Source organism: Solea solea, chromosome 20 (genome assembly GCF_958295425.1).
Source record: "Solea solea chromosome 20, fSolSol10.1, whole genome shotgun sequence".
NCBI classification, from domain to species: Eukaryota; Metazoa; Chordata; class Actinopteri; order Pleuronectiformes; family Soleidae; genus Solea; species Solea solea.
Genome location: NC_081153.1, coordinates 8893201 through 8954818, shown reverse-complemented (window position 1 = coordinate 8954818; position 61618 = coordinate 8893201). Strand labels below are relative to the sequence as shown.

Here is a 61618-nt window from a genome sequence, read left to right as displayed (position 1 = left end):
GCTCTGATCCTCAGGTTCTCCCAGACCAGTGAGGAGATATAATCTCTCTACCTGGTCCTTGGTCTGCCTCCGAGGTCTTCTCCCAGTTGGACGTACCAGGAACACCTACTCAGAGAGAAGACCTGGTGGAATCCTTACCAGGTACCTGAACCACCTCAAATGGCTCTTTTCCTCCTCTCCTACTATGGGTCTCTCCCGGATGACTGAGCTTCTCACCCGATCTCTAAGGGAGACTCCAGTCACCTTTCGGGGAAGAGTCATTTCAGCTGCTTGTACCCGCGATCTTGTTCTTTCGCTCATGACCAAAGGCTATTGTTAGCCACTGTTGGCAACTGAGACCAGAAAGCCTTTATTGTCGTTGCACATGAATACAAGGAAATCAGTTTATTTAAAATCCATAAATAAGAGATAACAAAAAGTTATGTAAAGCTTATTCTGTACCCGCATATATTAGTTAAGGGACAACTCTTTACAATAAGGGTCATAAGGAGCATTAATAAAGTAATGTGTAATTATACTTAAGTAAAAATAGCTATTATAAAGGAAAATACATTTTAAACTTTTAATAAATGTCAGTTTGCAGTTAATGTTAATAAATGTGCGCTTATTGTTAAGTGTTATTGTCGTACAATGACAATAAAGGCCTTTTATTTTTTTCTATATTTTTACACAAACATCGTAATAGATTTGGTATCTTTTGTTTGTTTGCACAAGTTGTTATCCTGTCACCACAAAACATCTTTGTGCCCGCAGGTTGTTATGTAAACAGATTATGGATATGAATCAGTGAACATGAAAACAAGGAGAGACTTTTGTCGCTGTACTCCGTCTTCTTATTTCATCATACAACAACAACAACAGACACTAAAGAAGGTAAATAACCTGCGCCGTCTCTGTTCTCTGCAGTGTTTCCAAGTGGAGCAAAAGTGACACACTTAATTATGGTCGACACACAAGAGGAGGACGAGGAAGAGGAAGAGGAGGAGGAAGAGGAGGAGGACCTTTCCTGTCCTCGTTCACACTGCAATAAGACAGGATGGACCAGCAGTGAGACATCAGAGATGAACGTGCAGGTTCAGTCAGAGTGAAACATGCTGTTATTATCAGTGTCGATAACGACACAAACAGTCCGTGTTTGACAACAGTGTGTTCATTAGTGGCAGTGAATTAAAGTGAGTGCATTTTAAAATACAGACAGGATATATTCAAAACGAAAAAAGAATAAAACAAACAATAAAAACCCTCGTTAAACTAAACGCCTGCTTAGGGCCCCCTGAGAGCATTTCATTATCTTATTGTTTTATTTTATTTTATTGTTTGTTTGCGATGATAATAACAGTGAGTCTTTTTCTTCACATAATGTATTTTTAATTAAATCTTTTTGTTATCTTGTCACAGTTCTAAAAAAGGTAATATTTGTTTATTTTATTCAACGCCGTCTTATCGTGCATTTGCACTTATTTGTGAATTAACAAGGTGATGGTTTACTCCATTATTTCACTGTTTCAATGTAGTGTGTTATTTTTTTATTTTTAATATTTAATGCTAAAATAACATAGCTGTTTATTTTTTATAACACTTAAATTGTTGTTTTTAGTCGGATGACTCCATATTCACCTCTTTCGTATTCTGCCATGTTAAATGCGAAGTGAAAAATCAACACACATGTCCATTGTTCTGATCTTTAAAGCCATTTAAGATTAAAGTCAGTATCAGTGCAGAATTCCCTTACAACTGCTTTAATGTTGTTGATGAAGGGCCCCAAAAATCTAATTCACCTTAGAGCCCCATAAAGGCTTGGGCCGGTCCTGACCATAATGTATATTCTGCATGTAAATTAAAACATGCAAATAAAAATGTGGAAATTGAATGCACCATTAGTGTCAAAAACAACAACCCTGAACTAGCCCTTTAAAGGTAAGTCTATTGTTGTCTTTTTTTGGGTTCAAGTTTTAAAGACACTGACGTCTGTCATGTCAGGACTTCTGTCTGCTGCTGGACCAACACTTCCGGCGAGGACAGGCACGCGTCCAGCAGGAAAATAATAAAGATCCTGTCCATAGTTTGAGAGAGTCCCGGAAGTTGACGACTGGACCCAACAAAATAAAAGCGCTAAACTTCAACTTCACAACCTGACAACAAAAACTGAGCTCCTCCAATATTTGTGATAATATATATATATATATATATATATATATATATATATATATATATATATATATATATATATATATATATATATATATATATATATATATGAGGAGTTTTGTCTCGTTACATTTGAATAAGTAAATGATATAATAGTTATTTAATATTTGTAATTTCAATTGGTTTATTAAAATTAATTTATTTAGTATGAGCAGATTGTATGCTAATATCGCTTATGCTTTTTTTCTTTACACTGGAACATTTTTCATCACGTTAAAGTTTTTTTTATGTTAAAGTCTTCACTTTAAAGTGTTTTCACATCAAATTTGTTTTCACGTTAAAGTGTTTTCACATCAAATTTGTTTTCACGCCACACATGCTTTCACGACACACATGTTTTCTCATTTAAATATTTTCATGTTAAAGTGTTTTTACCTCAGTGTTTTCACGTTTCAAATGATCTCTTAGCGCGTTAGATGTGATGAATGTGGTGTGAACTCACAGTTTTACTCAAGACACGCTTCCATGGCCTTTTCTGTTTGTTGTGATCTGCTGTGTCATCATAAGGTATCGATAATTCTGTCACACTGGAGCTGTATATTTTAGTTTAGTCCTCATGTTCAGATAATGGACGTTTCCCCTCGCTGTATGCCTGTGCTTTTATTTTTAAAACATTGACCGGAAGTGCCATTCGTCTCCATTGCAGGTGTTTTCACACTGGTGCGTCCAGGCGGCGGAGGCTAAAATACACACACACACACAAAGAAAGGTATCTATAAGGATATGTTTGTGTTGGAGCCTCGTCTCGTGTTTGAACAGGTGATGTGTTGCGTGTTTTTCAGTGGGAAACTACAGGTGAAGCCGTGTCACCGTGAGTGGAGCGTGGACGACTCGGTCCATCCTCTCACATCAGCTGCGTGTCGACGGACATGGCTTTAAAAAACGCGAGCTAAGCCTTTAAATGGAGGCGTGTGGTGTCGCTGCGTGAGCTGGGTGTTTATCCCGGGTTTTGACGCAGTAATGGGGACACCTCCGCTGCTGTTGCTGCCGCTCGCTCCTTCACTTCTTCGCCTCAAAGTTTGGTTCCTCTGTCGGAGGCTGCTCAGGCGGAGTGTTGGGGGTCCCCTGCTACAACTGCGACATCGCCCACGCACGTCCTTTCCCCCCGACTCGGTTCGGTCTGTAGCAGGCGCCTCGTGTCGTGTCTTGTGGTCCCGTCTCCGCTCCGCAGTGTCGGGCAGAGCTAGGCCACATCAGCCGGACTCTTTAACCGGATCGTTTCCTTTGTCGCAGCCCGACGGAGCTAAAAATACACGGCTGAGTGCAAACACGAGCCGGGGTCAGAAGTGAGCGTTAAGGAGGAGAGAAATGTTCGCCGATGAGCGCGAAATATCCCGTGTGACAGTCACTCTTGGGCACCTTCACGCTGACGGACGCGGGTCAACATCCAGCACGGGCCTGGTAGTTAAAACGACGGAAATGTCTATGGAGTCTGGGGTGCACGGTTGCAGTGTAAAGGGCTGTTACAGTTGAAGAAAACTCAACGCAAGGGTCCATTAAGAAAACGCTTAACTTGTGTTTGCTTGGTGATAACAGTGTGTATTCATGATAACGTGACGTGGTTTTGTCCAGGAAGTGTCTGTTATATTCGGTGTATAATCGGGCAACATTCATGCCAGATAACCTGTCGTTTTTTGCTGCTTTTAGTGAGTAACTGCTGTTTTACTCTGTTCACTAATACACGTGACCTTTGCACCCTAAATCTCTTAAATCATGTGTCCTTGTTCCTCAGGCTCGGTATGTCGGATGAAGATTCCCGTGCCAGCACTAGCTCTTCATCCTCTTCATCTTCAACTCACCAACAACAACATCAGCAGCAGCAGCAGCAACAACAGCAACAACATCAGCAGCAGCATCAGCAGGAAGCAACATCTCCCCCAAAGAAACGAGAAAGCAAAGCCAGCATGAGCAAAACGTCCAAACTGCTCACCACCAGTGCTAAAAGGTGACTGATGACAGGAATCATGGTCAAGTTTCACTCACCTACACCTCTTCATATTCATACACCGCTCTGGTCGAGAGGCTCACAGCTGTTTTAGGGTGCGTTCACACTGGTGTTGTTGTCTGTGTTGTCTGATGTGGTACATGTGGGTCTGAGGACTCAGATGTGAACTAAGGAACGAACCAGGGTCTGGCACGGCCCGACTCTTCTTCCTATGCCAGTTTAAGTCTCCAGTACATTAGGATTAACTCGTCATTAGACTGTATTTTCTGGCTGAAAACAGCTTTTTTGTGTGTGTGTGTCCCTCTGTTAACCGCTTACGTCCCACACCAAATCCCATAGAGAAAATGAACATGTTTGCCTCACAGCACGTGAGAGTTGTTGAGCCACTGCTGTTTCCATCAGTTAAGGTCCATCAGTTAAAAATGTGTTATTTTGTGACTTACATTAATGACACAAACCTAACAAACGTGGCAGCGGTTCACTAGTATGTTGTGTGGTGAAAATGCTGATTTTCACTATGAGGTTTGGTGAGGGAGAGTGTTCAGGTTTACAAACTTAATTTTCTGGTCACAAAAGGTGGTTTCCCAGTGAGATAAAGCAACAAGCATAATTCTTAAGATGTCATTGACTCAAACTGGTGTAGATTTTGTCAGGTGTGTCTTTTATTAAATGGCTCAAATCAGTTTCCTGTTTTGTCCCAGCTGGCAGCCACGTTCTCACTGAGATTGAGTCTTGTATGTCGAAGGCTGATTTTCCCCTTTATATTCCCATGATGATGATGATGACGACGACTGTGTATCAACATCCTCCAACAGCTGGAAACAAAGACAGACTTGTTTCCCTCTGTGAATAGGTTTTACATTTTGAATTCCATGAAGGTTTTCTTTCATTTTTCCAGCAGCTTAGACGAGTCATGAATCCCCGAGTTTGATCAGCGCCTCCGTCCTGATTCACGCTCTCTTTTCTTATTTTCCTTTTCTTTTGCCTTTGCAGAATTCAGAAGGAACTGGCCGACATCACGCTGGACCCACCTCCAAACTGCAGGTCAGTCAACCAGTGTGCAGCATCACTACATCTGGATCGCCGATGTTTGGCTTGTTGGTTAATGTGTTTTGAAATGATTCGTGGGTTCAGAGGAACGAGTGACTGCCTAACGCTGACTTGTTGACGCGGCGTCCCGGGCGTCCTGTGTTTTTAGATCTGCTGTGAAGACGTTCTCCCTGGGTGTCACTCAGATTCCTGACATTCCAGGCCGAGTATAGTAGTGTAATTAGTTCCAAACAGGGTTGGACAGATTCTTTTTCCTAAATGTGTTTCACTTAAACCATTTGGAAAACACTTAATGATGTTTTGTTGATTTTTTTTTTTTTGATGATGACCGTTAAAGACCTGGTCAGCTGATTTTGTGTGCGTGTGTGTATGTGAGTGGACTCGGCTTCCCTCACTGTTGATGCTGTTGTTTGTTGTGTTCACTGCTGATGTGAGCAGTGGTCTCTCTCTCACACACACACACACACGCACACACACACACCTCTGCAGTGTGTTAGCAGCCTGTGTGTTCGAGACTTCTGAGGTTTTCTCAACAGCTTCTTCATATCTATAAAAAGCTTCCTCCCTGGAGAGGAAGTGGCTGCTCGGTTCTCTGTGCTCTTACTTCACAAACAACTGAAAGCCGCTGCTGCACAAATGGAAGTTTGAACAAGTTCCTCTCCTCTGTTTTCAGTATTAGTTGGGTAGTAAATGGAAGTAGAAGTTCCCTTTTATCTCGTATGTCGGCTACAGGTACAGCAGAATAATGGCGTTCCATTACTCTGCGCAGGGTCCTTGAAAGATTTAGAATTTTGTGCAATAAAGAAGTCAAACTTTCACCACCGACGACCCTTTGCGTTACCGTAATTGTGCGACGGTTCGTGCTGTCGGAGAAGTTGCGAGTCAAATACAACATGTGGTTATTACGGTAGATTTACTCGCGCTGTCGCAGGAAGCCGCAGAATCAGCGTCTTTGTCACCAGAGAGGAAAGAATTGGAAAAAACACCCGTACATACAGTAGTTTCAATTTTTCAACCTGCTTTTTGGACATTGATACAAAAACTCAAACAAAATGTTATGTTAAATGTTTTATACTGTTCAAATTACAAATTTAACATGCAAAATCTGGTGTTCATGCTCAATTAGACAATTAAAACTTTTGGTTTTCTCAGTAAATTGTAAGTAACTGCCAGATATTGCAAAATCACTTACATTTTCTGACCCTTTTATAGTTAAAATAAGACAAAAGACATTTTGAGGCTTAGGTGTGAAAGGGTTAAGTTGATATTTATGTAAAAGTTGTTTGTTACGACGCCACCTACTGTTTCGTGCCCTGCGTTGCTTGATGTACGTAGACGAGGACAAACGTTGATGTGAGATTCCGTGACGCCTGGGAAATGAAAATTCCCCAAATCTCTGTGTCACCAAAGAAAGTGACAAAGACTGACTCTGACCCAGATCCCACGGACAATCACTTGTCCAGATACCAGAGCGTGCTGCAAGTCAAATAAAAGTGAACATCGCAAAAAAAAAGTTTTTCCCCTGGAAAATGAGTGATTTATCACTCACACACTGTTAGCGTGTCATCAGTCTTGGTTGCAGAGGTGCAGGAGTATTTGCGTTAAATGCTATGGATTGTTCAGTTCTCGTGCGGCGCTGACAGAACATTTTCAGCCTCATTATTGGATGGCATTGTATCGTGGAGGCGGGCTTGGTCTTTGTCTTGGCACTCGAGTAAAGTGGAGTCATTATGTTGTCTCAGTCGGGCTTATTACAGTGATTCTCCCTGTCATTACAGTGGAGTTGTAAGCAGGTAGTGATGATTGAAAATGAAGCTCTCTCTCTGTGTGTGTGTGTGTGTGTGTGTGTGTGTGTGTGTGTGTGTGTGTGTGTGTGTGTGTGTGTGTGTGTGTGTGTGTGTGTGTGTGTGTGTGTGTGTGTGTGTGTGTGTGTGTGTGTGTGTGTGTGTGTGTGTGTGTTGAGATGTAGAAAATGGATTTATTTTCAGATGAGAGATAATGACGATAATGTGCACAGAGAACAGATTATTTTGATCTGTGTCATCATCATTAGTTAGGCCTTTTACACCGACTGATGTCAAGTCACACTTTTGCCAAGAAATCAATATGAAGTCATATCTGTGCGGTGTTTTCTTTCTTCTGTATGTGTTAAAGTCATCGTTTGAGGTTTTATCAAGTGATTTAAAGTCCATACTTATGATTTTTCAGCTTCATGGATGTGTATATTATATGATTTCTTCGCTCCATGTAACAAATAAATCCTTTGAGAACATCATTTCCAACATTTTTATGGACCAAACAAGTGCTGGATTAATCAAGAATTAATAAACTATGAAAATAATTGTTAATTGCAACCCGAGATGCAACCAATTCATTCATACAGCATACATAAAAGGATGCAATTATACATACTAATCTACTTGGAATATACAAAGTGCAGTATAAAAATGTATAATCCTTAATTTTTCCCCATAAAATCAATGAAAGGGCATTGAGGCAAAACAGAGACAGCCAGATGTTTCTGCCTCTGTTTAATTTAAAACCACTTAAAAAGTGTCCAATATAATCAGATCCTTCAGTTTCAAACAGTTTAGTTTGTTCCAGAACGAAGAAGGCGCACATGTAATCGCCTTTTTACACAATTCTATTGGAACTGGCAATAGGAATAAGACTAGTCCTAATAATAATGATGTTAATAATAATAATAATAATAATAATAATAATATTATGTCCTAAAACATATACTTGTAGTTTTATCTTGCTGTCAAACAGAAAAACTTGGAAGTTGGTAAACCGCTTCCTCTCCTGCAACAAGCTCACAGGGACACAGGAGCTGCAGTGTTTGTTACACATGTGTGTCACGAAGAAAAGTCTGAATGAAGAGTTTTAAAACCCCGTGGTGACATAATAACAGTTGAACTTAATGATGGAAGCAGCAGTGGATCAATACATCCAGAAAATCACTGCTTTTCTCTATGGACTTTGGTGCTGTGGAGTGAGAGGTTTACAGAAACAAAAGAAACTCCAGTTTGAGATGAAGTGAGACACACGTTGTTAATGTGTGGATTTTTATTACATCAGCTTTGTTGATGTTGTTTCCGCTGGCGTCCCTGCTGCCAGTAAGAGAGAGTGTGTGTGTGTGTGTGTGTGTGTGTGTGTGTGTGTGTGTGTGTGTGTGTGTGTGTGTGGCTGGTAAACGGAGCTCAGACGTTCTTGGTGCCTCCATACAAAAATAAACTGAACTGCCCCTTTAACGTGTACATACTGTGTGTGTGTGTGTGTGTGTGTGTGTGTGTGTGCGCTGCAGATGAAGTGTATGAACTTAGTCAGCGTCTCCTCTCCTCTGCAGTGCTGCAGGAGGATAAACCACAGTGTGTCTCTCTCAAAGGTTAAAGGCCTGGAAAAAAGTGAAGCAGCTAAAATGTCAGCAGTGTGTATGTGTGTGTGTGTGTACTTGTATTTGTTACCTCTTAAGGACCTTTTCTGGCATAAACACTGACCTTGTCAATACGCCCGGGCACTATATTCATATATTACTTTTGTTTATTTGTTATTTTGCTGCTTTTAAAGGCTGTTGCATTGATGATCGTCACATTTATTGCAACATATTGAATAAATTGGTGAAATTCACTAAATATTGTATATTAAATATTATATATATGTGTTGATTTAAAACTATGTGTGGTAGCAGAATTTGACCATATTTATTGTCAATTTCACCGTTTCTAACATTAAAAAAAAGCCAAAGACATAAAGCAGGTGTTATAATGAAAGGTTATAATATTAAGTGTGGTTTTTTTTAAGATCATGTAATACAGACCAAAAACGGTATGTGTATATGTGTGAAACTGGCAGGGACTAACTTAATTTGTTAATTAAAATATCGGTATTTGCCCTGGGCGTCTCAATTATCGCATTACAAGGAAGGACAGCGATATATCGCCAAATCAATCAACCACAGAGACCAAAACCTGGTCCTAATGAGGAAGAACCTCATTTCTGAGGATGTGGTTAAGTTTAGGACTAAGATTTGAGTTGTCAAAATGACAATATTACTGACTCACACAGCACTGGGTGGCCTTTGTGTGTGTGTGTGTGTGTGTGTGTGTGCTTGTATTTATATTTTTGTGGGGACATTTTGTCTGGGCCCCTGCAACTTTAAAGGACTTTTTCAGGGTTAAGACCTGGTTTTAGGGTGAGGGTTTGAATTGGGTTTGTGCTGGGGTTAGGTTAAGGGTTAAGTTAGGGTAAGAGTTAAGGTGAGACACTTTGTTGTGATAGTTAGGGTAAGAGGCGAGGGGATGCATGATGTCAGTGATGTGTCCTCACGAGGGGTGAACAATTGCCAAAATATGTCAACATATCATTTTAGATGAATTATTGTCTTGGTCTTTACACATCTTATTCCTCAGACTGAAGGGGACATGTTTGTCTCTCACAGATCTGCACAAATATCACACGGTTATCATTTTTAAATATGTTTTTCGAATGAAAATGAGATCGCAGTAGCAGTTCCTGGCAAAATAATCGTTCAGCCCTTGTCCTATAAAAACGAATGTGTGTGTGTGTGTGTCTCAGTGGCAGGCGGGGAGGAAGCCCCATCTTGTGTGTGTGTGTGTGTCTTAGTCTGGTTGATGAAACCACATCTATCATGTCATGTTGTTGTTGTTGTGATTGTGATTGTGATTCCCCTCCAGGGTCAGTGTCTCCCTGCAGGAATCCTGTTAACTCTCTGTTAATGAAGTGCATTCCTCTGAGGGACGTGTGGTATTTGTGTGTTCCTGTGAGTGTGTGAGTGTGTGTGTGCGTGCGTGTGTGTTACTGTATGTGTATTACTGTGTGTTTGTTACTGTGTGTATGTGTGTTGTGTTACACTCTTGGCCTCAGGTCAGTCCTCGTGTTCACACTAACACGTTGTCCTTTTTGACCTTCAATGTCATTTATTGTGTGAATATCATGAAAAGTGCGCTGCACGGTGAAGTACGAGGTAAATTATAGTCGCCATCACTTTCCACAGCTGCTGTGTGTGTGTGTGTGTGTGTGTGTGTGTGTGTGTGTGTGTGTGTGTCGGCAAACATCTGCTCCAAGGTGAAGGAGCAAGAACATCACCAGAATGTAAAGCTGTAGTACGTAACCTCTGGGCTTTGATGGCCTCCGTTTGCTCTGCGTTAAGTTCTAAGATGAATTTGTTGGCGTTTCAGTTTTTAGTGGATTAATGATCTGTAAATTGATTATTCAGAGTAAATGTGTCCTGTGCGTGTCCGTCCTTGTCCCCACAGCGCTGGTCCCAAAGGAGACAACATCTACGAGTGGAGGTCGACCATCTTAGGTCCTCCAGGCTCCGTGTACGAGGGAGGAGTGTTTTTCCTGGACATCGCCTTCACACCAGATTACCCCTTCAAACCACCCAAGGTCAAACATCACTTATTCTAACTAGCTGTGGAGCACTACTAGTACTCGTGTTAGTATTAGTAGTAGTGCTTAACATATTTCCTGGACAAACAACCCTCTCCTAGTTTTTATTGTTTCCTTCAAAGCCTAAAGTCAGTTGTCGAGTATTAAAACATTCAAACATTTTTTTAACCTTATAATAAAGTCAAAAATCATGTCACTTTTTAAACGTACAACAACGCTAACTAACTGATCACATGATAAATAAATATTATAATATAACAAAAATTGTTGTTTAAGCGATTTATAAATGAGACAATTAACAAAAAAAATAGTTTGGTAACACTAGATAAGTAATATATAATCATAAATCATAACAGAAATGTCTCATTTAACAGATCCTAACATGCATTATATATTTTATATCGTTCAATTTGTCATTTCTGTTACAAAATCAGGTTTTTTCAATTACAGACATTAGAATGTCTTGATTATTAATAAATAATAAAAATTGGTTGTTGAAATAATGTTAAAAGTCCATAATTTATTTTACCATAAAATATTCTAAATCTGTTTGTAGACAGAGCAAATATGAGCTTAAAGCTTAAAGGGTCTTAAAATCAAAATTACCTGAGACATCGCAATAATAATATTTATGATGATGCTTTACATCATTTCAAAATAAATGTGTTTATGGAGGATTATGTTGTCATGAGGATTAATATATGCTAAAAAAAAGTTTTTTAGAACTGTAAAATATGGTGACATTTATGTGGAGGTGTTAGACAGGATTGTAGCTTCAGTCTAAACCTTTTAGTCATTTTATTTTAGATTTTTATTTGTTGCATTTGAACAGCAAGAGACTCGGATAAAAAAAGTAAAAGTAGATATAAAAGTGTAGAAACTAGAAAATCAAAACAAAAACTAGTATCTACTGTTACGGTTTGTTCTTATCCAAACAAAAATAAAACGAGCAATCTAAGTTTATCGCAGTTCTTACTGCACACACTGACATTAATGGTGATAAAGTTTGTGTGTACTGTATGTCAGCAGGCAGCGGTCATGTTCATGTGTGCCACTAGAGGGCACACAACCTAATGAAATCAGCAGCTCGCGACCTGTGAAGGAGTTGTCACAACCAAATTTCATTCAAAAAATGTAGGAATTTCCTTTTTCGCATTTTCAAACATTCTCCTTTAAATGAAAAGGGTGAATAGGGACTTTTTAAGAAAAAAATGTATGATGTTACTCTGTATTTTGGCTTGATTCTTGTCATTCTGTACGGCTTCTGTGATGGAATACGGATGAAGGGATGAATGCAAACCCTGCAGACGTCTCCTGAAACAGTCACAGTTACACAACACTACTGCACAAAGTGTCTGAAAATGTCTGTAGTGAAGTTTGTAAGAGATCTGTAGTTGATGGATGTGTGTGTGTGTGTGTGTCCAGGTGACGTTCCGCACGAGGATCTACCACTGTAACATCAACAGTCAGGGCGTGATCTGTCTGGACATCCTGAAGGACAACTGGAGTCCTGCCCTCACCATCTCCAAGGTCCTGCTGTCCATCTGCTCCCTGCTGACCGACTGCAACCCTGGTGAGAACACACACCCACACACACACACACACTCTCGCACGCACGCACGCACGCACGCACGCACGCACGCACGCACGCACGCACGCACACACGCACACACACACATCCAGCCTAAATGAAGCCTTATCTCGAACCTTAACCTCACCCCAAGTCAAACCTTGGCTCTAAACCAGTTCCTCAGAAATTAGGTACTACCTCACTAGGACCAGGTTTTGGTCTCCATGAGGACTACTGGTCCTGGCAAAGTCAGTATTTATCCCAGAAAAGATATCAAATAGAAGAACACACACACACACACAAACTCCTGATTAGAGCCACTGAATCTGCTAAATATATTGTTCTCAGATAAATTAAATTAAAGTCACAAGTTGTATCTTTTATTTAAATTTTTCTGGCTCCATAACATGTTTCTAAGTGAAATTCTTTTAAAAAAGAGTGTTGCTTGTTTTGTTTGTTTACAGCGGACCCTCTGGTAGGAAGCATCGCCACACAGTACACAACAAACAGACCCGAACACGACAGGATAGCCAAACAGTGGACCAAACGCTACGCCACATAATCACAACAGCGACCCCTGGTGGGATGTGGTGGAGATAGATGTGGAGGTGTGAACTCGGGGTGGGGGGTGTGTGTGTTTTTTTTGTTTTTGTTTTTTTTTAATCTCAGAATTGAAGTCTTATCTCCTCTCTCTCTCTCTCTTTGTTACCTTTGGCCCAACTATAATCACACCTGATGTGTTTTGAGTTTTTTTTTTTCTTCTATTGTTGTTTTTAAGCTCGTGCTTGAAGGATCAACATTAAAGTGAAAGTTCAGGTTTTGTTTTTGAAGTGCGATTGTATGAGGTACAGACAGTCAGCGCCGACCGTGGACGCACAAGACAAATCCTTAGATGGCATTTTCTGACATTTTTACTCTGCCACACCAAAGTCCATAGAGGAAACCAGCGTTTTTAGCCCATGGAGGCACAGGGCTGGTCCACTGCTGCCTCGTGTGGTCAGTTTGTGTCACTGTAGTAAATCAGAACAAAGGATTTCAAACACCAGAGTCCCAAAATAACACATTTGAACTCACTGATGGAGGCAGCAGTGGATCAAAAGCTCCTGTGTCTCTGTGACGTTAAAATCACAGATTTTCTCTATGGGGTTTAGTGTGGGAGAGCGTGTGGTTTACAAATTGACAGCACCTCATACAAACACACTTCAAAAAAACAACCTGAACTAACCCTTTAATACTTGAGTGCTTGATGAAATGTGTCGCAACATGATTCCGAACCCCGTCACTGTAAACTCTCACTCCCCCTGCTGTCTGAACGGGTGCGTTACACGTGTTGAGATGATGATGACCGGATGACCGGATGTTTGGATGTCAGTTGTGGTTTGTGTCGTCGTGTTCCCGATGAACGGCTGTTTATTTTCACCCTGTAAACATGTGAACAACACGACCGAGTTCGGTTTGATCATTTCAACCCCCCGCTTCCCCCCACCCGCCAAAATAAAACTCTGAGATGGTTTAATATGAAGAGGCTGTATTTTATTCAGAGCGTCATTTAAAAACAGAACCGTTTAGTGTTAGCACGGAAACGTTGTCTCACTACAACCTCTGCTCTATCAGCAGCACGTCACATTATTATTATTATTATTATTATTCTTATTCTTAAACATGTAAGACACAGGAGACAGCGTAGCTCATTCATTACATCAAGGAATGTGGCTCATTAAAGTGACAAAAATAAATTAGTTAAAAAATAAATATTTATTCTCAACACTGATTCCTACTATTTAAAAAGGCACAAACACACACACACACACACAGTAGCAGCCCTACAGATTCTACAGGCCGGACACACACAGGAGTGCAGCTCATGTCTGGCAGACATTGTGAAATCATACATGACCAGTGAAGGTAGTATCGTGAACGTCGTTATTGCGATAAAATTGAATATGCGACACAGACAGAGCGGGGACAGACGGGAGTCCCGTCACAGGAACGAACGAAGGATGCGTTTCTTATTTTGCTAGAACTGGAATATGTTGAATTTCAGTTAAATTATCACTTAAAATTTAAAGCTATCAACTGCTCTATAATCTAATGCGGTGATCAATGTAATCATTACATGTTATAACATCTATATCCTAAAGTTCAGTGTTTTGATGCTTGTGATTTTCAAAATAATAAATTGTACAGTCTACGGCTGCAACGATTTAATCATCAGTGGGGTTTTTTTTTTAAACACATTTTTCAGTTTCCAAAATGTGAATATTTCCTCTTTTCTACACTCGAAATCACAAAGAAATCGTTTCAAACTCTTTCTGGACCAAACACCTAATCGATTAATTGATTGTGAAAATAATCGTTAGTTGCAGCCCTAAATAATTAATTTATTCATTCACTCATCACAGACGGGTTAAATGTTAAATTTAACATTAAATATATCCCAGTTTTGGGATCAAGAAAATCTATCAATCTAAATCTATACTCTGAACATGCAACTGATTAGAGAGAAATAACATTAATAATTAATTACATGATTTAACACACAAACAGGACACCAGCTTATTAATAGCTCACGTCATTAAATCTACACCAGCGTAAATCTGTGATGTCTTAATTTTACTTAATCCCATTAAATCCTTTCAAGTGAAAGCTGAAGTATCCCGCTCACTCTCCTGCACCAAAGTCCATAGAGAAAATCAGCGATTTTACATCACAGGGACACAGGAGCTGCTGATCCACTGCTGCCTCCATCAGTGAGTTTAAGTGTCTTATTGTGTGACTTCAGTGTTTAAAATACTTTGATTAGTACATCAGTGACACAAATTGAACACACGAGGCAGCAGTGGACCAGCAGCTCCTGTGTCCCTGTGAGTTAAAATCGCTGATTTTCTCAATGGACTTTGGTGCAAAATGTTTGAAAAAGTAAAAGGTATTTATCACTTAAAGTTTGGAAATGACTGACTCTGAGTGTCGGCGTCAGTATTGGATGTTCTCTCGTTGGTCACATGATCACAGTTAAAGTTAGATCCATTCATAGAGTCACTGAAAGTGCATAAATACATTGTAAATGAGTGCGAGTACGATGGAGGACGACTACAGACGTAAGACTGGCTCGTGAACTTCTTTCAGAACACACACACACATATGAACACAGAACAAAGAAAGGAAAGTAAAAAAAAAGGAAAACATTGATTTCACCATTGTAGTGCAACACGCGTCAAACCAAAACATCTGTGTTTGGAACATGTCAAGTCTTTGGTACTAAAGTGCTTTTTTTTTTTTTTTTTTTCTTAAAAGGGAAAAAAAGGCTTTGACTGCTCGCTGGAGTGGAAGAGCTTTCACTTAAGGGTGATAGAAAAGCTTCAGATGTGGTTTTGGTTTGTTGTTGACACCGAGGTTTGGTTTTCCCGAAGAAAATAAATAAATAAAAAACCTGTAAACTCAACTAAAATTAAAAACTGTTTTGAAAATGAATCACTTCAGAAAGTAGACATATTTAAAGTAATTAGTTCAAGTACTGTACACGCCCCCTGTGCTACAACCAGATTGAGACATGGATGCTTTAGAATGCATTCAATGCTTTATGTCACTGTTGTCTGAAACAGATGTTTGGAAAGTCCTCACTCCTCTGCACCAAACTCCATAGAGAGAGTGTTTTTAGCCCATGGTAGCATGAGAGCTGCTGGTCCACTGCTGCCCCATGTGGTCAGTTTGTGTCCCTGTATTAATCTGAACGAAGGACAGAAGTCACAAAATAACTGTTGAATTTACTGATAGAGGCAACAGAGGATCAACAACTGCTGTGTGTTGTGATGTAAAATCGCTGATTTTCTCTATGGGGTTTGGTGTGGGAAGAGTGAGAGGTTTTCAAAGCCACACAGAAGTTCAGTTTCCAGTCGGAAAAGGCTGTTTAACTGTGAGATAAAGCAACAAATGTGTTCTTCAGATACCGAGATAGATTATTAGAGTGAGTTTTTTTTTAGGTAAGTTTGTGGCTCCATTTCCACCAAGTGGTCCAGTTCAGCTCGGTATGGGTTTGTTTCCATCGCCAAATGTCGCCCCAGTTTTCTGAACTGAGCTGAACTGAAACGCCTGGTGTGGAAAGGAGGCTTTTTGGCAGCCATGTTCTCAGCGAGAGGGAGCGCTAGTGTGTCCGTACTTCATACAACTACAGTGTTGCATATTGCAGCTTTAAACACGTCATAGAGTACATTACAGGTTTTTACAACATGTATTTCTCCTGCCCTCTTTATGTTGGGACAAACTCATTCTGACTCCAGCCTTGATTCTGATGTGCATGTAAACAAAAAAAAATGAACGTGTATAAATCAAAAGTACACACAGCGTCGGCGTAAACATACGGGGACGGTTGGAGCTTCACATGTCGTTGGACGGCGTGCCCTTGCTCTTGCGTCCCGGCAGAGGGAAGGAGGATTTGCTCTGTGGCTGAGTGAGGCGGCTCGTCAGCTGCGTGAAAGGCTCGATCAGGGAGTTGCGCTCCGTGACGCTCACCTCCCACAGCTTCACCTTCTCTCCTCGGGCCCACTGCTGCGCCACCTCCTGGTCGACCTGCCGATGCTCCCGCAGGTCCGTTTTATTCCCCAACACCACGACTGTCACCTGAGGACACCACACACACACATTCACTGGTTCAATCTCGGGACGGGGCAAGGCACCCAATCCGGTAGACAACGACACATTAGCCTTAATTTATTATTATAATTTATTAATTAAAGTGTCGTAAAGTGTCGTAAAAACCAAGTTGGAGCTGAAAATTTGGTGGAATTTTTTTTTTTTTTTAACAGATACGATAAAAGCAATTTGTAACATAAAAAGACAAACATGAATAAAGGCAGTCAGGGAGTTCCAAACCCAAACATAAAACCGTGACTCTGAACAAAACACTTCACTTAATAACACATGCATGTGGTTATTACAGCCGGGCATATTTGTTAGTATCACACAGTTTCTGTGGTAACCTTGATTAATATATTCTCTGCTAGAGAGAAATACTTCTTCCACCTCTTTTTTATCTCTGGATTTGTCAATTTCCTTCTTCAGGAAATCCACTTTCTTGAACGACTCCAAGCTGTCGACGCTGTAGACGAGCACAAAGCCGTCTGCCACAGAGTAGTAGTGCTTGGGCAGGTCTTGGCCATTGTTGAGGCCCTTGGTGTCGTAGAGCCTCAGCTGTTCCTTCACACCGCGGTCGGTTTCCACCGAGGCCACGTACACGTCTTCCTGTGTCTCACTGGACTCGGAGCCTGGAAAAGGAAAACACACTTTAAGTAAATATGGCCAAAAAAAAAGACCAGAAACATGCTCCATGTACCTCAAACACTGGGTTGGCACCCTCAGGTGGGTCATGGGAGATTTGTTTTGGGTCCCCAAACTTATTCACTGAATTTCCCCAACCTTTTAGTTGTGATTTATGTGATAAAATGAAGGCTATCTAAGACATCTAACACATTTTCATAGGGACACAGAAGCCAGTACTTAAGCAGTGAATGGCAGACGATGTAAGTGTTTTTATTTAGATAATCATCGGTCTTTCTTTTTCTTTTTTTATCGACAGCGCTTTCAATAGTTGTGTCCAGTGTATTGGTATAAATTTAGGCTGAATTACCAACTGATATTAGAAATATTCACTTCACTGTGTTGTTTTCTTACCTACACTGTGATTTCCATACAGCAACTGCTCCAAAATGGCTGTTTTCCCAACGGCTGCTTGTCCACACACCACAACCTTACAGCCTTTTCCCATCTCGAGCCTGCGGTGCACAAGCACATGAAGTCATGTTATTTACACTTACACCGTGTTTCACTGTTTTTTAACATTTAACCGGTAGACGGATTATTCACTACAGATAACTGAAACGTCATTGAGGTAGTTTCAGATATCTCCACTTCAGTCAACATGACGTCACACATTCCAGATTCAAATATCTACAAATGTAATTTTAACTATCTGAAACGTAAGATATCTAAAAAGACAATGTAGATATCTTCAATTGAAGATAATTAAAAATAGACTAGTTAAAATGACCGGAAATATCTGGAACTGGAATTAGAGATATCTATAATGACAAAACCCATAAACAGGAATGGCAAGATAGACGTAATTCTGACTAGTAATAACTGAACTAGTAATAACTGTAGTTTGTACTCCTAACAATGGCGTTACAAATATCTACATCCACTATCCAGTCACAATGAAATCACGTCTGGTCAAAGACAGTCAAACTTGGCGATTAAATGTTAAAGCCACTCGCCATATTTCACTGACAGAAACAACTCTGACTGTAGCAGTGGCTATGACAGCATATTGTTGTTGTTTAGCCTAGCTTAGCGAGCTAACAGCTTAGCCGCAGTGTCACGAGGAAACGCACCGTTAACAGTCCGGTCGCGAACACACACTCCCCAGTACATTCAGATAAAAAATCCGTATCTGAATTTGAAAAAAATTAAATAAAAAAATATATATTTATAGCGTTTGTAGCATCCGAGCTACACCACTCATTCTGTCCTGCTAGCACAACACGTATCGCACCACTGCGCTTGCGTGACTTTTGCTCTCGCTCGTGTTGTTGGCGGCACAGCTGTGTTCACTGCTGTCTCCCACCGTTTGGAGTTGGTATTACATGTACACGAAAGTTCTTGTGGCCGTAGCTGAATTTTCCCAACCATTTATAAAGGGTGTAAATATCGATTTGGTGATATATTGTCGACGTATAATAAATAATAAATGAAGGCCCTACCTTTGGATAAGATGTACGTGTTTTGAATAGATTTGTTTTCAAAGGTGTTTCAGGCATGGTGTTAAATCATATTCACAATAGTTTTTTTCTTTAAAAAGTACAGTTTCTTTCTGTGTGATTATTCTTAAAATTAAAACATGTATCACAGTTTTTGTCTCTCCACTGTGATCCAGTCTCTGCCTCGTGTTTACCACCCTGTCCTTCCTGATCAGTCTTGTGCTTTTATTATTATTCACTGTTAAAAAAATAAATACAAAAAAAATGGATTATAGTCTTGTCCCAATATAATACATACAAATCTAATTTCTGCTATTTTCAAGACCAGATTGGCTTCTAAAACTCAGACAAAAGGTTCAGATTATGGACAGATTTAACAATAACTGTGGATCTCGTTATAAAAGCACGCAAATATGGGTTAGGTCTTTATAAATGGTGTAAAAGAAAGGTCAAGCCAATTCCTTGGCAATGACTACATTTCCCATGAGCACCACAGCGGAAATGCGTCACTGTCGTTTTCAATAAGGCATGCTGGGAAATTACGCTCTCTCTTTCCGGCTGGTACGCCATCATGTAAGCGAGTATTTCTATACTTTTGCACGAATCGAAATCCATTAAAATCGGCAATTTTCTGTCTTCATCAGTCTGTTTCAGCCAGGTTGTTGATTGCGGACACATTTAACGTCAGTTGTTTTTAATTATTTTTTGAAAAATACAATCAAAAACACAGATAATAGCCCTGTTTTAACGGCGCTCAGGTTGCCGTTTCTCCGCTTGCCATTGCTGCCGGCCGCGGTTGTTTGCTGACGTGTTGTCGCTTTTCAAAAATAAACGTAATACTTTTTCGCGTTTTGCCACTTTCGTAAAGGGCACACGCAGTTTATTCGCATGTAAATTCTGTCAATATTGCAGTAAAGTGAGCAGTTGCTATGCAAGTTGCATTAGCGTGCTAGCTTTTAGCTCTAGCCGTCGTTTACACATGTGTGGTATATGTATCGTGCCTCCCATTGTATTGTTGTGTAGTAGAAGTTTATATAGTATATCAAACGTTGATGAACGTGTCATTTAATCAATTGTAAGTGTAAACATGGCTGCCTTTAACCAGCCTAGTAAAACGGCTGTTCTCTTCCACTTGTACTGAGACCTGGTCCTGAATTATGTGTCATTACGACGACAATCGAGCTTGAATTGTATTATACATTTTTATAAGGTTACACTGATTAAGTCTGATTTGAGTGATGCTTTGCCTGTAGAGGAAGTTGACTCTGATGGTGACCATCGGTCTGCATTTAAATCCCAGTTGCTGTGATATTTATTGGAAGTGATGTGATTGTGTGGAGATTTAGATGATGCAATTCCATCTTTTTCTCTAGCTGCTGAAACCCTCTTAATAGTTAGTTCTGACTGGATTCAAATCTGATGTAAATTTGTAAATATTGCAGTCTGGTTGAAATTTAACACGGCCTTAAATCTCTTTTCCCAGTTCAGTTGGAAACAGATCCTGGTTTTCCTGTTTAGATTTCTTTATTACTTTATTATTTTTGCAAGGAGCCAAGTTGACATCTTTCTCATTTGATTCTTTTCACAGATAAGTCAACATGGGAGCGTATAGGTATATGCAGGAGTTATGGCGGAAGAAGCAGTCCGACGTGATGCGCTTCCTGCTTCGTGTCCGCTGCTGGCAGTACCGTCAGCTTTCCAGCCTCCACCGTACTCCTAGGCCCACCAGACCCGACAAGGCCCGTAGACTGGGTTACAAGGCCAAGCAGGGTGAGTGTTGAACTCAGTCAGTTCCTTGTGGTATTTTCCCGCACAAATGTGATATCTCGTTGTCCTCTCCTCGCCCTGCTCATCATGTTTTTTGTTTGGTTCAAACAGGTTATGTGATCTACCGTATCCGTGTGCGCCGTGGAGGCCGTAAACGCCCCGTGCCCAAGGGAGCGACCTACGGCAAACCCGTGCACCACGGAGTTAACCAGATCAAGTTTGCCCGCAGTTTGCAGTCCACTGCTGAGGTACGACCATGTCACACTGCACAAGCAATGTGTTATATTTAAACTATAGATGATTCTGGGTGTTCAGTCTTCTCCTGGAATGTGTTTGTCAGGTGTGGAATTGCATGTTGAAGATTTCAGTATAAACAATAACGCTGAAACTCATGTATGAAAAAGTATGAAGTATGGGTTATGCAGATGGAGGTCAAATTCTGAAGCTCAAAGTTGGATTTTAGCTACATAATGACTGAGCCACATGGGAAAGATAAAGTTTGCAGAGAATCTGATGTTCAGTTGATATGCAGATATTTTACGAGCAAGAAATTACAGTCTTGGCTAAATTGTCGTAAAATCTGATATGATCCATATACCCTAAACGTGTCAGATTTTTCACTTGACACTGGTGACGTGCTGGCATTTTAAATTAAACTTTTGTGACACAATCCTACCACATAAGCTAAAAATGCAGGTTTTTCTCCATGGACTTTGATGCAGTGAGTGCTTTACACACTTGTGTTTACAGTTGGAACCAGGAACCATTTATAACATATTTTCAAGGATACGGTCGATAGTGGGGTTTTAACAGCTCTTTAGAAAAGCAGGTGTCTGTTTTGATTGGTGCCAATGTCGCATTGTAAACAGTATTTGCTTCACTAGTAAAGAAATAAGAGTCAGTCATTGTAGCAGATGGTACAGTGAGCTTTGAGGTTGGGGAAATGGGAAAAATGGGTTTTGGTATATTGGGTAAATGTTAAATATTATGGAAAACAAATTAAAGCAAACCTATTAAATAAAATGCTCAATTACGCATTATGTGTTGAACTTGATACAGAATAGAAAGCATTTGTAAGAAAAGTATTAGCTGTGCGGCTCCTGGGGAAACAATGCTTAAACATTCACCCGTTTCCAGTTACACACTTAACTGCATATACATATAATGCAACTATATATAGTTATAAAAAAACGCCACGAGTGGAGAAAATAACAGCTGCATTTAAAAAACCAAAAAACAAAATATGGATCCATTTAAAAAATACAACCATAAAAACCAGGGCTGCAACTTGTGCTCCTAATCAATGAATCTGTTCTTGATCAACTAATCAGTTAACCAAACCCAAATGGTTCTTTGTGTTGTGTGGTTTTTTTTGTTTAGCAGAATTAATTTTTTTTGTTTTTAATGCTTTTACACTGGTCTTCAGACAAACGCATGCCTGATTTCTTTAGTCTTATTGACTAGAATATTTCCTGCCAAAATCATGGAATTGCTTTTTGAAGTAAATACAATAGCAACACAGAATCAAAGGCTGTGTTTATTTAAATATTTTGGTTTGATCCAAGTGAAACTCATTCCTGATGCCTTTATTTTGTAGGAGCGTGCTGGTCGTCACTGTGGAGGCCTGCGAGTCCTCAACTCCTACTGGGTGGGCGAGGACTCCACCTACAAGTTCTTTGAGGTGATTCTGATCGACCCCTCCCACAAGGCCGTCAGACGCAACCCCGACACGCAATGGATCACAAAGGCCGTGCACAAGCACAGGGAGATGCGTGGCCTGACATCGGCAGGAAAGAAGAGTCGCGGCCTCGGCAAGGGCCACAAGTTCCACGGCACCATCGGAGGCTCCCGTCGCGCTGCCTGGAAGAGACGCAACACCCTGCAGCTGCATCGTTATCGTTAGAGCTCGTCTGTACATTCAAACAAATAAACATCCTTTTTATGGCGACAGTTCTGACTCCCGAGTTTGATTCTGATCATACAGTGACAACATTTTTAATGGTATCTGCTCTGAAACCTTGTGGTAGACCCATTCATTGGTTAGGCAAGGCAGAAATTTGCTCTATTTTAATTTTAGTACTTAAGTACTTAAAACATTAAAGTTGGGTAAAATATTGTGCAAGATATTCTGCAAATTAATTGGTATAAAATGTATAAGGACCCTGAATATCTGATATAGTCGATAGCCTACAAAATTTTTTTTGTAGGCTATCTGGGTTTAGATGGGATTAGATCTATAATATGTATAAAATGTTGTACCTCCCTATATTTTATACATAATTAAATACTTTTACAGTGTAGACATCAAATGATAGAGACAGATGATTTGTCCAGTTTATGCAGACAAACACTTTATCTGGTTATCATACAAATCATAATCAAATCTGAAATATATGGACAAAATTCCCAGATTTCTAAAAATCTATATTGGCCATAGATAAACCCATTTCAGTTGACCTCCATTTATAATCTCTGGTCTTTGATTATTATGCTCTGCTGCTTGTTTCCAGGTCATAAATGCATCTGCTAGTGTGCAGAACATCCACAATGAGCCCATTCACCCGATAAAAGATAAAATAATCAGGATTTTAATATATTCACATTTGGATTAGACACTCGAACTGCAGTGCCATGTTTCAGTTTAATGTAATCATGCTGGTAGAATGTCAATATTATTATCCACAAGTCTGGTTTTGTCTATGTAAAACACACAAGTAGACCCACCTAAGTTGTGCATCTACCACATGCTAATTTGTTTTGTGATAACCATTTTTTGAACCCTCTATCAGACAGTCACCTGTATGGTTGTATGAATGTACTGTATGGGCCTATTATATGTATAGCAGGAGCCAAGTATTTTATTTAACTGGGAAATTACTCACTCTATAGTATTGTGTGCAAACACTATTCATCTACACACTCGCATTCATAAACATAGTGCCCAGGTCGAAAAATACCGGAATTAAGGAGTCCATCATTTTTGGACCACCGTGTGTTTATGGTGCATTCCAGTTGTAGTCAGTAGTCGGAATTTTCTCAGATTTTTTTCTCAGTAAACACATCAAGTTTGACCCCTGAACTGTACAATTGAATTAAAATATTGTATTATTACCATTTGTTTGTCTATAGCAAATTTCCCAGTTTAATACATTTGGTAGATTTAATCAATAATTTCAAAATTAAAATATAATTGATTTATTTGTTCCCTGTCGGTCTTCGAACGTGTCGGGACTGCGGAACGTTTTTTGTTATCACGCAGTGTATGTTCCTTCACGACGGGTACAGTGACGGACAGCTAGCTCCCCTACATGCGCCATTGAAAATAAACGTAGCCAAAACGGCGGGGGCTACTGTTTTTCATTTTTATACTAACCCTTTAGTTAGTTAGTTAGTTACCAAGCGTCCGCCACATTTGGGAAAACATGGAGACAATTTTAGAGCAACAGCGTCGCTATCATGAAGAGAAGGAGAGGCTTATGGATGCCAAAACGAAAGAAATGCTACACAAAAAGTCCACGGTAAGTCGACCGCTCCGTGTTAGCTGTAGTGCTAATGCTAACCAAACACTGCAAGTACGTAACACGTATGCAGCTTAACGAATGTTTTATTTCTTTATTGTCCTTTTTTCCGCAGCTGCGGGAACAGATTAACTCAGATCACCGGACACGGGCGATGTTGGATGTGAGCACTTTTTTCCATTTATTACAACACCGGCTACCTAGCACTAGAACAGGCTATTAGTTAGTGAACCTCCTCATAGGTGACAGTTAATCTGAGATATTGTCTAAGTTATTATTATAAGCGTTCAAATATTATATATAAAACCATGTATGTATATAAAGTATGAGACAACTCAACGAGAAACCCTTATTACTACAAATACAGTATGTCACTGAGGAACTCCATTCAAAAATCTGTCACTTAAATGTAACCTTAAAGATACAATAAAGCATGCATTTACTTTGCAGTATAGGCTTTGTATACACGAGTAGTAATATTAATTGCTATTATTATTATTATTATAAATTATTAATTAGTAGTTAACATTATCATTTCCCAAGAAATAATACATTGAAACATTGCTGTTAATTACACTATTATTAAGAGTATGCATACTTAGCACAACAGGGAGATGTAATGTTTTAATATTGAAAGTGATCAGCAGCTAAAAGTGTTTTCTTTCTTTGACAGAGGTATATGGACGTGAGTGCAAATCTCAGAGATTCTTATGAAGACAAAGATGGGTAAGTTCTTTCCTTAACAGTAAACTTGCCCCTGTGAATTCATTATATTTGCCTTATTTTAAAAACAGATGTATAAGAGACACCTTTATCTCCCTTCATGGTTCCATAAACTGGCTCTGTTGTCATTTCTGAACCTTTTCACAAACATTTAGTCTTTGTCTTTCAGACTCAGTTTAGCCAGAATATCTTAACCACTTGTTTTTCTTATTGACAGGATGAGGAAGGATGAGCTTGCTGCCATCTCCGGACCAAACGAGTTTGCAGAGTTCTACAACAGACTGAAACACATTAAGGAGTTCCACAGAAAGCATCCGAATGAGGTAATGAAAAAAAAACTCTTAAAATTTAGCTATGTGTGAACTGCTGAGAAATGAATTTTAACACTGTTATTGTGTGGGTTCCTTGTAGATTGCCATTCCCATGTCTGTGGAGTTTGAAGAGCTGATGAAAGCCAGAGAAAACCCCAGCGAGGAGGCTCAGAGTAAGGCTTCATCTACACTCGTCTGATCAGCAAAAAACATTAACATTATATTTTAATGTTGGTTTGCGCTCAGGCTTCCAATATTGGCATTGAAAAGTAAAATATGTTTATTTTCCACAGACCTGGTTGAGTTCACAGATGAGGAAGGATATGGCCGTTACCTCGATCTCCACGACTGCTACCTGAAGTACACCAACTTGAAGGGAGCTGAGGTGAGGATCCATTTAAATCTGGATAATAAAAGCCTGTACCTTCAAGCAAAACCTTTTTATTTTGTTTTAAAACCAAAAACCTTTGCTGTCTCTTTGTGCAGAAACCCGAGTACATCACATACCTGTCGTCATTTGACCAGCTCTTTGACATCCCAAAGGACAGGAAGAATGCTGAATACAAAAAGTAGGTCCAACATGACGAGGATATAGGACTTAATGAGCTTGTGGTTACTTATTTAAACCTGTGTATATGATGTGCTGGTCCTCAGGTGATTCATTTGTGTAGACGGCTGCAAGGTTAGAAGCTTTTATTAATTTTAGACTGCAGTGTTCATATGGACTGTGGAAGAGAACATGGTTATCATGACCCTGTTTGAAGGCAGCATTCTCCCAGCTGTTGTTGTTCAGCACTAAGGAGATAATGTTTGTTGTCTGCTCTGGGGAGATTTTCTCATTTGTCTCATTGACAAATGACTCTAAATTAGATGTGATCAATGTGAAAGAAATAACGAAAAGAAACATAAATATAGCCACAGGTTGCAGATCCCCTCTCTCTTTGTGTGCAGGTATCTGGAGATGCTTCTTGAATACCTTCAGGACTACACAGACCGGGTCAAACCTCTTCTGGACCAGAACGACCTGTACGGAAAAGTGCTGTTGGAGTTTGAGAAGAAGTGGGATAACGGGACTTTTCCAGGCTGGCCCGTGAGTTCTCCTGACAGCCTCTTCATGTGTGACGCAGCATGGACACGCCAGGTTTTTAATTTCTTTACCTTCTCCTCTGACCTCGTTTGTTTGTTTGTTTTTCTGCACTGTAGAAAGAGACGAGTAGTGCTTTGACCCATGCAGGAGCTCATCTGGACCTTTCTGCCTTTTCCTCTTGGGAGGTAAGAAAAGAAAAGAACATTAACGATGGAGGTGAATTGAAAGGTGAATCAGTGGTGCTTCAACTGGTGGTTTCTCCTCGTGTTTTCACACAGGAGTTGGCGTCGTTGGGTCTGGACAGATTGAAGTCTGCTCTTATGGCACTGGGACTCAAGTGTGGAGGGTGAGTGTCGTTGACATGCAGCTGGACTGAAACATTAATGCAGTCGTGATGCTGAACCCGAAGTATCTGGAATTGCTTCATTTAAATTGAGGGCATTAAATCCACTAGGCTTCTTCAGTTCTTCATTCCTAGAAGGGCTGCAACAATTCATCCATTAATCCATTACTAAATGAAGCGCCAACTATTTAGATAATCATGTAATCAGTGTTACATGGGAATATTTTGAGGTTTATTTGCTACATGTAACAAAGAAATCATTAAAACGGATGCAAACAAGACGTTTGGGAAACACCCAATGATCATCATTTTCTGGAACATTTAATTGAGAGAATAATGGACAGATTAATTGATAATGAAAATAACCCTTAATTGCAGCCCTAATCCCGAGTGTAATCCAGTTGATTGACGTGAGTGTGTGTGTGTGTGTGTGTGTGTGTGTGTGATATGTCCAGGACCCTGGAGGAACGAGCTCAGAGACTGTTCAGCACTAAAGGCAAATCCCTGGAATTACTGGACCCTTCACTGTTCGCCAAGAATCCCAAAGCCAAAGGGCCTAAAAAGTGAGTGGGTCTAAAGACTCAGTGCAGCGCTGACTCATGTTAGTGTTGTTCTGTAACCCATAACATTTTCCCATCATCACTCCTGCAGAGACACAGAGCGTAACAAGGAGACTGGCTTCCTGGAGGCTCAAGTGTACGAGTACGTGGAGATCCTCGGGGTGAGTGACCGTGTCCTCAACGTCCACTCCTGCTGCTGTTTTCATTTTTAATGTCAAAAGTGCTCACACGCGTTTGGAATGTGGCCCTGCATTTACAGGAGCAGAGGCAGCTGACGCACGAGAACGTGCAGAGGAAGCAGGCCAGGACGGGCGAGGAGCGCGAGGAAGAGGAGGAGGAGCAGCTCAGTGAGAGCGAGAGTGAAGACGAAGACAATGAAATAATTTACAACCCCAAGAACCTGCCACTGGGCTGGGACGGCAAGGTGTGTGTGTGTGTGTGTGTGCGCGCATTAGATTGAGACTCCTGCTGCATTTTTCTGTGCAGACCCAAAATGTGTTGTTTATTTATTGCCATTTATTAATTTATTGCTGACTGTTTTTGTTGTTTGTTTTTTTTCCCCCTGCAGCCGATTCCATACTGGCTTTACAAACTCCATGGTCTGAACATCAACTACAACTGTGAGATCTGTGGAAACTACACCTACAGGGGACCCAAAGCCTTCCAGAGACACTTTGCGGTACGTGGTGATGAGACGGAGTAGAAGTGAAGTAGTGAAGTACTCGCTCAGTCGTGTAACTGAAGTGTGTTTTTCCGCAGGAATGGAGACACGCTCACGGTATGCGCTGTCTGGGAATTCCCAACACGGCCCACTTCGCCAACGTCACTCAGATCGAGGACGCCGTCGCTCGTAAGTCTGCCGCACTGACAGATTTTTTTTATGCACCAAAGTGTTTTTAGAATGTGTCTGTAGAAAAGAAAAAGAAGAAAAAACTTCTGAAATCACATTTGTTGTTGCAAAACAGTAGTGGTTTATTTTTTTTCATAATTTTTTCCCTTTTTTTTATATTAGTTTTATTTCATTATTAGTAATATGAATACTATTTGCTGAAAGAAGAATGAACCTTATTTGCATCTGCTCCTCCTTCACAAAACTCAACTTAGATTTAGTTTTTTTAGTGTTAGCCAAACATAAGGGAATAATATAAAAAGAAAATACAGCAGAGAACAAACAAAAAAACCACAGCAACCGTCGACTCAATGCTGCTCAGTGCTACGTTCCAAGTTCCTACAGATTTGCGTGTGTGACCTGAGCTTTGAAACATCACAACTGTTCCCACAACAACTGTTCCCAACTGTGTGGGGTTAAAAATATATATATTTTATATTTGATTTGTGTTTTTCGTCTTCAGTGTGGGCGAAACTGAAATCTCAGAAAGCTTCAGAGCGCTGGCAGCCGGACACAGAGGTGAGTCCACACTGACGCTGTGAAATAAAGTCCCTGTTTATTCCCTGACTCGTGCTTTTATTTTTTTACTTATTCCATTACTTTGTTTCGTCCCCTCAGGAAGAATACGAGGACTCGAGTGGAAACGTGGTGAACAAGAAAACCTACGAGGATCTGAAGAGACAAGGTCTGCTGTAGAGACCAGGTCTGCTGTGGTGACGCTCGGAGATAAACGTCATATTTGCTTTGTTTTTTGTTTTTTATCACTGATTTTCCCGTTTCTTTTTATTTGTAAGTAGTCATGTTGTTTCCCTTCCTCCATTTGATACTTTGTAATGTGGCAACTGTTGTCTAAATAAACTCAGTACTTTATCACACACGTGTCTTTGTTTACTATTGAAAACGCACACACGCACACAGAAACCACAATTCAGATCTTGGGCCTAAAGTTCCTCAGAAATTATGTTCTGGCTCATTAGGACCAGTTTTAGTTTCCATGAGGACTACTCATCCTAAACAGGTAACACTAACAAGGACGCACACACACATTTTTATACAGCTCTCTTTGTGAGGACATTCACTCATTGCCTCCTTTAACCCTGTCACAAACTTAGTTCTAAACATAAACATGTTAATGTTGTGTTTTCAAGGTTTCAAAAAGTGCTTGAATTTTGGATAAAGTGCTTGGAAATGCTTAAAATGGTGGCTCTGTCTGAGTTAGTCATTGAGCAGATGGAGGATTAAAACACGCCTGCACCTTTACACACATGCATGTGGTTATAGTACAACACCGTCTGTTTTATTGTGGGAAAAAGGGGATTGAAATATACATTTCCAGTTTGTGTATATTCATAAAAACCACCCAGAGCTGTAAAATGTGGGGAAACTGTGAAATTGGGCCTTGAAACGGTGCTTGAATTTGACCCTGGAAAAGGACTATGACCCTTGAACTAAGTCTTAACCCTTTCAAAATTCAAAACTTTCTATTATTGTGTTAGACAATGTCAATATTTGCAGTATTTTGTAACCATGGTTGTAGAAATAAAGCTTTGCTTCATTTAATCCCACAGAGCAAAGTTTTCCATCATTTTTACCATTATATTACAGCACACAGATTACAGAATGTATCCGTCCACCATAAAGAGGTGAGTCAATAAATCAATTTTCTTTACCACTCAAATAATAATCTTAAAAATTGGATTATTCTTTTCAGCCAAAAGTGCTTATCCAGCATTTTTCTGTGGATTATCGGCCCACAGGTGGCGTTAAAAGCCTCACATGTGAACCTTCATTCTTCACAGGTGGATATAGACCAGACCTGCAGGTGGCGCTACTTCACCACGATTCTCTGATGGAAACTGATGAAGAGACTGCTCTGCAGGTAAGACTGTGAGAATATGAACAATTGTCAACTGGATTATGTCCAGATTAAAAAGGTATATACAAAAAATTGCGAAATTGAAATAAAATGTCGTTCATCGACACGTGTCAAAATTGTGTCGCGATAAAAGATAAATCTTTACTGTGAACACAGTGTAAAACAAAATGATAATCTTATTTATCTCAATCATTTAAAATTAGGATTATTTGCTCACCCCCTGATAACCAGGACAAATTATATTAACTTCAGTGTGTGTGTGTGTGTGTGTGTGATGTTGCTGGGTTTAGGGGCCACAGACCTCTGCCCAATGTGGGGCCCGTGGCCCAAAAATGGCCCGTCCAAGGGTTTAATAATTTTCAGGTTTATAAAACTATTTGTGCAGTTGCTAACACGTGATCATTAACCAAAGAGTTTCGATGTTTTCAAAAATAAAACAGTAAAAAAGGGAGGGTTGCAGTACCTGTTTTAAACACTAATGGCCACAGTTTTACACATTTGTACATAACAGTTCCTTGAAGCAGCGTTCTGTAAAATCTGTTTTTTTCCTTGTGGCCCCGACAACAGCCATATTTTTCAGTCTCTGTGTCCTCTAGGGGGCGTACACTGTCACACTCTCACTGTCACACAGTGGAGATTATTTTCACAGTGGTACTTTTACTCGATTGTACTTTTAATCTGTGATACTTTTACACAGTGGTACTTTTAATCTGTGTTACCTTTACTCAGTGGTACTTTTAATCTGTGGTACTTTTAATCTGTGGTATTTTTACTCAGTGGTACTTTTAATCTGTAGTACTTTTAATCTGTGGTATTTTTAATCTGCGGTACTTTTAATCTGTGGTACTTTTACTCAGTGGTACTTTTAATCTGTGGTACTTTTAATCTGTGGTACTTTTACTCAGTGGTACTTTTAATCTGTGGTACTTTTACTCAGGGGTACTTTTAATCTGTAGTACTTTTAATCTGTGGTATTTTTAATCTGTGGTACTTTTAATCTGTGGTACTTTTACTCAGTGGTACTTTTAATCTGTGGTACTTTTAATCTGTGGTACTTTTACTCAGTGGTACTTTTAATCTGTGGTACTTTTACTCAGGGGTACTTTTAATCTGTTGTATTTTTAATCTGTGGTACTTTTACTCAGTGGTACTTTAATCTGTGGTACTTTTAATCTGTGATCATTTTACACAGTGGTACTTTCAGTCTGTGGTACTTTTAATCTGTGATACTTTTCCACAGAGGTACTTTTACTCTGTGGTACTTTTCTACAGTGATACTTTTAATCTGTGGTACTTGTCCACTTGCCGCTCAGTGGCTTCAGTTTCAGCAGATCTTTGACGATTTCTCGTACTGTTTTTTTCACATCAATGACTAAATGAATGAGTGATTGTGCCACAGTAAACAAACAACAGTAAATAAACAAACAGACACATATTTTAATTTGTCTTCGAGGAAATAACAGGAAAGAACATTTGTAGAACAAGAACAAACACCTTTCATAAGAAAATAAGAAAAAAACTCAAAGCGCACGGAGCCGTGTTTCCGTACGTAGCCGTTTTTCTCCGCGTCGCTAACAGATTCTGAGTTTGTTTGCTGTGACGTTAAAGGTTCAATATAACGTATTATTAACCTGTACAAAAAAGGTTAGTGGTTGAAAACAGTGAGAGCAGAAGGAACATGAAGGGAAAATCTCAGCAGGTGAAAATCAAGCGTTCACATCAGCCATTTGTCTTTCTCCTTGTTGAAGTTCTCGGCCCACTGACGCGTGAGTTCTAAGAAGTGGTCGGGCTGGTTGGGCTGATAGTCGAGGTACAAACGTGTGGCGGTTTTCTTCGGTACGGCCTTCTCGATCTGCGTTCCCTCGTGCCACTGATTGAACGACGTAACCGTGACGATCTCTGGTCTGACAGAGAGCGCGGCCTGCAGCGACGTCTCGTAGTAGCGTCCGTTCACGCGGTTCCTGGTGTTGTGGTTGTTCCACGGCCGCACGGCCGTGTCCACGTACCCCGGACCCACGCTAGGGACGAAGAGCAGGTTGTTGGCGTCGCAGAAGGACTTGATGGCTTTCCAGTTCTGGTGGGAGGAGCCAAAGGAGAAACCGTTGGAGGCAAAGTAAGTGTACATGCCGTCGAAGCCACTGGCCAGGATGTCGTGTTTGTGGCGCTCCTCAACGATGAGGGCCATGAAAATGCCGTCGTACGGCGTTCCTCTGATGCTGTGGGAGCCCTTTGCCGTCAGAAGCTCCGCCCACGACTCTGGCGGCGTCAGGTACGAGTCGTAGACGTAAAAAAGAGGCAGGACTCGTCCCGTGCTGGAGCGGAATCTGTAAAAGGCGCCGTGTTTTCCGTACCTGAGGGAAAAAAGACAAACTTTGAGTTTTTTAAATACTGTTTCATTGTTGAGTCAGAAAATCTTATGACATAGAATTTGTAAAATACGGCAACATTTATCACGTAAGGCGTCACTTTCACGCTTTATTCTTTCTCCTGGGCGCACATGATGTTTCGCAATTATTATCTGTGCAAACATTTTTTGGGGGGAGTATTTAGTAAGTATTTAGTATATATGTATAAAAAAGGTCCTTTGCACACATGCTTGAAAGGCATTTGAAAAAAAAAAGTTTTTATTTTCATCTTTAAAATATTTCAAAAATATTACCCTAAACAGAGCAAAAAAGAAAAATCATACTTAAAATGTTTTTCACTTGCCTTTCAGTCTTTTGTGCAAAAGAATAAAAAGTATCACTCGCTCTCGTTTGTCGTTGTAATTCAGATTTTGGCCTTTAGGTGGTGCTGTTGCTTTAAGTGATCCTCTGTGAAGAAAAGTGTGTATTTTGATACCCTAATGGCCAAAATCTACAAAAACAAAAAATGCACTACTTGAAAGCTAAGTGGAAAAGAAATATGTCTCCATCTGAATTTCTGTAGGTGTTTGTAATACTGGTTTTGGCCATTAGGGGGTGCTGAAAAGAGTATATTTGACGCCTTAACGGCCAAAATCACTACCAGAAAAACACAATTTTGGTGATCTTTGACGTTTTCTGCCCCAAAAGGAGCAAAGACATTTAGGAAAGTCATCCGAATATAAGATTTGAACTGGCCTTTCAGGGCTTCCGTACGTGCCTCTGTCATAAAGCTAACACTAACACGTTAAACGTCCTCATACTTGTCGGTGATGTATCTGATGTTGTCATGCATGCTCTGCTCCGTCCGTCCTTTGTACGGCTGGATGTGAAAAGCCACCTGTGCAGAAACACGTGAGAACGTGGACGTTAACTGCGAAAATGTTCAAAAAAATAAACACAGAGAACCTGAAAAGTAAAGGAGTTATCTGTTCACACACAAACATCATCATGTTACACAAGTTTTGCATTCAGAAAAATGTCTTAAGATGCTACAGCTTATTTTAAATCTTTAATTAGAAGCTCCTGGTTTGAAATATAAGGTATAATTTGTATTAACTGGCAGCATTTTTCTTGTTACCAGGCACTGGCAGGAGGTCTTAAATGAAGAATATTTGTCTTGTTTTTACAGTGCAGCAGTTCTCTGCAGGTCATTCCTCCACAGATGTGACTGTCAAACATCAAACTGCTCCACATTACAACAGCGGGAATCTAATTTTAGACCCCAAATCCTCCCAAGTCCTAAAGTCTGCCCTAAATTTTGCTAAAGAGGATTTTGCTTTGTAATCGTATCAAATACGGTCAGATTTCCAGTTCTTTTTAAAGACGGCGAGTCTCGCTATGATGTCTGACATTATTCTGTGATCTCAAATGAACGTGTTTGTCAACATGAGGCAGCATTTTTCACCTGGAAACTGTAGTTTGTGACGCACTCGCTCCCTCACACCAAACTCCATAGAGAAAATCAGTGTTTTTAGCTCACGGAGACACAGGAGCTGCTGCTTTACTGCTGCATGTTTTGAAAATCTGTGACACTTGTGCACATTTTTTATGAGGATTTCCAACACTGATGTGACAAAATGACACATTTGACGATTTATCTGGAGACGTTTGTTGCTCAACAGCTCCTGAACGCTGTGTTGTAAAATCGCTGATTTTCTCTATGGAGTTTGGTGCAGTTTCCGATTCTGATTCACTTGTTGCGTCATTTTCGGAACGATTAGAAAATGAGGAATTATTCAGCTGTTGTTCAGTGCGATGGGAATTCATTTCATGGGAGTGATTTTCTCTTTTTCCAGGACAAAACCCATCCCGCTGTGCTTGTTTGCTTCTGTCACAAAGGTCTGCCGCAGCAACCGACCGAGCCACAGACGCCCGACGCCCACTTCATCTCTCAAAAAGAGGCTGCCACATCTTCATAAACAGTTTCCATGGCGACGGGGCAGCGTTTGGTGCCTGAGCTCAGGCTTCGACTGCTGGGGAATTACGACGGGTTGATGAAAGTGAGGTGAAACATTTGATGTGTCTGGATGAAACAAGCCTCATGGTGTGTACACGCGCTCGACCACAGCAAACATTAACCTGAGGCAACGTTATGACGTCATCATGTGAGCAAATTATGTAACATAATCTGGGTTTTTTTGTGTGACAGTATGTACAGGAAGTATAGATGTCATTAACATTCACTACATACACGACTGAAAAAGTAGTTTCATTTACGCTTTAAGAACAAAAAGAAAAAGTTTTTTTTAATGTGGATAAAGCCACAGATTATTTAAAAGGATCTGTGCCAGATTAGCCCAGAGTTTCAGGACCTGACTTTATTCAGAAGATTCTTTGACCTGTTTTGTGATTTTCTGTCACAACCACTGATTGTTGTCATCACAATTTAATACTTAGTCTAAAAAAAATAAAATAAAAGTCTCCCATGTCTTACTGCCGGCGTCCAAACATCAATTTTTCACTGAGCAAACGGGGTCAATCTCTGCTTAATTACTGAGGTTGTGGGACTGGAGGGGGATTATAGATCATCCCGTCTGACTCGTGCACGACGACTCACTGGAAAAAAAAAGACAACTCGTCTGCTCTGATGTTTTTTTCTTTAATGTTGATATAGAAACTTAAATATCAAATAATGTAAAAAGCCTGAAGTAATCTGTCCAATAAGGTCGTAATATTATTGGAATAAGGTCGTAATATTACGGTGAAAGGGTCGTAATATTATGGGAATAAGGTTGTAATATTATGGGAATAAAGTCGTAATCTTTCCCGAAAAAGTCGTAATATTTTGAGAATAAATTTCTAATATTATGAGAATAAAGTCGTAATCTTTCCAGAGTAAAGTTGTGATATTATGAGAATAAAGTCGTAATCTTTCCAGAATAAAATTGTAATATCATGACAATAAAGTCGTCATATTATGAGAATAAAGTCGTAAATAAGCGTTTTTGTTGTTGTTTTTGATGGCGTTCTGCCCTGAAAAGTCACTTTAGCTCTTTGTCTCAGCTCGACTGAATCCGACAGATTTACATTAAATGTCATCTTTTCTTTGTTTTTTGTTTTTTTTTAGGTCAGAGCATCAAACTCAAAATAACCACAGGGGCGGAGACATTTCCTGCACTGACTCAGTCGTCTCGGTGGAGCTGTGAGTCATAGAGTCTTAAACTTTTTATACCAAGTATAAAAACCTATTTCAGTAAAACAGATAAATACAGTGGTGGCAGATTTATTCTCTCATCGTCCTCCTCTTCCTCACATATACTTCACACAGTAGTATAATGACATTAGATTAAAATGGAGCGAGAGATAAAGTGGCTCTAATTATTACTATTTTGTTATTTGTTTCATTTTCCATGCTGGTAAATAAACAGAAAAACAGACAATATGACTTTCCACCAAGTACCACCAGTGGAAGCTTGCATACCACTGGTACTAAAATAAAATATAATCTACTGTTTATTATAATCTGTATTACACGGTCTTAAAATATACACTTAATTATTACCTTTCATTTCAGATAATAACTGCTTTATTTCTTTATTTACGTGTGTTGGAAACAATGACTTTGACTATAAATATGGTTTAAATTCTGATATAACACAAAATGAAACAAGTGTTATTAGGTTACTTTTTTAATCAATATATGTCATATTTTGTGTATTTTGTGTAGCCTGTAAAACCAGGATACTTTATCTACAATCTAGGACCCTTTTGACAAATGATGATTATCACACATGACTTATATTAGAAACAGTACATATTAGGTCATTGTAGACACACATCGTGTCACATTCCACATTAAATTGGCTTAGTCCTCTTTGTTCTCAGCATAACTTTCACTTCCAGTCACTCACACAGACACACAGTAAATGGTCAGAAAGGGAAAAACATACCCGTCTTCTCACCAGTTACCTTGATGCTGTGTCTGTGGGCGGCGTCCATGACGGCAGGAACCAGGTCCTCTGTGGGCTCCCCGTGGTCGTCTGCCACGCTGGGAGGATACCAGGACAACACCAGCACCCCTGCACCAGCAGTAATGGTGAATATGTTACCATTATTAAGTAACACCATTGTCACCAACATTCAAATACAGTGGTGTAAAATAGACAGAGCAAAGTTATTCTCTCATCGTCCTCCTCTTCCTCACATATACTTCACATACTGGTTTAGTGAAATTAGACTAAGATGGAGCGAGAGATAAGGTGACTCTAATTATTATTATTTTTAATTCTGGCCCGAGGACACGAATGCTCGGGGCCAAACGGCTCCTGGCATGAATTCATGCCTGGATTGCCATAGTGCTCAGACCTGTACGTTACACCAGGGCTCTATAGCACCCCACTAAGGTGAAACGTTAAGTTGCATCGAATTTCACGAAACTTGGTGGGAATGTGATAAAGCCCAAGACGAACAAAAAAGTAAATGGGGACCATGGCCTCAACTCAACAGGAAGTCGGCCATCTTGAATTGCCATAGTGCTCAGACCCGTGCACTACACCAGGACTCTATAGCACCCCGCTAAGGTGAAACGTTAAGTTGCAACGAATCTCACGAAACTTGGTGGGAATGTGATAAAGCCCAAGACGAACAAAAAAGTAAATGGGGACCATGGCCTCAACTCAACAGGAAGTCGGCCATTTTGAATTTGAAAATAAACAAACTAGTCTGAGTGCGTTTATCGCATTAAAAAATGTTCGAGTTTATTATTTTTGTTATTTGTTTCATTGTCTACATGAAATTCCTCAGCTCCACTCCAATCACATATCCTGGTAAATACAGAACATCATTTCTGATTTTCCTCCAAGTACCACTCGCGGAAGCTCGCGTACCAGAACTTTGGCACAAGGAAATTATCTTAAAAGCTGTAGCTTTTAAATGTAAACAAATGTCAGTGACATTCACGTCCAACGGGTTCACGACCCTCCATCTCTGTTTTGTCAGTGTCGCCTGGTGACATTACCGCGCTGCACACAGGAAGTGACTTGTTGTATGTCGAGACAGGTGGCAGAGACAGCTATACTGTGCTTACTCAGCGAGACGACTGCAAGCAGGTTGGAGTTTGGCGTACCCCCCACCCCCACCCAAATTTAAGAGGTAAATTGTGAATAGAGCTCTGTGAGTTGGCGTCACGCAATCCCATGGCAGGAAGTGGCACTGTTCGTATCCAGAGACGGATATAACTGTCGGGAACAGACGAACAGGAGGACGGCAGAGGTGGATCACTGCTCAACGGAACGACACAGTGAAAAAAGGGAATCAGACTCTGAGGTGCTTTTATTGTGACGGGTAAGCGTCAGGAGTGAAATAGGGACAGTTGAAGACGAAACAGCGGACTGTGGCTGTTTCCATACTCTCGAAAAAGCACCAGGGGGCAGTATACCAGTCAGATCTGTCAGGTTCTTGCTCAATCTCTGCAACTCTTACAGCTTGAAACATTTCCTGCCAAAATGGCGGCAAAACTGGTCTACAGCTCTATATTTACCACTTCATCGGGAAACCACAACTTAACATTCATTTTATTCCTGCTTTGTTTTGAATTTTATGTTAAAAAAAAAAAAAACTATCAAGGAGTCATGTTACAACAGGAAGTGCTGATAAAAAAGTTTCTGTTGTCAGTTCTACTGTGGCTCATTTTGTGGTCGTGGAAAACAACAATTACAGACAATCAAATATTATCAACAATCAACGTGTGAACACTCAAGTCAAGAGAACTGCTGGGCAGTGTTTACCTGCTGCAGCAGCTTCTATCTGGGCCATGTGTGACTCCAGCACCTTCGGGTCCCTGGAGCTGTAAGGTCCCAGCTCCGGGTAAAAACTTGAAGCAATGTCCTCGGGTGGGGTGTGCTTCCCCTGCGCGTGACTGGCCGCGATCTTCGGGTCCCAGTGTGGCACCAGCACATGGTCCCAGTGGATGTACTTGTTGTCCACGCCGGGCGAGCCGTACCACAGGTAGTAGAATATGTGCACGTCGTAGAAAATGCTGTAATCCCGGTCGGATCGGCTGAAAACCACCTTGGTGTCGCTGCTGCTGCCCATGTGGGAGTGACCCGGCGACGCCGCCGCCGCCACGTCCCGCACGTCCGCGTACCGCCTGTCCGACCTCTCCCCGGCGAAGTCCATGCCGGGGGCCATGTCGGAGAAGCCGTCGCTGGGCTTCAGCGTCCGGAGTCCCATCATGGTCCCGAAGATGAAGAGCGTGAAGAGGAAGAGCGCGACCAGAGCCTTCCTGCGGAGGCGCGTCATGGTCGCTGTCCGTGGTGCTGACAGCGGAGGGAGTGATGCGGCTCCGTGTTAACAGCCCACGGAGGCTCCTTCAGCATGGAGAAGCGACAGCTGCGGAGGAGGGAGGAGGGCGAGGAGGGGGGAGAGTCAGCGTTAAAACACGCACTTTTAAACTCGAATCACTTGCACCATCACAGAGCAGATACAGCAGACTTCCTGTGTGCAGCCATGATGGAGGACCAGGCAGCTCCGCTCCTGCTCATCCTCCTGTCACACTCAACAGTTTCTCGCTGTCAAAGCTGGAACAAACCAAATCTGGTTACCTTTGTTTTCCATCCGATCACTTCACTCTGTGCGTCTGCTTCTCTCGTCTCCATCATGTCATCATCATCCACCCCTTCACACATCAAAAACACCTTTATTTTACATTTATTTTCTTTAAATAAAGAAAAAATATATATATATGAAAAATAAACCCTTAACGTTCACACTGAAAGTGCATCTGTTGTCCGTGTGGCAGAGAGCAGCAGCAGCAGGAGTAGGAGGAGGAGGGAGGTGGGATTAAACACTGCCACCGGAAAGAGACGAATGCGGGGCGGTTAAAGGGATAGTGCGGGGTTTTTGAAGTGTTGTTGCTTGCGACCCCTGCTGGTGCCTCTGTGTCTGGAACCATTATTCTTTAGGAAGTCTTTTCTGTCACTTTATAAACAATTTCCTCTCCGCACCAAAGTTCATAGAGAAAACCAGCATTTTTAGCTTGTGGAGACACAGGAGCTGCTGGTGAACCGCTGCCTTGTTTTGGTAAGTTTGTGTCACTTATTTAAATCAAAACAAACGACTTCAAATGCCAAAGTCACATAATGATATATCTGGAATCACTGTAGGAGGCGGCAGTGGATCAAGAACCGATTTTCTCTGTGGGCTTTGGTGCACGGAGGAGGAGGAGGTCTACAGAGTGACACCAGTGCTTCTGGTTTGGTGCTGAGGTGGATCACAGCAGTCAGGATGTTCTGTTGTGGGAGGGATTTGTGTCACAACACAACAGTGCATTATAGATTAGTTATTGATCAGGTGTTATTGATTGATGTCCCTCAAGAGGAGGGGTGAAAGGTGAGCTGACACACACACACACACACACACACACTGTTTGTTACTGGTTAAGTTACTAGGCACTAACCGGTTATAGTTAGAGATAACACACATTAAGTCACATTATGGTGTAACCTTAACTTATATAACATGTCTTCACCTTAAATGTAAAAATATATGTTATGGGGGAATTGTCTTCCTTATGGGGACAAAAATCAACATCATTTTTAACATTTTAACACGTTGTAGGCTAGGATGAGGTTAAGATTAGTCAGGAGTAGTTATGGTTAAGGTTAGATTAAGTCTCTAAGAAATGAATGTAAGTCAGTATAATGTGTGTCTTTGTGTGTGTGGTTTCCCCTTTTCTGGCATAAACACTGACCTTGTCAGGACCAGTAGTCCTCATGGAGACCAAAACATGTTCCTAAATAAGCAGAACCTCATTTTTGAGGAACTATGGTTAAGTTTAAGGCTAAGATTTGGATTTTAATTGTGGGTAGATGAAGGTTAGGGTTAATCATTAAGTGGTTATGGTTAAGGTAAGGGGGTAAGGGTTTGTTGAGGCTGTCCTCATGAATGGAAGTCAATGCCGTGTCCAGTGTCCAATGCAGTGAGGTGGGGTGGGGGCAGTTATTAGAGGTAAGAGGGTGGGGGGGCTTGTTCTCATTGTGAAGGAAGAGAACAGGAGGAAGGACGCTTTCTCCTGGAGGACACACAGACACACACACAGGGACCTATCAGCAGCAGGGACAGAGTGTGGACGGATCATGGACTGGACTCATGTCATGTAACCTTCTGTGCTGTGGAGCAGTTTGTGTGGAATCCTGTGGCAATGACAGATGGTAAGAGAAATTCTACTGAGACTGAGGCTGGGACTGAGACTGAGACTGAGGCTGGGACTGAGACTGAGGCTGGGACTGAGACTGAGACAGGGACAGGGACTGGGACTGGGACTGATACTGATACTGATACTGGGACTGAGACTGAGACTGAGACTGGGACTGGGACTGAGACTGAGACTGGGACTGAGATTTAAATTATAATTTTAATAATTTGTCTGTTACAGGAGGAGGAGGATGTGTGCAGGGTGAGGAGGAGGAAGAGGAAGAGGAGGAGGAGACAGTTTTGTCCTGGGGCAGTGGAGTCTGTAAGTGGTTTAACGTGCGAATGGGTTTCGGCTTCCTGTCCATGAAGATCAGGGATGGATCTGCTCTGGAGCAGCCGCTCGACGTCTTCGTCCATCAGGTCAGCTCTGCTTTTTCTTTTTGCCCTTCTTTGTGAGTGTGGACAGACAGGTTTATTTTCATGTCCTCATAGGACATTTCTGTCTTCACTGCACCTCCTGTGTGGGGACAATACTAGTGTTAAAGCCACAATATGGATAAGAACATTCACCGAAAACTGAGGTAAAAACCCACTGACCTCATTCATTTAAGTGTTGTTCTATTAGGCCAGAGGTCTCAAACTCGTGGCTCATGGACCACATGTGGCTCCCCTAATCAATTTCATGCGGCCTGCCACTTAATATCAGATCAACCATAACTGCTGCCACTCTTCCACTCACATACTGATGTGGATCTTAAAAGGGGCAGATTAGGGAGTTTACGGGTTCAAACTTTTCTCTTTAAAAGGGGTTAAAGGTTAAAGTGGAGATAACAAGGCTTATTCCTGTTGCCATCCAGCCCTGCTTCCTGTTATAAAGTCATCAAAGCATCAGGGAATAAACTCAGTCAGTGTCTCAGTCTCACCTCCCATGTGGAGCTTTTTGGCTGAGGCCCCTTCTCAAGTTTCTCCGTCCCAGTGTCGGTGTAAATCATCTGATGGAAGACAGAGGATGAGGCTGCTCCTCCACATGTCTGGTGTTGGGCTTCAGTTCAGTTCAGTTCAGTTCAGCAGAGGTTTGATGAAAAGTGAAACCAAAACATTTTTAAAATTGTTAAATGTTAAATGTTAGTTTACTAATGTTAGTTTACTGACAGTTGTCATGATCACTTTTGTTTTGGTTCAACATTCATTCATGTGCAACTGCAACAACTAGTGGTGCTGCAGTATCACATATTGGACCTTTAAATACCAAACAAACAGCTACAGTCGGATCACTTTTTCAACCAACCAGTCAACTAACCAACCAACAAACTGAGTGACTGACCGGCTGACCAACCAGCTGACCAACCAACCATCCTAAAACTAACCAACCAACTGCTTAACCGACCAACCAAAATACCAAGCCACCAATCAACCAACCAACTGACCAATCAGACCAATCAACTAACTAATGAACCAACTGACCAACCAACCAACTGACCAATCAGACCAAACAGCTGACTAACTAAACAACCAACCCACCAAGCAACCGACTGACTGACCACCCGACAAACCAACCAACCAGCTGACAACTAATCAACCAACCACCTAACCGACCCACTGACCAACCAACCATTGACTAACTAACCAACAACCAACCAACCAATCGATGAACTAACCAACAACCGACCAATCAATTAACCAACTGACTAACTCTCCAGCACCTCATCATGCTAGTGTACAGATGAATAAGAGTGTCAGCAGCTTAATGTTGATGATTCTTCACAGAGTAAACTGCACATGGAGGGATTTCGCAGCCTCACAGAAGGAGAATCAGTGGAGTTCACCTTCAGAAAATCCTCTAAAGGACTGGAGTCTGTCACAGTAACTGGACCTGATGGAGCTCCGTGTTTGGGGAGTAAGAGAAAAGCCACAAGTTCACAGAAACGACGCACAAAGGCCGACAGGTGAGTCCTACACCTCCTGTATACCAGAAAGTTTGAATCACGTGAGACACACACACATATTCCGAGGTCACCAGAGATGCAAATGTCATGTATTTGTAGCATTTGCGTCTCTCCCGATGTTACACTCTTCTTATTATTGAACTCATTCACATTATCTGCGTTTGATATGTTTGTCTCATGAATGAGTGAATACGGGCACCAAATAGAAACTGCCATTCATGTGAAATTTGCTCCTTTTTTCTTTTCTTTTTTTGATAAAAAAACGTCTTTGAAGTTTTTTAAAGCAGCTTAAATGGAGTCCGTCCAGATTTGACCATATGAATCATTGTTTGCAGTGATAAAAGTGACTCCTCGTCTTCCTGTCTGGATCTGATTACGCTCAGACGTCCAGACTTTTCTTCCTCTCGCTGCTTCCCGTACGTGAATCAAAGAGTTTGATTTGTAGACTGTGAGCCATTAAATTCCCTCACTGAAAAAAAACCCCACTGCATTATCACTGACGGCGCTTTCATTAAGTCCAGCTTCATTTATCACGGTGGCCACTGAGCAATGATAAAAATAATCCCACAGCTTCCTGTGTCGCTGCAGGTTTGATTGCACTCACATGTTTCCTTCACTGGATTTAGAGGAGAGAAAAAAAAGGCTCCTATTCGTTTAATTGATAACAGATGTAGGTGCCCAGGAGAGGTCAGAGGTCACCACCGCCATGGCAACAATGGGATGCGTTGTGCAAATGAGGCCGAGGGAGGGAGGAGGGGGGGGCGGAGAACGAGCGGGAGGGGTTCAAAGGTCACAGGAGGATTGAAACAAAGGAGCTCCCGCTGCCACCAACGTGGACAAGATGATCAATACTGAGGAGGAGGAGGAGGAGGAGGAGGAGGAGAGGAAGTGGTGGTTAGTGGTGGTGAAAGGATCCAGGACTCAGTTTAGGTTTCATCCTTGTGACTAAAGATTTTGATTAACATTTTCTAGCTTTTTACAGATCAGAATCAGAATCCGGTGTATAGCCAGGTAAAGTTTACACAGTACTAAAAATTCACTCTGGTCAATGGTGCACATATCAAGAGAGAGACAGATCAATAATGTGAGGAAAATTAAAGTTATTTACATCCAAAACAAAAGTCAGTGCAACACGAGAACGGCAACCTGTCAAACAGAGAGTAACAATTCTCAGGGCAATATCGAAAAAAATCATCAAACAGCTTCATTAGTAATGAAAATGATTGTTAGTCTCATCCTCCATATACAATAGCGTGAATGTACATACTCAGCAGGTGATGACACATTTTAAACCAGCACAGATTTATGTAAGGCACAAAAATATTTGTAACCCTAACCCATATTTTACTTGAATTTAGTTACTTTACTTGTCATGTAAAGGTGCGCAATATTAGCAACAGCGTTTATTTCTCTTTGAAATCAGATGACACGGGCTTATCGCAAAGTGCATTTAACAGAACACAAAAAGAGCTGTCAGTGCTACTGCAAGGAAGTTATGCAAGAATTACATAAGAAGAAATACATATATACCCTGAGGATGTATGAATCATCAGGCTGCAGTGAGTATCAGTCGAACAGCGTAATTAAAACTGCAGAAAAAAACATTTATAAGCAAAAGGGGAAAACTATCTTAGGCGTGAGTACTTATGATATTTAATATCAATATTCAAATCACTGATTCAGAGAGCAGATTCATTTTAGCTGAGTCATGTTGTGAGCTGTTTTCTTTTTGTGGGAGTAGAATATTTGTTAGACAGTTGGAGAACTATGTCTCAAATGAGTCAGCACAAATGTGTTGTTTACAGCGTTGTCGTTTAAAAGGATGAATAAATCCTGTGTTAGCCTGAAATTAGTATCAGCATCAGGCACAGAAAAAAAGTGATATTGTGCCATCCCTAATTTTTAATGGCGGACGTATTTAAATGTTCGTCATTGCATATTTATATTATATTATTCCTTTTATAATTCATAGTGTGTGTTGTGTGTGATCGGACAGGCAGTGATGAAAACCAGGGGTCGCTGGAAAAGACAGATTGTCCATAAAGAAAGAAATCAATATTTCGTTTTTTGCCTGACGGTTAAGTGACCTGTGTCTCTGTGTGTCACACTGTTCACTGCCTCGGCCTCACTCGCCTTATTTATCTCACTCTAACGAATTCACCCACAGGATTTCACCGATCATCTGCATTGATTTACTGATAAAGAAACAGTGGCCGAACAGGGAGGTGGCGCGGTTTAGTCACAGCAGCTTAAACCTCTGTGAGGTTCATTGTAACAATACAATCGTTTTCATGCTATTATTACAAGCAGATTGGTACTATTATTATATGACTGAACACTTTGCATGGTGTAATATATAGATAATATTTTGTTGTGTAGAAAATATAACCCACAAAAAAATGACAAACTAACTCATGTGAAGTTACTACTGGAGGCAGCAGTGGATCAACAAACTCTGGTGTGCTTGAGTTAACAAAATCAGGTTTACCTTGTGAACTATCCCTTTAAATACAGTGAGACTATTGTACTTGCTCTTTATTGTAACAAAGTTCCTTTAGATTAAAGCACTAGATCTTTGTTAAAGCTCTACTGTGTCACCAAATCACTGTGTGTACTAATTTGACCATAGTTTGAATATAACAGACATTTCTTTATATTTAAAAGCAGCTTTTGTCAGACATATAATATACTTTGTTTTAATGTAAAAAATAACAAATAATCATTTTAACAATTCAAGGATAAAGGAGTGTGTTTACATAGACCTCAGTGGTAAAATCTCCTCACAGCTGTAAAAAAACTGTGGACTCAAAACTGAGAGTGTGCTGCCCTCTGGTGGTAGAAAACACTTCACTGCAGATGATGGGAGTTAGAGAAAATTAATGACATGTATATTAAAGTATATTAAACACATTTGTTTCATATTACTACTACTACTACTATTAATAATAACTATAATAAAAACAGGAAAGAGGCAATGATTTTGGCTTGTGTGTTTTTGGATTGGGTTGTTTTCAGATTTTTTTATTTCATTGTTTTGGTCCATATAATGCAACTCCATCAGTGTTTCTTCCCAAAACATCCTCAGGTGTTTAGTTTTGTCCTCAAAATAAAGCTAAATAAAGGAAAAATAATTATGTTTAAAATGAAAGCTGATTAATCTGAGAACCTGCAACAAACAGTAAAACTGACTAATCAGCTGTCAAAATAGTCTGCAATTGTGAGTGAAGTTTTTGAGCTTAGGTCATCTCAAGTGCGATTGAATATTATATACTTATTATTTATCATTTACATTTTACATTGGGATTAACCACTGTTTAGTTTAGTTACATTAGCACACAACTTTAAATGACATTTAATGACACTGTTGCTGCTCCTCTTGTCACTTCAGATGCTACAACTGTGCAGAAGTCGGTCATCACGCCAAACAATGTCAGATGCCTCCTCAGCCAAAAAGGTGCCACTTCTGCCAGAGTGTTTCCCACATGGTGGCCAGTTGTCCAATCAAAGCACAACAGCAGCAGCAGCAGCAGCAGCAGCATCATCAGCAGCAGCATCAGTGATGAGAAGGGAACGTGACAACATGACAATGAATGTGAGGAATCAGTGATGAGAAGCAAAGCCTTTGCTCGTCAACAGTGGTGCGGGAAAAAAATGGCACAAAATTTGGAGGTGAGTTTTGACACTTAACTTGACATTTACACGGTGCTCAGGGGAGGAAAAGAAACACGAAAGTTTAACACTTGTGGTGTTTTGAAGATCTGATGGTAAACATTGACAGTTTACAGTGCTATTTTATACACACATTCTGATTTTTTTTTATTTTATCAAATTTTTTACACGGAATACCCTTCATATGGACTCTCTATAAACAATAGTGAATTATTTGAACTAAACAAATGTCTTGAGATGGACCTTGAGATATGTACACAAAAAAGACTTATAAGACAATATTTGTGCTATAGTGCTATATTATCCACTTTCCTGTGGGAAAGAGCTTCTTTCAAATTACATCTTCTAGAGAGAACATTATTTCATCACACACACGTAAAGTATGACAGAAAAACAATTAGTGGTGAATTTTACATCTTAAATCCAAGTTGCCATTTCAGAATTTGAACTTATATGCAAGACCAGTATTGATTGTATGACAGGCTTTTGCCTGCATAACAGTATTTATCTTCAGGGAAGGTTCATACAGTATATCAGGGATTTACCTTCTCAGTTATTGTACTTGATGGATTGAGTTGAGACATAGACTTGTTTGGTTTTTGGTGAACAGGCTAACTGTACTGTACTACATAGATATGATTTTTTTTATATGAAGTATCCACCTCTCAGTTTGGTCTATGACTCTAGTTTAGGCCGGAAAATGTACAACTAAATTATGAAAAGGTTTTACCTCATAAATGTCACAGTGTCTCCTACAATTTGATTTCTCTGGAATTGTTTATTGACAATATAATTTTTGTCTAACTTTATTGTACTGTCAGCACAGTATTTCACTGCAAAGTGTTGTTTTATTGCCTTCATAGTAAACTCAGGGAGACCTTTGTCTTTATTTATTGCCAAATGAGCCTTGCAATATAGTTTTATCTGCCAGCGGTGACATAAAAAACAATCAACTATACATATCTTTTAGCATTAGAATTTGGCTAGAGGTTGTACTTTACTTTGATATTTCACCAATTGAACTATTTCAAGTACATACTAATAAAAAGCTGCACATTGAAGAACCAAACTTATTTTTGTAGTCATTTAGTCACCTAGGTTACAGCCAAATAGTCATAGCTATACTGGTTAGTTAACCAAACAGGGTAAAAAATGTTCAGGATATTTATGTTCATATTTGAGTTTGTTCATTTATCTATAGTACTAAAGAAATACTTAGTTCAGGTTAGCGCTAACTGTGCTGCACCTGTTAGCAGCTTGAGACACAGATTCTGTCTCTCACTGAAAACATGGCTGCCAGTAAGCGGGACACAAAAAAAAAATACAGATTTTAGCCACCTAAAAAAAAATATAATAAGTAAAATCCATGTCAGTTTAAGTCTATAATCTTATGTGTGCTCGTTGCTTTAGCTCACTGTTAGACCTCACTTTTTAACCTACCCATTCTCCCACACCAAACTCCATAAAGAAAATCAAGCATTTTACATCACAGCAAAAGGTTAGTGATAAACTAGTGCTTTAATCACTCAAGTTCAAACATGCCATTTTGTGGCTTTGGTGTTTATAAACTTTCCAAACTAGGTGGCAGTAAACCAACAGCTCCTTTTCCCCCCACAAGCTAAAAGTGCTAAAAGTTTTCTCAATCGATTTTGGTGTGGGAGAGTGAGCAATATACAAACTCCTGTATCAGGTCAAAATATACTGCCCCAAAGCTGCAGGGTCAACTGTTACACTATAAAAGGTGGAGTATTATTATTATTATTATTATAATAATTTTATTTCTGTCTGCGCTAATAAATAAATAAATGTGAGTGCTTCATAGATGCATATTTGTTAGCTTAATCAAGCTAACTAGCTGCTTCAACATGTTAACAGCAACACTGAAGCAAAAATACCCATATTTTACTTGAAATTAGATACTTTACTTGTCTTGTTAAGATATTGTGAAAGGAAGCAATAAAAACAGAATAAATATCCAAATAATTAACTGAATATCATGTTGATTGTTTGTAAGTCTGCTAGTTGTTAGCTAACAGCTGTTAGCTCAAGCTACAGCTTCCTAGTGACATTTCCTCGAAGTCAGAAATTTGTCTGAATTTATTTTTATTGTACATATTTGTTGTCTTTTTCATGATAATGAGTAGAATTTTAGATTGATTAGCTTTTTATTTCCACATAAAAGGGGACCACAGTTTATGTTAGCAGTGCTTTAGTATTGATCACCATCAAGGATCATTCAGTTCGTATTTTATTTGCTATTCTTTTGTACATTTTGGTTTAATCTACCATTTAAAACACTCTAATGTTCCTGTGACTGTGTATTGTTTATTATTTCCTGTTTACTTGTATATGAGAGAAGACAGAAATAGTCTTTTTCCTCTAATCTATACCAGTCTACCTCAGGTGTGATTGTGGTTTGTGGACAGTGTGTTCAAAAAACAGTTTTGTAAATATTGTTAATTGTTTTGGGGCGTGTGTTTATTTAAAGAGTTTTCACATTGTTGTGCTTATTGTTGCTGTGATTGTCATGTGAGATAATGAACCCAGTGGAAAGATTTTTTTTTTAATTAAATCCACCATTTGTGTATTTCTAGTGATGTCAATGCAGGCAAAGAATGTTTTTGAGGTTGGCATAAGTTGAATTTTTACTCTGTAGTCAGGGTTTTATTGTTCCACTTTGCAAATTTACTGCAAATTTAATTTGTGCTGAAAATGTTGACAATTAAAGATCCAAAGTAGAGTTTTGTGTTTGACTCCTGTATCTCCACTTTATGCTGGTGACTGTCAAATCTTGAAAAGGTGAAAAAATATAGTAGTCACCATGGCCACGCTTAGAGCTGTTGGACACAAAATTGTCCAAACCTAAATGTCCAAACACTTTCCAAAATATTAAAAAAGAGGCTCCCTCTCAGTTTTGGGCTCCTAGCAACTGCCTGCTCTGCCTGCCCTTTGCAACGCACCTGGATCCCATACTGTGAAATAAATAAATAAAAAAAAAATAGAGACTCCAGCCTGAAATGATTACTACTGTTGTATCCTGAAACAATCTCACAGAAAATGAGATTCACATTTATTCTAATAAATCTGCATTAATGAAACTGAGTTAAAACACTTAATTTCCTGAATTGCAAAGTTTTCATCAGATGCTCATATTATTGTTCCTCTCCAGTGCCAGTTCAGTGTAAGAGACTGACTGATGAAGGGTAATAAATGTGGGAACCACGTAAAACCAGTCATACTTAGATGACACCATGGCCGGAAGTGCTGTAATTTCCCTTAAAAATACAGTTCCTAAGAATTTGATTTATGTGATTAGCCTTTTTTTTTAATGTATTGAATGTATTGAATGTATTCATTTCTTTAGATATTTGTAGATTTAAATAATAGTGTGGAATAATAAGCATACAAGGAAATTGACATTCAACAATACAAGGTCTTTCACAGGACAACCCATGCACAAGAGGAAAGGAATTGGGCTTGTAACCGGAGGGTCACCTTTTTTTTTTATCATGTTACACTTGATGTCCTTGATGTGTAAAGGTTACACAACTCCTGAATAGTACTGGAAAGCAGCAATGAGAAGTGTAATTATACAGATAAGTGTTGGTATAAATATACACATTATTTACATTTAGCATACACAGTGTACATAGGGCGGATTCATCATACAATAAAACAGCAATACACAAATTTTACCTTCAACTTCTGCCAAATGAAGTTAATTTTACCTATATTTTACACACAGGACGTTTTGAATGAGCACATGATGGCAGCCCATGGTCAGGAGGAAAGGAATTGTGCTCATAACTGAAAGGTTGCCGGTCCAATCCTGAGAAGAGCCAAGGGCTCTGGTGGGTTAAATGCAGAGTTCAAATTCACTATCAGTAATTGGTGTGTGTGTGCAAAAATTACTGACGTTCGAGAAATTGCGAACCTTATTTTGAAATATGAAACAGGAAGTCATCTCATTCGGGCCACCGCTGCGCTGCGCTGCACAGCAGCTGCACGCGCTCACTTCCAGTGTTTGACAAAACCTCCCCATTTAGACAGACAGAGCGGAGCGGAGCGAGCTGAACGTGTGCGGCGGTAATGGCTGCCAGGGAGAGGGAGGAAGACAACAAATGAACCCCCGGGAAACGAGCCAAAGGTGAGAACGAGAACATGTCAACACTGCGCTGCAGAGCCGCTGCCTCTTCCACATATTTGCACCTTTGTGTCGGCTGCTTTGGAAACTCTTGGCTTAGCAGGTGTTCGTGTATGTATGTGCGCGCGTGTGTGTGCGCGCGCGAGTGGGTTTGGAGGAATCTGCTTGATGACACACACACACACAAACACAAACACACACGCCGGACAATAAACTGTCATTAGCATGCACGCCTCCTCCAGGCTCCAGATACAGGTCCACTGTGAACTTGCCCGGGTTTTAATGACATAAGCCTGGTGCATGTTCGGCTGAGAGCCGGACTCTTTGTTAGCTGATGTTAACGGGATTGAGCTAACGTTAGCGCACCGACGAGACTGGGGCCAGGCCACTTAGCTGTTAGCTTGTTAGCCTGTTAGCCAATCAGCCAAGTGCATGTCTAATTATCCCCGTTAGCATGCTGGCTGCTATGACAGGAAGCTCCCACTTCCGACGTTCTGAATACGTTTAAATAAATCAAAATATGTCACTCTGTGGTTTCTCTACCTGGAAAAATTAAGTTTTATTATTAGTGCAGTGAATGTGTGTACAGTATGTACAGGGAGACAGGTGACAGTGAAGCTACAGCAGGCTATTCAAATGTTGCTGTAGCTCTGACTTGTGTTTTTATATAAACTGGTCTGTTGGCATTTAAACGACAGCCGTTAGTGTCCTTTAAACTTTAGATTAGAATCATTAACTGATAGAAAGATAAACATTTGCTGCTTAATAATAAAGCACTGCCATTGGAAATGGTCTGTATTGTTCGTCTATGAATGAGACATTTTGTTGACATACTGATGACTCATGTATATGTACATTAGGGCTACTTATTGACTTGAACTTTGAATATGAAATTTTGAATCAAACTTTTAAATTCACCTAAAATTATTATTAATATTTTTTGTTATTGAAATATCGTATAAACCAATGAATATAAATAAATAAATTCACCTATGTAGTGCACTTCCAGTCTCTTTGAAACAGGTAAAAAAAATTATTGTGGCACATTTGTTTGATTTGTAGTTGATGCACAATAAAGATATACGTGTATGATGAAAATAATTTCTTCAATTTCTAATTTCTCAGCATTAGAAGGGTCCAGTGTGTAGATTTTAGGAGGCTCTGTCAACAGAAGTTGACTACAATATTCAGAGAATGATCCTTTAATATCACTTTAAAAATCAAGAAACACTTCAGAACTGTTGTGTTCTCAATTCTCTTCCTCCACAGTTTCATCAGTGGGATTTAAGTAGTTTTGACATGCATGCCTTTATCCTGGATTATTCCAAATTCTATACATTGGTCCCTTCATGTTTTGATGATGTCATGTGATTTTGTATTTATTTATTTATAAGCAGTTGAATTACCTGCTTTTAAAACTAAGTAACAATTGTGTGTTTTGAGATGATGTGAACATTCAGGTACATTAGAGGTATGTGTATGTTGGTGTAAACTCTGTAGCTGTTTGTTTGGTTTCAAAACATTCTACTAAAAATTGAAAGTAAACTATTGAAAATAAGAGTTTTTCTCTTATGAGTTCAATGACGAGGTGAAACTGGTGAAGGAAAATATTAAAGGACCTTCATGTTCTCATCTTATAGTCATGTTTTTGTTGTTACCAAAGTTTCATGTTTTTTTCTTGTCCAGACTCTAATGGAGTTTTCAAACTTCTTTGTTTTTTAGGCGTTGTGTGAACAGCAGGTGTGTCCAGAACAGAATTCATGCTTTATTAAATGAAAACTCACTAGTGTGGATGTAGCCTTAGTGCTGATTTATTTAAGCTCTGCACTGCTGTGGATTTTAAATAAAAATAATGTATGAATTTAACATTGGAAACCAACATTTCAGTAACAATTTAAACCTTTTCCAGATAAAATATTGAAATGTGATTAAATTCAAAGATTTCCCAGTTTCTTTGCAAACTTTTGTATGAAATAGCAAAGTTTAGGTGCATTTTTAGCAAAATATAAACTTAAATAAGTAATAATTTGCATGATTATTTAAATAATAATCAGCCAATGCAGATTATATCAAAATGGCAAAAATGGCCCACATCACGTCCAATCCTGACTTTGTAACAATACTCACCGATGCTTTGCTGATTCCTTTAAATTCTCTCACTATTGGTTCAAGGTCAATCTGACATGGCCATGTTGTTTCTCCACAGTGAGGACTAGGATGGTAAGCAGTCAGCCGAAGTACGAGCTGATCCAGGAGGTGGGGCGCGGCAGTTACGGCGTGGTTTATGAGGCAGTGGTGAAACGTACGGGGGCCCGTGTGGCCGTGAAGAAGATCCGCTGCCACTCTCCAGAGAATGTGGAACTGGCCCTGCGGGAGTTCTGGGCCCTCAGCAGCATCCAAAGCCAGCACCCGAACGTCATCCACCTGGAGGAGTGTATCCTGCAGCGGGACCAGCTGGCCCAGAGAATGAACCATGGTTCCAGCTCCCCGCTCTACCTGGAGGTAAGGACAAGGACTTCACTTGATAGTAGTTCGATGTTACACAGGTGTATTGGTTTGGAGTTCTTAAAGTTGTTAAGTTTTGTTAAAGTTTAATTGGATGAGGTATCCCTATACCAAAGTCCATAGAGAAAATCACTTTCAAACTTGTGATTTTGTTACTTTGGTGTTTGAAGTCCTTCATTCAAATTTCACAGCAATTTCTGTGTCCCCACGGGCTAAAAACGCTGATTTTGTCAATGGACTTTGGTGTGGTAGAGAGAACAGTTTGCTAATTTCAGATTTTATTAGGGTGCTACTTTCATTAAGAGGCTAAGACCTTTTTTTCAGTTGGCAGACATGTTTTTCAACCATGTCTGAAGCTGGTTCAGTCAGCGCTGACAATGTGTCAATGTGTCAGTACTGAATTGTTTGTATTTGTCAACTCATGTTACTTAGCTGGTAAATGCATCCTGAGACACATAGTGTGCTTTCCGAGCAGGTGTGGCTTTGTAGTCATTTAGGAGGAACAACCAGTCTGTCAAGCAGTGAAGAATAACAGTGAGAAGATAAAATTAAATAATTATCATCCAAATCAAACAAAAACATTCTAGACGCCGATTATCACAGCTCTTGCAGTTCAAAACTATTTAAAAGCATTAAAAATATTTTTTTAATAGACTAATGTTCATTTAAAGGATAAGTTGAGTTCATGTTATGTGGAAAATAAACTTAAAACCCTCCAGAAACTTTCACTTTGCCCTTGACAACAAACATCAGATAACCTTATGTTATCTAATGGTGATCTGCCCATTCAACACACTCCAGTTATGGCATTGTTTCCGTCAGGGGTGGTTATATAAAATCTGGAGAGGTCCAGATAAAGAAAACTTTTTCAAACTGAGTTCTGGAACATCATGGTGTCTAACAAGTGGTGTTGGTAACCCTACCCCTAAGCATGATCGCTGGAGTAATGCTGCTCGGTGGCCAGTGAGAATGTGACAGAGCTTTTTTAAAACTATAATTCCTGCAAAATTCATCGTATTGTCCTAAAACTTCACGATGCGTTCAAGAAACCTTATAAATTTCATAATTTCAGCAAAGTAGGGCTGCAACTAATGATCATTTTCATACCTCATTTAATTGAGTACTCGCTTGGACCATAAACTGCCTGAAAAATCCTCAAAATTAACTTTTTTTTCTCCACGAACCAAAATTATTTGCCACCCCAAGGTCATAGATGCACCACAAAATGTTTACATTTTCTTGAACATTTTTCAGTTTAATAATTGAGTATTTGTGCTGATTCCTAGTCGGGAAGAACTGGAAGTTTTGTTTGGTTGGATCATTGTTGTTGGCTTCCATGTCAGGTTCGAGTAGGGGTGTGTGTGGGGTGAGGGTGGGTGGAGGACGTCCCTCCCCCATCAAAATGCCTGCAGCCTCTCAGACTCTGCCAGTTCTTGATTATAGCCTCTCAGCAACATGCAGAGCTATTGTCAAACCGTTCACTCAGTTTTTTTGCAATGCTAGCATTGGCCACTTTCCCAGAATCCCTTTATTCCAGCTCTCTACCCCCCGCTTCCCCCTATTGCTCTGTGGCGTTCCAGCACATGCTCACAGAATAACAAATGATAATAGAGCAGAATTATTTGACCACAAACTGGGATAATTTGCACCCATTCATTCTGTGTAGTGGATGCTTTGCCGATTGGCCTATTGAACACCCTGAGGACGTTTTACCAAAACCTGGGTTTTCTGCAAGGAATTGTTTAATACTCCAGATTCTGAATGGGCTTGGATTATCGGTCTGAGTCCAAACTGAACTCAACAGACTTTAGGTCTGACCCCTGACCTGAATCACTATAGTCACAACTTGTGCGCTCCAAAAGTTGGTATTTAATATGCTGTGTTTATATTTAACACAGATTTTTTCATCGGCCGGTTTTTTACAAATCAGGGCAGCCAATGGCCGAAATTGTATGCAAATGTTTTTTTTTTTTGGCCTGTTTCTTTAGCTGATTGTCTTTTCTTCCTCCTTTTTGATGAAGTAACACATGAAGTAAATATTAAATACAAGACACAGGTCATCAAAAAAACAATCACAAACATTTACTTTTGGATGAAAAAATTACGTTTCTTTAACCTTAGCAAGATTGGTCAACTTTTTGAGAACAAAAATGCATCATTTGTGAAAAAAAAAAACCCAGAGGTGAGAAAGGAATCCATCACTGTCCTTGAGACATGCTGTCTAAAACCACGTGCGGACTTGTGGCATGTAAACAAACACCTGAGTGAAATGAACACTACAACTGTCATCCCTATATTTAGACCACCAAACCACCCATTTCCTTGTAAAAAAAAAAAACATTCTTTCCTCTTCATCCGACATGTCAGACGTGTCTGATGCGTGTCTCAATGCTATTTTCTCCCTGAACAGTCTCATGTTCACAGCAAAGAGACGGCTAAAATGATTTTTTTTATCGTGATTTTTAAGTCAATATCCCTCAAAACAATGTCAGAAACACACTTTCTATACAGCTTTCAAAGTAAAATCACTTGTTTCAGTTGTTTTTTCAAGGCTTTTATTGTGAAATAGTCGGGGCATTTTGTTCACTTAAGAGGTCCATTAAATTGTTTTGTTTTGTTTTATTTTTCAAGAGGCAACCTAGTTTAAAACAGCCACTTCCTGTGCAGCAGCAGATGGTTATCATCATTCTTGGTCTTTTTCTTACGAGTGGTTACACACATTTCCTCCCTAAAGTTCCCTCTGTGCATAAGTTATAATTGAATTCTTTTCCCATCTTAAAATTACAGAAACAAATGATACATTTCTTGATTGTTTTAATACTTACAATTTTAGACAATTATGAAAAATGTCAATTCGTTTCCCAAACCTTAATGGAAGACATGAGTCAAATGTCGATTATCAAAACAGATGGCAATTTGTTTTGTAGTCAGTTACAAATAAATAAATTAGTTAATTAGTTTCATATTGAATTCATATTTGAATTTTCTTGATTAATTGATTCATTTTTCAGTCCGTGAAATGACAGAAAATGTTAAAAATATGTTGATCATTGTTTCCTGAACCTCAAAATAATGATGTTCTTAAATGTCTTGCTTTGTTTACAATATAAAATTATTCAGTTTTAATGATTTCTTTGTTACATGGAGCAGAAAAACCAGTGAATATTCACATTTAAGCAGCAGATAAATCAGAGTTTGGAATTCATTTAGTAATTGTCTAATCATTGATTAATTGTTGCAGCCCTATCCTTTTACTATGAAATTTCTCCAAATATTTCTCTATGAGCTCATTTGACCTTTGCCCTTTGTTTAATCTTGTCTTTCTCTCTCCGTGTGTCTGATGCAGCTGGTGGAGACTTCTCTTAAAGGCGAGATCACCTTTGACCCCTGCTGTGCCTACTACTTGTGGTTCGTCATGGACTTCTGTGACGGGGGTGACATGAACGCCTACCTTCTGTCCCGCAAGCCCAGTCGCAAGACCAACACCAGCTTCATGCTGCAGCTGGGCAGCGCCTTGGCCTTCCTGCACCGCAACCAGATCATACACCGCGACCTCAAACCGGACAACATCCTCATCTCCCAGGCCTGCACGCCGACCGGCTCATCCGAGCCCACACTAAAGGTGGCCGACTTCGGCCTGAGCAAAGTCTGCTCCACCTCTGGGCTCAACCCAGAGGAGCCGGCCAGTGTCAACAAGTGCTTCCTGTCCACGGCTTGTGGAACAGACTTCTACATGGCCCCAGAGGTTTGGGAGGGTCACTACACGGCCAAGGCGGATATCTTTGCCCTGGGGGTGATTATCTGGGCCATGGTGGAGCGCATCACGTTTGTGGATGTGGAAACTCAGAAGGAGCTGCTGGGGAGCTACGTGCAGCAGGGCACAGAGATTGTACCTCTAGGCGAGGCCCTGCTGGAGAACCCAAAGATGGAGCTGCTAATCCCCGCCAGGAAAAAGAGCATGAACAGCCACATGAAGCAGCTGATCAGGGAGATGTTGTCGGCCAACCCTCAGGAACGGCCCGACGCCTTTGAACTGGAGCTCAGACTGGTCCGTATTGCCTGCAGAGAGCTGGACTGGGACACGTGATGGACAGGGCGGCGGCGCCACAGACTCAGCCGATGAAGCACATGTAGACATCTCATCTGCTACTGTTGACCTCGATGGTTGCATCATGTTTTGTAACAAGGGAACAATAACTAGAGTAGTCATTCTTTGTGTCATGGCTTAAAACCTCATCCACTTTCCAAGTGCATACACTCTTCACTAGTTAGTTTTGTTTTCATAATGAAGAGGAGAAATGTGACAACTTCTGCTGCTCCTCACTGCAGCCAATGCTCAGGCTAATCACATCACAGCTTCCCCTTTTCCTCACAGAATCACTGGAGCGTGAGCAGAGAGCAGGACGACCCCAAACGTCCTATTATAAAGTTGAAAGTCTCACAGCGCTCTTCCATTATACTCTTCTAGCACTACTTGGCTCGACTCGTTTTTTGCTTTTCCATCAGTGAGGGTACCTGGTGCTTTTTTTTTTTATGGGACCTGCTCTGAAAAAATCCTGAAAATGTCTTAACCACCAATTTAGCAAGGACATTTCTAAAATGTATTTAACAGGAGTCTGGTGTATTTAGTGACATCACCGCCGAATCACAACCCGTTCAGCCGTATTTCAGTTCAGTGACTGTGTCAGACGGAGTCTGTGCTCCGGTCATGCATGAAGTACTGAACCATTCTGTGAGCAAATCTTTTTATTTAAGCTTGATGATTCAGTTACACCGAAAACGACTGCTTTGACTAGTTTGTGTCACTTCTAAAACAACGTCACAACAGTCTTGTGCAGCCGTGCTGTGAAGACCCCGTCCTCGTTGAGGAGGTGCTATGAACGACGTGACTGATACCAAGCCGAGTAGAGCCGAGTAGTGCTAGAACTGTGTAATGGGAAAGCGCCATACAGGTTTGTCTACACATACCCTCCTGGACTCGGTGCTAAGTCGTAACACATGCAATATGAGACACAATCCTGTGATTTTTACAGTCTACCTTTATCCAAAGGGACAATATTTAAACCTCAGTGTGTAGAATGTTGTGAAGCCACTCGCGGCTGTGACAGCTCTTGACTCTCAGAGGGATTTCTGCACTGGTCAACTCCACCAGCATCCACACTTGTGTCCAGATCCGACTCTGTTTTGGCATCAAATGCAGATATGCACTGAATGCTCAGGTAAAAACAAACACAACAGCGTGATGGTATTTGTAGACAAACTTGGCACGGACGGGGTCAGTCCTGCTCTGTGGTCTTTGAGTGGAAGAATATACTCAACTACAGTGGAGGAAAATAACTTGTTTTTTTTCCGTTGGTCATGTTGGGTGGAGGACGTTTTATCAGTCAGCGTCCGTCCTGCAAGTCCTTCTCGTGGCATTTGTACTCGGTCCCCGATGCAAACTCTAAGATAAGTGGATTAGTCTGAGACACACCCTTAACCACTAGAATGTATGATGGTTAAAGACCTTTGGCTGTAGAGAGCCTTAAAATAAAAGAGAACAGTCAAATGAGAGATTGTTGTGAGAACGAGAGCCAAGCTTAGAAATCTTTCACTGATTCAGCGAGCTCATGTTCAGGCTTTATTTTCATGGTTTTGGTCATTGCTCCCATTCATGATGACGATACTTGGGTTATTTTTGCTGAATGTATAAACTACAAATTTAAAATGTTAACTAAAGTAGGGCTGCAATCATAAATCGATACTAAATTAAGTCAACTTTATTTAACTGTTTTTTCAGTTGTTTAAATGTGAATATTTTCTAGTTTCTTTGCGCTATATAACAAAAAGGGTTAAAAAAGGTTTGGGAAACAGAATTTCTAATATTTTATGGACAAAATAATTAATCGATTAATGGTGAAAATAATCAAACGACCAATAGATTATGAAGGTAATCATTAGTTGCAGCCCTAAGCGAAATAACATTTCAGACTAAATGGCGTGTAGTGACAAATATACACAGAAACCTCTGCATTACACGATAAGAAAAAACCCTCAGCCTTTAGTTGGGATATTTCTCTAATGTGACCCTCATATGATTCTGAATGTGTTTGTGTTTTGTTGGAACAAAACAAGGCTTTTATTGACTGCCAGTGAGTCGAGTATTGAAAGTGAAACTTAACGCAAACTTGGACACAACAACACAACATGAAGGCTTAATTTATGCTCATATAGAAGCATTTTGCACAATGTACAGAGCTTTTTCACAGCTTTTCTAAAAGCTTAATTCTGTGTGGTATGTGCTCCATAAGCCTTCTCTTAAATATCATGATTATGTGGTAACACGTGACCTCAGAGCTTACATTTCTTGTTTGCAGCAGGTGGAACGCAAACATTCCCTGCAGTTGAGACAATTTCGTAATTTCGTAAAGCGACAGATGATGAAAAAAGCAGCCTTTTTAAATCGCTCCCCTTCCAGCACCAAGGTTCATAGAGAAAATCCACAATTTTACATTGTGCCTCACAGGACCTGTTCATCCACTGCTGCCGCCATCACTGAGTTTACTCTCCATGTCCCTGAAGGTTAATGCAATTAGATCTTATCTGATCCACAACTATGAAAATAAAGCCCAAATCACAGTAAATAATATCAAAAATAACAAACGGACAAGTTTCTATGTTGCCTGAACATAAATTGAATTATCTGAAAAGGTGAGCTGCTTAATTTAAAAAGGAGCAGTGACATGAATTTTCACTTCTGAGGCCATTTATACGTGACAGCACTTTGATTGTGGGGTTTTATATTTAGTCCCACTAAGTACAGTCGTATGGAGGAGCACCGTGAGGCTGGTCTGGTTGTGATAACCGCGTTGCTATTTGTTTATCTCACTAACACAATATCAGCCAACAGTCTACTTATGCGTGCGGCGTCTCTCACCTTCAGGGAAGAAACGATCGCACAATCCTCCACGGGCCAAATCATCCCATTTTCTTTCATTTTTTTATTTATTTATTTCCTTCTTTGACACACAATACAGTTGTGTTTAACTTGATCTCCTTTGACTGTGTCACTGCTCCTGGTTTCCTCAGGCTCTGGATCTTACAGTAATCCCTTTCTTCATGCTTCCGACAGGCTAATTCTAAGCCTATTAAGTTGTTGCAGCACTTGGCAGAGGATCAGGCCATGGACTCGCTTTTTCTTTTTTCTTTCTTTTTTTTGGTTGCCTTTCAGTTCGTACATAAATTGTGCACTTTTGCAAATTTGAGAAACACCAGAAAAACCAAACAATCTTGGCTTCTTGGCTGCACTCAAACTCTGGCAGAAGATCAAATTTCCCTGGACTCGTTGCCAACATGTGTCTGAAATACCTCCTTAAATTCTCCCTGTGGCTGTAATCGTTTTTATTTCCTGTCATGATGCGATTAGGATTTGCCTTATTTCACAGAAAGTCGATGCTTTCTTTTTGACACTAGAGTGGCCTCGTGGATGTCGCGCTCCAAAACACAAAATTGGCAGAGGTTGTATTTGAGACACCCCCCCCCCCCCATGTTTTACCGACTCGACAAAGTACTTTGAAACCACAAATTTCAAAAAACACTTGCCTTTATTACAGGACGTCTACGCTGCTGTTCAGCTTCAAGAATGTTTGCATTTGTGGCTTCTTTTCTTTTTCTTAATACGTGAGCAGCAAAGTTTGGACTTAAAGTAGGTCACCCATATCCTCAGAGCAGAGCATGATGGGTAGAGCCACTTCCAGCTAGAACTCTACCTTGTACCGTTTCGAACCAGAAGGGTGGGCACTTGGTTTCTTTTTGAGGTTTGCCAAACAAATACTACGTCTCTGGTTTCATGAGATTTCACCCTTTTTTGATTTTTGTTGAATTATTGAATCATTTTGCACATGTGTAAATACTGTATAGGACGAACAAGGCTTGATGTACATTGATTTTTGAGTGGACTTGCTCTGTTTTTAAGAGCGCGACTCGTTTGTAAATTGCTGTGATGGATTCAGTTTTCCTTCCGCTCGTCATCGCCGCGCTTCAGTTTTACGTCAATCATCGGAAAGATGTGATCTGTTCACAGGGTAAATGTCAAGTGTGCTAGTGATAACTGTGTGTTTTGCATTTGGACTATTGTTTGTGGTTTTTGTGTAAGCTAAGTTAAGCTGGTATTCATCTTGTCTGGTACTGGACTATCAGGAAATGGAACTGGATTCTTCATTTAAAACCCACCTCTGTATGTAAGACCTGATCCAGGACCGTCATACAATGAACCTGGCACTTGGACATTTCAGTCACTGTGTGGCTCATTAAGTTTGTTACATTAAAAATGTTGAAAATAAGAACTCCACTGATCAACTGGTTTGTTTTTTGTAACGTGTGATTGAGCTCATGCCAGGTTCCAGTCCAGTTCTAGTCCAGTTCCAGTCCCCACCAGGTTGAGGGCTGGGGTATCCCTGGGAAAGGTACCCAATTCGTTCTAGTCCCTGACTGGCATAAAAATCTTAAAATATCTCTTTGTGAGACATACATTTTGACATATGTCCATTTTTGACATTTGGTTCTGTGTGGAGAGTTCACTGCAACTGTTTAACCACCTTTTCAGTCCAGTTGGTGAAACAATATTGTTTTAGTCCATAAGAAATGGTGAAGAAGAAAAAAAAAAAAGACAGTAACCATGGAAACGTACTCTTGGTTGTATTTTGTTTTTTAAGGAGGTCTGCCGGCAACCATACGTGGACAACCCTTCACTCAGATGAGTCTGGATGAGTCCCAAAACCAAGTAGCTCATAGCATGTCTCCTTTTGTCCAACCTCCACATCA

General features: G+C 40.2%; 7 protein-coding genes across 11 annotated transcripts; 5 read left to right on the top strand and 2 right to left on the bottom strand.

The window, feature by feature from the left end:
• The first annotated feature begins 1785 nt into the window (after positions 1-1785).
• LOC131447806 (ubiquitin-conjugating enzyme E2 E1-like) lies at positions 1786-13710 on the top strand. 4 transcript variants are annotated; one of them, XM_058619875.1, is made up of 6 exons: positions 1786-1917; positions 3941-4153; positions 5147-5197; positions 10483-10615; positions 12044-12191; positions 12653-13710. In XM_058619875.1, the coding sequence occupies exons 2-6, from the start codon at positions 3948-3950 to the stop codon at positions 12748-12750; spliced, it is 636 nt and encodes a 211-aa protein (XP_058475858.1). In that variant the 5' UTR covers positions 1786-1917; positions 3941-3947; the 3' UTR covers positions 12751-13710. The 4 variants fall into 4 exon arrangements, with proteins under 4 accessions (XP_058475858.1, XP_058475859.1, XP_058475856.1 ...); XM_058619876.1 differs by lacking the exon at positions 1786-1917 and adding an exon at positions 2884-2917; XM_058619873.1 differs by lacking the exon at positions 1786-1917 and adding an exon at positions 2902-2967.
• Positions 13711-15161: 1451 nt separating this feature from the next.
• Positions 15162-18762, bottom strand: nkiras1 (NFKB inhibitor interacting Ras-like 1). The gene is made up of 4 exons (XM_058619881.1): positions 18575-18762; positions 17856-17956; positions 17208-17449; positions 15162-16805 (listed from the first exon to the last, which is right to left on the bottom strand). The coding sequence occupies exons 2-4, from the start codon at positions 17947-17949 to the stop codon at positions 16563-16565; spliced, it is 579 nt and encodes a 192-aa protein (XP_058475864.1). The 5' UTR covers positions 17950-17956; positions 18575-18762; the 3' UTR covers positions 15162-16562.
• A 663-nt stretch (positions 18763-19425) lies between these two features.
• On the top strand, positions 19426-22657 carry rpl15 (ribosomal protein L15). Of its 2 annotated transcripts, none has more exons than XM_058619879.1 (4): positions 19426-19513; positions 20529-20710; positions 20819-20955; positions 22305-22657. In XM_058619879.1, exons 2-4 carry the CDS (start codon positions 20539-20541, stop codon positions 22608-22610), a joined length of 615 nt encoding a protein of 204 aa, XP_058475862.1. In that variant the 5' UTR covers positions 19426-19513; positions 20529-20538; the 3' UTR covers positions 22611-22657. The 2 variants fall into 2 exon arrangements, with proteins under 2 accessions (XP_058475862.1, XP_058475863.1); XM_058619880.1 differs by lacking the exon at positions 19426-19513 and adding an exon at positions 19601-19623.
• Positions 22658-23984: 1327 nt separating this feature from the next.
• On the top strand, positions 23985-29013 carry sf3a3 (splicing factor 3a, subunit 3). The gene is made up of 17 exons (XM_058619863.1): positions 23985-24225; positions 24341-24388; positions 24899-24951; positions 25166-25271; positions 25360-25432; positions 25553-25644; positions 25746-25828; positions 26211-26349; positions 26463-26531; positions 26625-26692; positions 27145-27252; positions 27341-27410; positions 27509-27673; positions 27818-27928; positions 28009-28099; positions 28602-28657; positions 28757-29013. Exons 1-17 carry the CDS (start codon positions 24130-24132, stop codon positions 28832-28834), a joined length of 1506 nt encoding a protein of 501 aa, XP_058475846.1. The 5' UTR covers positions 23985-24129; the 3' UTR covers positions 28835-29013.
• Positions 29014-31431: 2418 nt separating this feature from the next.
• maneal (mannosidase endo-alpha like) lies at positions 31432-39170 on the bottom strand. The gene is made up of 5 exons (XM_058619864.1): positions 38962-39170; positions 38146-38749; positions 36329-36438; positions 33181-33257; positions 31432-32365 (listed from the first exon to the last, which is right to left on the bottom strand). Exons 2-5 carry the CDS (start codon positions 38657-38659, stop codon positions 31729-31731), a joined length of 1338 nt encoding a protein of 445 aa, XP_058475847.1. The 5' UTR covers positions 38660-38749; positions 38962-39170; the 3' UTR covers positions 31432-31728.
• Positions 39171-40425: 1255 nt separating this feature from the next.
• Positions 40426-46376, top strand: LOC131447810 (protein lin-28 homolog A-like). The gene is made up of 4 exons (XM_058619882.1): positions 40426-40569; positions 40794-40972; positions 42320-42498; positions 45887-46376. The coding sequence occupies exons 1-4, from the start codon at positions 40560-40562 to the stop codon at positions 46056-46058; spliced, it is 540 nt and encodes a 179-aa protein (XP_058475865.1). The 5' UTR covers positions 40426-40559; the 3' UTR covers positions 46059-46376.
• A 3774-nt stretch (positions 46377-50150) lies between these two features.
• On the top strand, positions 50151-61145 carry pdik1l (PDLIM1 interacting kinase 1 like). Its single transcript, XM_058619871.1, has 3 exons — positions 50151-50314; positions 52518-52813; positions 56163-61145. Exons 2-3 carry the CDS (start codon positions 52529-52531, stop codon positions 56901-56903), a joined length of 1026 nt encoding a protein of 341 aa, XP_058475854.1. The 5' UTR covers positions 50151-50314; positions 52518-52528; the 3' UTR covers positions 56904-61145.
• The last annotated feature ends 473 nt before the right edge of the window (positions 61146-61618 follow it).

Coding starts and splice junctions, on each gene's coding strand:
- LOC131447806 (XM_058619875.1), top strand. CDS start 3,948: ATGTCGGATGAAGATTCCCGTGCCAGCACTAGCTCTTCATCCTCTTCA. Junction 4,154..5,146: donor CTCACCACCAGTGCTAAAAG/GTGACTGATGAC, acceptor TTGCCTTTGCAG/AATTCAGAAGGAACTGGCCG. Junction 5,198..10,482: donor GACCCACCTCCAAACTGCAG/GTCAGTCAACCA, acceptor TTGTCCCCACAG/CGCTGGTCCCAAAGGAGACA.
- LOC131447810 (XM_058619882.1), top strand. Junction 40,973..42,319: donor TCGACGTCTTCGTCCATCAG/GTCAGCTCTGCT, acceptor GATTCTTCACAG/AGTAAACTGCACATGGAGGG. Junction 42,499..45,886: donor CGACGCACAAAGGCCGACAG/GTGAGTCCTACA, acceptor TTGTCACTTCAG/ATGCTACAACTGTGCAGAAG.
- sf3a3 (XM_058619863.1), top strand. CDS start 24,130: ATGGAGACAATTTTAGAGCAACAGCGTCGCTATCATGAAGAGAAGGAG. Junction 24,952..25,165: donor TCTTATGAAGACAAAGATGG/GTAAGTTCTTTC, acceptor TCTTATTGACAG/GATGAGGAAGGATGAGCTTG. Junction 25,645..25,745: donor CCAACTTGAAGGGAGCTGAG/GTGAGGATCCAT, acceptor CTCTTTGTGCAG/AAACCCGAGTACATCACATA.
- nkiras1 (XM_058619881.1), bottom strand. CDS start 17,949: ATGGGAAAAGGCTGTAAGGTTGTGGTGTGTGGACAAGCAGCCGTTGGG. Junction 17,450..17,855: donor GTATGGAAATCACAGTGTAG/GTAAGAAAACAA, acceptor TTCCTTTTCCAG/GCTCCGAGTCCAGTGAGACA. Junction 16,806..17,207: donor AATCCAGAGATAAAAAAGAG/GTGGAAGAAGTA, acceptor TGGTGTCCTCAG/GTGACAGTCGTGGTGTTGGG.
- rpl15 (XM_058619879.1), top strand. CDS start 20,539: ATGGGAGCGTATAGGTATATGCAGGAGTTATGGCGGAAGAAGCAGTCC. Junction 20,711..20,818: donor GGGTTACAAGGCCAAGCAGG/GTGAGTGTTGAA, acceptor TGGTTCAAACAG/GTTATGTGATCTACCGTATC. Junction 20,956..22,304: donor GTTTGCAGTCCACTGCTGAG/GTACGACCATGT, acceptor TTTATTTTGTAG/GAGCGTGCTGGTCGTCACTG.
- maneal (XM_058619864.1), bottom strand. CDS start 38,659: ATGACGCGCCTCCGCAGGAAGGCTCTGGTCGCGCTCTTCCTCTTCACG. Junction 36,439..38,145: donor GATAGAAGCTGCTGCAGCAG/GTAAACACTGCC, acceptor CTGCTGGTGCAG/GGGTGCTGGTGTTGTCCTGG. Junction 32,366..33,180: donor ATCAGATACATCACCGACAA/GTATGAGGACGT, acceptor TTTTTCCCTCAG/GTACGGAAAACACGGCGCCT.
- pdik1l (XM_058619871.1), top strand. CDS start 52,529: ATGGTAAGCAGTCAGCCGAAGTACGAGCTGATCCAGGAGGTGGGGCGC. Junction 52,814..56,162: donor GCTCCCCGCTCTACCTGGAG/GTAAGGACAAGG, acceptor TGTCTGATGCAG/CTGGTGGAGACTTCTCTTAA.